At 43.4% G+C, this 72,089-nt stretch overlaps 4 protein-coding genes across 4 annotated transcripts in view; 1 reads left to right on the plus strand and 3 right to left on the minus strand.

Moving 5' to 3' along the window:
• LOC123419491 (pentatricopeptide repeat-containing protein At5g56310-like) overlaps window positions 1–1,151 on the minus strand; it is a 1,866-nt gene extending 715 nt beyond the window's left edge. Inside the window, exon 1 of the mRNA XM_045107176.1 lies at window positions 1–1,151. This exon is cut by the window's left edge and continues 715 nt beyond it. Coding sequence (XP_044963111.1) covers window positions 1–1,138 — 1,138 coding nt within the window. The 5' untranslated portion in view covers window positions 1,139–1,151.
• Window positions 1,152–6,991: 5,840 nt separating this feature from the next.
• Window positions 6,992–8,134, minus strand: LOC123419507 (protein DMP6-like). Its single transcript, XM_045107177.1, has one exon. The coding sequence runs from the start codon at window positions 7,768–7,770 to the stop codon at window positions 7,111–7,113; it is 660 nt and encodes a 219-aa protein (XP_044963112.1). The 5' UTR covers window positions 7,771–8,134; the 3' UTR covers window positions 6,992–7,110.
• Window positions 8,135–37,559: 29,425 nt separating this feature from the next.
• LOC123450220 (guanylate-binding protein 2) lies at window positions 37,560–46,088 on the plus strand. The gene is made up of 14 exons (XM_045127583.1): window positions 37,560–37,826; window positions 39,055–39,216; window positions 40,081–40,146; window positions 40,281–40,424; window positions 40,594–40,707; window positions 40,837–40,938; window positions 41,729–41,914; window positions 42,614–42,703; window positions 42,779–42,913; window positions 43,258–43,380; window positions 43,488–43,573; window positions 43,984–44,596; window positions 44,696–44,773; window positions 44,857–46,088. Exons 1-14 carry the CDS (start codon window positions 37,575–37,577, stop codon window positions 45,904–45,906), a joined length of 3,201 nt encoding a protein of 1,066 aa, XP_044983518.1. The 5' UTR covers window positions 37,560–37,574; the 3' UTR covers window positions 45,907–46,088.
• Window positions 46,089–56,175: 10,087 nt separating this feature from the next.
• Window positions 56,176–59,692, minus strand: LOC123450231. Its single transcript, XM_045127591.1, has 4 exons — window positions 59,505–59,692; window positions 58,603–58,912; window positions 58,291–58,412; window positions 56,176–56,555 (listed from the first exon to the last, which is right to left on the minus strand). The coding sequence occupies exons 2-4, from the start codon at window positions 58,886–58,888 to the stop codon at window positions 56,391–56,393; spliced, it is 573 nt and encodes a 190-aa protein (XP_044983526.1). The 5' UTR covers window positions 58,889–58,912; window positions 59,505–59,692; the 3' UTR covers window positions 56,176–56,390.
• Between the last annotated feature and the right edge of the window lie 12,397 nt (window positions 59,693–72,089).

A 72,089-nucleotide genomic window follows, 5' to 3' on the forward strand; every position in this document is an offset into this window, starting at 1 on the left:
CCTCCGATAGGAGTCCACTCCGACCGAGGAGGTCGACCATGCACCCATAGTGTTGGATGCTCGGAGTCACACCAAAGTCTTCCATAGATGTGAAAACTCTGCGGGCCTCATCAAGCAGCCCTGTGTGACAGTATGCTGACAGAACCCCGACAAGCGTGGTTGCATTAGGCGGCACGCCCTCACGGCGCATCTGCTGGAACATCGCGAGCGCGTCCTTTCCATGCCCATGGTGTGCCAACCCTGAGATTAGGGCATTCCATGTTGCTGTATGCCGCTCCGGCATCCCCTTAAACACCGTTACCGCCTCCTCGATCGCCCCATTCTTTGCATACATGTCGACTAATGCCGTGCCAAGGATCACCCCCACAGGCGCCGCCATCCCCCTCCTCTCCATGATATCATGCACACGCCGCCCAATCACGAGCCCGCCCGACTTTGACCGTGCGCAGGCTGACAGCACCGATGCCAGCACCACAGCGCCGGGCTCGAACCCCTCGTTGAGCATCTCATCAAATGCTCCCATGGCGTCCTGGTACCGCCCGTTCTGCGCATAGCCAGAGACCATGGTGGTATACACCACCACGCTTCGAAGTGGCAATTCATCGAACACCTTCCGCGCGACACCAATGAGTCCAGCCACCGAGTACGCGCGGACAAGGCCGTTGGCAACGTAGGTGTCGCGATTGAGCCCGTGCTTGACGACGAGCGCGTGGATCTGCTTGGACACAGGAAGGGGGAGACGAGCGGAGGCCTTGAGGAGGAAGGGGAAGGTGTGCCGGCCGGGAGAGTAGGAGCCGGCGGAGTAGCGGAGGTGCGAGAAAAAGGCGAGGGCGGAGGCGGGGTCGGGGGAGGAGGCGAGGGCGCGGAGGGAGGTGTTGAGCATGAATGAGTTGGGCGCGTAAGGGAGGGAGGAGAGGAAGCGGAGCACGGCTGCCGGAGGGGAGAGCGAGGCGTAGGCGTCGAGCAGGCGGGAGGCCGCGAAGGCGTCGTCGGCGATGCGGCCGGAGACGATCATGGCCGCGTGGATGAGGGTGAGGCCGCGGAGGGTGGAGCAGCGGTCGGCGAGGAGGGAGAGGCTGACGTGGCCGCGGACTCCGGCGGCGCCGCCGCCGCCGCCGAGAAGATGTGTCGCGGGCATTTGGGCGTGTTTGAATGCGACCGAAGTTGTGTAAGCTGAGCACAAAGTAACTCCGCGTCATATTTCATACTCGGGAAATACTTGTTATAGAAATGCATGTATCTAGATTTATTTTAGTTATAAATATATCCATTTTATTTATTTCTGGGACAAATATTTCCGGACGAAGGTAGTATATTCAAACATACACAATGTCAGTCGAAATTCGCTGGTTTTGGTTATTGGCCATTTTTTCTTTAGGTAACAAAATAGATCAACAATCTAGCTCTATTGATTGAGGAAAGATGTTGTACCACATGAAAAACTGAATAAAAATATATCAACAAATTATCTTTATTCACTAGAAAAGACTGAATAAAAGTGTGTAAGAAAGCGAATCAATTTGTGATTGGATGGTTATAGAGACAATGGTATACCCATTCTATCAGGATTTAAGACTTGGTGCGCGTATTATTTTTAGATTTATTTTAGAATTTACACCGATGTGTATTTAATGAGAGGAGACGTTCCGTCGACGATGAGGCGCATACGATGACTTCGTAAATTTTAAAATGATATATCGACTCGGTCTCTCAGATGTGCTCACATTGTTAGGATAAGCATGCGTGCCTTTGTAAGAATGAATATATGCGTGTTTATATAAACGTGTGCATCTGTATTAATTAACAATGTATGTATTTAGAATATTAGAAATTCAAAGTTGTCGTTGTTTCATTAATCACATATTGTTAAAGGATAAGCAGAACACTGTGCCTAACTAATTTTGACTAATCTCAAATATGTTAAAGGACATGCATAGATTTTCATTCTGGGGCGTGTGTATATGATTGATGATTGCTCGTTCCAAACGGCTCGATCGCACGTAGGACTGGGCATTCGGTTCCCCCGGACCGATCGGTTCGGTTTTTTGGTCTATTAAATATTTCGGTTTTGAAGAAATACTAACCGATCGGTCAATGTGAAATCAGCTAACCGAGCATACTATGCACAGATATTTCGGTTCGGTCATCGGTTTGACCGCACAACACCCATAAATATTCAATGCTTTGTTCTGAACGTGCAGCGGCTGAATTACAAAGCATGCTTGCTTGACCCTGTTCAAGCAGTAAGGGATCACTATTTTATTTTGATGTACAGTGCGTGTAGTTGTAGCTCTGCGCCTCTGTCTACCTCCCATACTTGGATGCGAGTATACATGGATTAAAACGGAGGACCCATGGCAGAGCGTCTTGTCACTTGTGGGTTGTGGTCATAGTTGTTCTCCAGGTGCGGAGGCAATGGATGTGTGGCGCCATCGATGCTGCCGGCGACACTGCTACTAGTTCATCTGGGACGAGTCGGCTAGGATTTGGGGCGCCTCATCTCCGGTGAATAATGTGTAGCCCGCGCGTCAGGACCACCCCCCCTAATATAAAAGATGCGACCATCGGGAATGCCAGGAAGGGCTAGAACACCATGAATTAGGGATTAAACTTCATGCGGGAGGCGGTGGGTAGAGGACCAGGGGTCTGGCTCTCAATGCGAGATGCGGGATGTGGAAGACGGCTGCGGGACTAGTGGCCTGCACTACACACTTCTTTCTAGGGGAGCGCACTGGTAATCGAGCGCAAGCCCGTGGGCGGTGGGACGGGCCTTTGTTTTAGTCGGTGTTCGGTTAGTTCGGTTGTCGGAGGGATTAACCCGAATTAACCAAACTAATTTCGGTTTTCTAGCATTTGAAACCGATCGTAGTACCGAAGTTTTCGGTTTCGGTGTATTCGGCTTCGGTGTCGGTTATTTCGGTTCGGAAAATCGGTTTCGGGTTATATGCCCAGCCCTAATCGCACGAACCAAAAACCGGTGATGTGTATGCGCTGGCCACGGCGCCAGCTCAGTTTGCTTCATAATTGGGAAAAACTGTACTTCCTTTATATTTAAATATTTATAGTTAAAGAAAAATAAAGTTATTTTCAATTACTCCTTCCTTTTTTAATATAAGTTTTTAAAAAAATTATTAAAAGACTACGTACGGCTGTACATAGACATATTTTAAAGTATAGAATCATTCATTTTGCTTCGTATATAGTCCCTTAAAAAAATTCAAAAAACTTATATTTGAGAACAGATGCAGCATAAGTATTTAGATACAGAAGGAGTACCTTCTTATTGGCCCTCCCAATCAACACTTGGTAAACATTTTAACTACATAAAAATGCCATGATAAACTATAAGACCCCTTCTGAAAATTGCCATAGTAAACTGTACAAAAAATTTCCTACATGGCCAAAATGATATAGTAAAATCTGTAAAAAAAAAGAAGAAGAAACCAGCAGAAAATGTCATAATCCAAAATACAGAAATGAAAGTATCGTGAAAGCATGATCAATGTAAATAAAATTGCCATACCATTAGAACTGAAATGGCCATGTTATTAAAATTGAAATTGTCATGCTCTTAATAATAAAATGGCCAGGATCAAAATAGAAAAAAAAAAAATTCCTACAAAGAAATGACAGCTATGTGTAACAAGTACATCAACGGATCATGAAGGCTACGTCATGAAAAAAATGAAAAAGTTTGTTACAATAAAAAAGTTCATACATGGTTGCATTTTAATTAAAACAAGACATACATTAATTTGCCATGGTAAGCTAAAAAAATATGAAAAATGATGTACTTTAATTTACCGTGTTTGTATAGTTTAAGTTGCCATGATAATAAAAATTATTTGGCCAGGGCATCATTTTTTTTGGTTTTGGATGATACGGATGCAAAATTGAAATGTTATAAACAAAAACAAATTTGCCAGGATAGAAATATTAAAATGGTAATCTTACCTGGTTGGTGTTCACTAGGAGAACGGTAACAAACAAACCTTTTTTATGGCCGTTTTAATTTGACACGGGCTCAAACGATGGCAATTTTAATACGAAAATTGCCGTTTCTCACAGAAACTGTCATGTCACTCTGAAGAATCTATCATCCCCTCATGACCAAATATTGTCAGCAAATCGTTCGTAAATACCACCCCTTCCTGGCGAACGTTCGCCATGTAAGCGGACCCTATTAAAATTGGCATGCAATAAAAAATAAATTTCCTACAAATGGGCCTGTTTTTTGTCATAACATAACAATCACACATTAAAAATTGCCATCAATTAAAAATAAAAAATGCCATTAGAAATGATTTGTTCGCGCTCTTGATGATATATGGCCATGATAAAAAAGCTAATAAACATAAAAAGACATGACAACTATGTGTAACAAGTATATGAATGGATCATGAAAACATAAAATGCAAGTATATGAATGGATCATAACATAAAAAAGTTTGATATGAGTGGGTCCCACGTCCTACGTCAAGCATTCTCGGCAAAGCTAACGAATAGCAAACTGCCATGTGTCCACCACCTGAGGGCATCTTCAATGGTTTCTATGTAGTTTTGTTGGTAAAATTATCCATGTCATCAACCAACAAGGGATCATACAACTACTCCAATGGTAGCATCTAAATTATCCAATAGAAGAAGAGGAAATAAATGCAATTGCTCTTTATGTAACCTTGGAGCTTGTGCAAGAGCTGTTGGTTAATCTACATATAATTTTTCTCCCTCTCTCATCATTTATTTATTGCCACATCATCATATATTCTAGGTGGCAAAGTTATCAACAACTATCTTACAGCCATTGAAGATGCCCTGACAGGTAGATCACACGCCCTACGCTGAGCATGTGCTTTACCGGGGAGCTACTCTTCGCAAAGTTGACAAATAGCAAACTATCATGTGTCGAGCTCGTGCTTTGCCGAGACCTGGCACGACAAAGTTTATTTAGTTTACTGAGACCTTGGTTGCTGACCTGCTGTCAACAAAGATGCCAGGCTCTATAGGTCGGCACATTTTATCGAGAGCTTAATTCGGCAAACTTAGCAGCGTGCTCCAGTTCAAGAGTCTTTACCGAGAAGAACTCTTGGGATAACATATGTTGCTGAGTGTGACTCTCAGTAAAGTTTTGTCCAGCAACCTTTTTTTTCTTATTTTGGTTTATCCCTGCGGAAAAACATATACAACAACAGTTTATTTTTCTTCTTTCTTTGTTCTTTTGTTTTTCTTTTTTTCTTTATTCGTTTATTTTTTATTTTTCAAGTTTAATATCTTTTTTTACAAAAGTTCATATTTCCAAATTTCTTGGGAAACACAAAAAATTGCACATGCTTTAAAAAAATGTTGATATTTTCAAAAAATGACCGTGTTTTCGAAAGTTGTTCATAAATTTAACAAGCATTTACATTTCTAAAAGAGAATTCGGGAATTTCACAAAAAAATTCTATTATTCCAAAATTGACCGGAAATGTTTCCTGTTTGAAAAAAAGTTCATGTTTCAACAATTGTTCGCAAAATGTTCATTTTTTCATGATTTCAAAAAATGTCCACGATTTTTAAAAGATGATCAGTTTTTGGAATTTTTGTTCTGTATGTTTCTCTTTCAAATGGTCACAACTTCTCAAAAATAATTCATAAATTAAAAAATTGTTCCTGCTTTCAAAAATAGTTGACAATTTTTTTAAAATGTTCTTGATTCCATTTTTGCGGGAGTTCCCAATACATAATTTTTTTAAAATGTTCGTGTTTTTTCAAAAATGTGCTTTTCAGAAGTTGCTCTTAAGGTTATTTAAAAATTATTTGGAACTTAAAAAATGTTACTTTTAAAAAAAATGTTCATGTTTCAATTTTTAGTAGTTCTGAAAAGCTTCATGCTTTAAAAATTGTTCAAAATTTTCAAAAAATCTCCGTGTTTTAAATTTTCTTCTACATTTTGAAATGTTTTCATGTTTTGAAAATTAGTTCTGAAATTCAAAAAATGTTTGCCTTTTTATTTTTGCTCACAAATTTAAATTACTATTGAGGTTTGAAATAATGTTCTAGGCTTACAAATTTGTTTAGAAGTTCAAAATATGTTCAGATTTTAAAATTTTGTTCGCAAATCCATAAAATGTCTGAGTTTTGAAATAATTGTTCGCAATTTTGAGAAATGTTTCTTGTTTTCAATGTTTATTTCTTTGTTTTCAAAAAATGTTTGGCTTTGTTGGAAAAAAATTCATAATTTTGATATTTTTTATTTTTTGCAATTTTGGGTTTTTATCAAACTTTAAGTTTTATTGCTGTTGTTGCTGTTTCTTTTACTGTTGCATTGCACATTTAGAACAAGACCTAGTTGGCCACAGCGGGTAAACATTTGTGAAATATGAGTATGTGTAGTTGCCAAGTTTGATTTCCTATGTCCAATTTAGAGCACACGTTGATCTGTTTGTTTTTAATGTGCCGGTTCATGGCCTTCCAGATACGCTCCAACAACGTCAAAACATGAAGGTACACTATTTTCTCCGTCACAATTTAGAAGACAGAGTTAAATTTACGCGCACCACAATAGACAAGATTTAAAATGCATTGCATTTACTCTTATGCTCCTAGCAGCTAATTAGTACTTTGTTGTATTATTTTTGTATAGATGTGTAATGTGAATGTTATTTTTCAACCTATCTCACAACCAATCAATAACCACCTAGGTTCCGGAGGAATTGCAAGCACACCTTCTAAACCGTGACGGAGGGAGTATAATATTTCTCCTTGTTGTTATTGATAAATTTATTACATTGAATGGTGCTATGCTGCCTAGGATATATAGATATGCCTCTAGTTAACCTACAACAGATTAAATATGATAGAGGATATGATATGCTTAAAGGAAAAAAAAACAAGTGTTGATGTTGATGGTTCTTTTGTTGTGCCAAATGGAGAAGGCCGTGTTCAGGAGCTTAAGCCATGGCCACCACCCTCAGTTTTGCCACCAACTGGAGGTTATCAAGGAAGACTGTAAAAAATAAAAGGCACCGTCGTATATTTACTCTGTACCACTCGATGACTGAGAGTTTACAACTTGTTAGAACGACAGTAGTAGTAGTATATTACAGTACATGGCGGTGAAAAAATGAACTAATGCTTCGAGAGCGGGAAGCCGATGCCGTGCCGCGTGGTGGGGAAGGTGACGAAGAGCATGCTCCCGACGACCCCGATGGCGATGGGCAGCACGGTGAGCACCTGCGCGGCGTCCTCGGAGGGCACGGGGTAGAAGCAGGACACGACGTTGTGGTCGAAGAGCGCGACGGCGACGAAGACCATGACGGTGACGACGGCGTGCACGAAGTCGATGAAGCGCAGCCTGTACGTTGCTGCGGCCTGCGGGTCGATCGGAGCGCCGCCGTCGATGACCCAGAGCCCGCGGCGCGTGGCGAAGCCGTAGCGCACGGCGCCCTTGGCGTCCCGGAAGCTGTCGGTGAAGCTGAGCGCGAAGCAGGAGATGCCGCAGAGCGCGACGAGCGCGGCCGCCATGGCCCGGTTGGCGCGCACGCAGTGGCCCTGGTCCGTGACGATCGGGGACAGCAGCTGGAACGCCAGCACGGTGCCCGTCGGCAGCAGCGTCGCCAGGTGCGCCGTGCTCTGGTACGTCTGGCTGATGGCCCGCTGCATCGGGCTCAGCCCGTCGCCTGCGCCGTCCCCGTCGCGGACGGCCGGCGGCCTCGCCAGGAGCGGCCGCTCCTCGTCGACCTCGTCCGCGCGCCCCTGCCGCGCCACCGCCTCGCTCTGCGCCGCCATTGCCGCGTCGATCCAAGCTCCGAAAGAAAGAATCCTGGCTACGAACGAGTGGAGTGAATCGGGGATGACAGAGGGGAATGCGGATTGATTGATGTGTGACAGCCGGTGCAACGGAGAAGGGATTTAAAGGGGGGTTACGGGGAGTGCCGCGCGCGGCATGACGGCATGGGTGGAGCTTGCCGGGGCGTTTGTGGCTTGCCGGCGGGCGCTTGCGCTTGGCTTGCAAGAAACAGGAACCTTGATTGAAAGAAACCGGAACAAATCGGTGGAGGTTTTGGCCGTTGCTTGCAAGGGAGGTGGACCGTAACGCGGGACGCGACCCGACCCTTGCCGCTTCAAGTCAAAGCCGTCGGTTACCTCCTGCAGCCAGTGGCCACGTAACACTAGCAGCTGCAGAGCAGAGCACCGCGGCCGCGCGCGCAGTGGAGTAACGCAAGGGGCAACGCGAACACGCTTAGCTATAGATAGATAGTTGGTAGATAGATAGATAGACACTGCTTTGCTGCGCGTGAATGCTTTGGCACGATGATCCGATTAAGCAAAGGGTCGAGCAGGTAGCGTGCGGACGCCATGGGCGATCCAAATACGTAAGATAGAGAGCCATTGCTCGTGCTGTGCATTGCATGCCGTCCAGTGCGTTTTTGTGTGCGTGGGTGAAAGGCTTTGGCACGATGCGTGTTACTACTACTGTATTAGGCAAAGACTTGAGCGGGTAGACGTGCGTCCGTGTCGTGCCGGCTGCATTTGTGCGGCCCACTACGGCGCCACAAGGACACGAGTCTCGTAGGGGGATTGTTTATAGGATATTTTTTGGGAAACTCTTGTGTTCTTTCCATCCGCATCGACCTCCTCCGTGGGCGCGTAGCAGTCTCCATATTTTTTCCCAAATCCTTTATTCTTAAATAGCTACAATCCACTAGCTATTTTTCTCTTCACGCGACAATGCCACGTCATCAAGTCGTGTATAGAGTCATAAGTTATTTTTTCTATTAGTCTCTTCATGCAAAACATACCACCTCATGCATTATTTTTTTCAGGGAATTAAATCATGTAAGAAAGTTTTATACTTGTTTTTGTTTTAATTTTGGTATTCTACCAATTATTCATACATTTTTTAACAAGGTTCCCCGCTGCAACGCGCAGGGCATCGTCTAGTTATAACGTCCACACGTACGGTAGATTTGCATTTCACTGGCACGTCTTTATCCACGTTAATTGTGTTTTGCATGAATTTTAAAGGAATCTTTTGCATTTTCAATGTCACGTAGACATCATCGTGTGTGTGCGTTGGAGAGTTATTCCATACGGCCCACCACATGCAGTTGCCAGCTCTGTTGTGTGGACGAACCATTTTCTGCCCACAGTCGCACCTAGTCCATGTTGGGGAACGTCGCATGGGAAACAAAAAATTTCCTACGCGCACGAAGACCTATCATGGTGATGTCCATCTACGAGAGGGGATTTCCGATCTACGTACCCTTGTAGATCGCACAGCAGAAGCGTTAAGAAACGCGGTTGATGTAGTGGAACGTCCTCACGTCCCTCGATCCGCCCCGCGAACCGTCCCACGAACCGTCCCGCGATCCGTCCCACGATCCGCTCCGATCTAGTGCCGAACGGACGGCACCTCCGCGTTCAGCACACGTACAGCTCAACGATGATCTCGGCCTTCTTGATCCAGCAAGAGAGACGGAGAGGTAGATGAGTTCTCCGGCAGCGTGACAGCGCTCCAAAGGTTGGTGGTGATCTAATCTCAGCAGGGCTCCGCCCGAGCTCCACAGAAACGCGATCTAGAGGTAAAACCGTGGAGGTATGTGGTCGGGCTGCCGTGGCAAAGTTGTCTCAAATCAGCCATAAAACCTCCGTATATATAGGGGGAAGAGGGGGAGCCTTGCCTTGGGGTCCAAGGACCCCCAAGGAGTTCGGCCGAGCCAAGGGGGGCAACCCTCCCCTTCCAAACCGAGTCCAACTAGGTTTGGAAGGAGGAGTCCTTCCCCCTTTTCCCACCTCCTCTTTTTTTTCTTTTCTCTTTGATTTTCTTCCTATGGCGCATAGGGCCTTCTTGGGCTGTCCCACCAGCCCACTAAGGGCTGGTGCGCCAACCCCAAGGCCTATGGGCTTCCCCGGGGTGGATTCCCCCCCCCGGTGAACACCCGGAACCCATTCGTCATTCCCGGTAACTCCGAAAACCTTCCGGTAATCAAATGAGGTCATCCTATATATCAATCTTCGTTTCCGAACCATTACGGAAACCCTCGTGACGTCCGTGATCTCATCCGGGACTTCGAACAACATTCGGTAACCAACCATATAACTCAAATACGCATAAAACAACGTCGAACCTTAAGTGTGCAGACCCTGCGGGTTCGAGAACTATGTAGACATGACCCGAGTGACTCCTCGGTCAATATCCAATAGCGGGACCTGGATGCCCATATTGGATCCTACATATTCTACGAAGATCTTATCGTTTGAACCTCAGTGCCAAGGATTCATATAATCCCCTATGTCATTCCCTTTGTCCTTCGGTATGTTACTTGCCCGAGATTCGATCGTCAGTATCCGCATACCTATTTCAATCTCGTTTACCGGTAAGTCTCTTTACTCGTTCCGTAATACAAGATCCCGCAACTTACACTAAGTCACATTGCTTGCAAGGCTTGTGTGTGATGTTGTATTACCGAGTGGGCCCCGAGATACCTCTCCGTCACACGGAGTGACAAATCCCAGTCTCGATCCATACTAACTCAACGAACACCTTCGGAGATACCTGTAGAGCATCTTTATAGTCACCCAGTTACGTTGCGACATTTGATACACACAAAGTATTCCTCCGGTGTCAGTGAGTTATATGATCTCATGGTCATAGGAACAAATACTTGACACGCAGAAAATAGTAGCAACAAAATGACACGATCAACATGCTACGTCTATTAGTTTGGGTCTAGTCCATCACATGATTCTCCTAATGATGTGATCCCGTTATCAAGTGACAGCACTTGCCCATGGTCAGGAAACCTTGACCATCTTTGATCAACGAGCTAGTCAACTAGAGGCTTACTAGGGACAGTGTTTTGTCTATGTATCCACACATGCACTGTGTTTCCAATCAATACAATTATAGCATGGATAATAAACGATTATCATGAACTAAGAAATATAACAATAACTAATTTATCATTGCCTCTAGGGCATATTTCCAACAGTCTCCCACTTGCACTAGAGTCAATAATCTAGTTCACATCACCATGTGATTCCAACGAATCCAACACCCATATAGTTATGGGGTCTGATCACGTCTTGCTCGTGAGAGAGGTTTTAGTCAACGGTTCTGAAACTTTCAGATCCGTGGGTTCTTTACAAATCTTTATGTCATCTTGTAGATGCTGCTACTACGTGCTATTCGGAAATGCTCCAAATATCTACTCTACTATACAAATCCGTTTCACTACTCATAGTCATTCGGATTAGTGTCAAAGCTTGTATCGACGTAACCCTTTACGACGAACTCTTTAACCACCTCCATAATCGAGAAAAAAAACCTTAGTCTATTTAGTTACTAAGAATAACTTTGACCGTTGATTAGTGATTCAATCCTGGATCACTCTGTGTACCTCTTAACAGACTTGCTGCAAGGCACACATCAGGTGCGGTACTCAGCATGGCATACTTTAGAGTCTACGGCTAAGGCATAGAAGATGACATTCGTCTATTCTCTTTATTCTGCCGTGGTCGGGTTTTGAGTCTTACTCAAATTCACACCTTACAACGCAACCAAGAACTCCTTCTTTGCTGATCTATTTTGAACTCCTTCAAAAACTTGTCAAGGCATGCATCTTGTTGAAACTTCCATTAAGCGTTGCAATCTATCTCCATAGATCTTTGATGCTCAACGTTCAAGTAGCGCAATCCAGGTATTCCTTCGAAAACTCCTTTCAAACAACCTTGTCTGCTTTACAGAAATTCTACATTACTTCTGATCCACAATATGTCAACCACATATACTTATCAGAAATTCTATAGTGCTCCCACTCACTTCTTTGGAAATACAAGTTTCTCATAAACCTTGTACAAACCCAAAATCTTTGATCATCTCATCAAAGTGTATATTCCAACTCCGAGATGCTTGCACCAGTCCATTGAAGGATCACCGGAGCTTGCATACTTGCTAGTATCTTTAGGATCGACAAAACCTCATGGTTGTATCTCATACAATGTTTGCTCAAGGAAACCGTCGAGGAAACAATGTTTTGACATCCTACGTGCAATATTTCATAAATAATGCAGCAACTACTAACATAATTCTAACAGACTTTTAGCATCGCTACGAGTGAGAAAGTCTCATCATAGTCAACTGTTTGATCTTGTCGGAAACATCTTTGCGACAAGTTGAGCTTTTCTTAATAGTGACTTATCACCATCAGCGTCTGTCTTCCTTTTAAAGATCTATCTTTACTCAATAGTCTTACTACCATCAAGTAGTTCTTCCAAAGTCTACACTTTGTTTTCTTACATGGATCCTCTCTCGGATTTCATGGCCTCCAGCCATTTGTCGGAATCCGAGCCCACCATTGCTTTCTTCATAACTCGTAGGTTCACTGTTGCTCAACAACATGACCTCCAAGACAGGGTTACCGTACCACTCTGCAGTAGTACGCGACCTTTTCAACCTACGAGGTTTGTAGTAACTTGATCCGATGCTCAATGATCACCATCATCAACTTCCACTTCAATTGGTGTAGGCGCCACAGGAACAACTTCCTGCGCCCTGCTACACACTGGTTGAAGTGATGGTTCAATAACCTCATCAAGTTCTACCACCCTCCCACTCAATTCTTTCGAGAGAAACCTTTCCTCGAGAAAGGATCCGTTTCTAGAAACAAACACTTTGCTTTCGGATCTGAGATAGGAGATGTACCCAACTGTTTTGGATATCCTATGAAGATGCATTTATCCGCTTTGGGTTCGAGCTTATCAGACTGAAACTTTTTCACATAAGTGTCGAAGCCCCAAACTTTCAAGAAACGACAGTTTAGATTTCTCTAAACCTCGGTCTATACTGTGTCATCTCAACGGAAATACGCGGTGCCCTATTTAAAGTGAATGCGGTTGTCTCTAATGCATAACCCATAAACGATAGTGGTAATTCGATAATAGACATCATAGCATGCACCATACCAAATAGTGCGTGGCTATGACGTTCAGACACATCATCACACTATGATGTTCCTGGTGGCATGAACTACGAAACAATTTCCACATTGTCTTAACTGCGTACCAAAACTCATAACTCAGATATTCATTTCTATGATCATATCGTAGACAGTTTATCCTATTATTACGACGAACTTCACTCCGAAACAGAATTGAACTTTTTCAATATTTCAGACTTGTGATTCATTAAGTAAATACTCCTGTATCTACTCAAATCGTCAGTGAAGTAAGAACATAATGATATCCACTGCGTGCCTTAGCACTTATTGGACTGCACACATCAAAATGTATCACTTCCAACAAGTTACTATCTTGTTTCATCTCAATGAAAACAAGGCCTTGCTCATGTGGTATGATTTGCATGTCACTAGTGATTCAAAATCAAGTGAGTATTAAGATCCATCAGCATGGAGCCTCTTCATGCAATTTTATACCAACATGACTCAAGCGGCAGTACCACAAGTAAGTGGTACTATCATCATCACCTCGTATCTTTTTGGCACCAATATCATGAACATGTGTAACACTACGATCGAGATTCAATAAACCATTGAAGGTGATCATTCAAGCAAATAGAGTAACCATTATTCTCTTTAAATGAACAATCGTATTGCAATAAACACAATCCAATCATGTTCATGCTTAACGCAAGCACCAAATAACAATTATTTAGGTTTAACACCAATCCCGATGGTAGAGGGAGTGTGCGACGTTTTGATCATATCAATCTTGGAAACACTTCCAACACGTATCGTCACCTCGCCTTTAGCTAGTCTCCGTTTATCCCGTGGCTATCATTTCGTGTTACTAATCACTTAGCAACCGAACCGGTATCCAATACCCTCATGCTACTAGGAGTACTAGTAAAGTACACATCAACATCATGTATATCAAATATACTACTTTCGACTTTCGCCAGTCTTCTTATCTACCAAGTATCTAGAGTTGCTCCGCCTCAGTGACTGTTCCCCTCATTACAGAAGCACTTAGTCTCGGGTTTGGGTTTAATCTTGGGTCTCTTCATTAGTGCAGCAACTGTTTTGCCGTTTCACGAAGTATCCCTTCTAGCCCTTGCCTTTCTTGAAACTTAGTGGTTTTACTAACCATCAACTATTGATGCTCCTTCTTGATTTCTACTTTCGCAGTGTCAAACATCGCGAATCGCTCAAGGATCATTGTATCTATCCTTGATATGTTATTGATAGAGCATAATATATCGCCATCTGTGGTTTTGGTAATTGATGACAATCCCTATGGACTAATGGTTGCCTTAAGTTATATTTATAGGATTTGTCCATAGGCACTTCTTGAAGTCCATCTGTTGGGTTCAAGGAGTTTATATGTTGACCAAGATGTTATTCAGGTATTATCCAAAGAATGGTCATAGAAACACTAGGTTGATCAAGATCTCAGACTAAGAGAAAATCAAGATGATCAACACACAAAGCGTATAAGATGTACCGAGAGGGATCAAGTGATCCCATGGTATGGTAAGCATTGTCCATTACGTGTTTGTGTACTAACCCATGGTCTTTGTGAGACTCCTATGTGGGGGTTAGGTGTGTTTCCATTGGGCTTGCGCCAAAAGGAAGATCTCATACAACCCATGAAGGATGACGTCAAGTGGTGATCGTCATCAAGATTGTGGTGTGCAAGTTCAAGTGGATCAGCACGAATATATCATTGAAACTATTGTCAATGATCATGTGTTGATAAGGACAATCTCATGTGCTAACAAGGACAAGATCAAGATAAGCATTCCTGAGCACTACATGCTTGATTCTTGTGGATGTTCACATGGTGGACAGGACAAGATCAAGATAAGCATTCTTGAGCACTACATGCTTGATTCTTGTGGATGTTCACATGATGGACAAATGAAGATAAATACATAAGCTAGGCTTTCCACATTGTGTATGGGAAAGCTACTTGAAGACTTCATCATGTCCTGCTTTCAACTTGAGCCAAGAAGGAACAACAACATCAAGCTCAGGTGAAAGGGCTAACACCCGAGGACCGGATGTCCGACACCCATCGGAAATCCGGAAGCCACCACTAGTAGAACTTGTGCTGTATAACACGGACTTCCGGGCCACTCCGGACGTCCGTATACTGATGAATTCAAATATGTTCAGGCACACCTACAGGCCTCGGACGATCGACCCCTGTCGGACGTTCGGTCGCTGTTTAATTCAAAATAGTTTCAGTCGTATCTACAGGCCCCGGAAGACCGACCCCTGTCGGACGTCCGACCCCTCGCGGTCGCCCGGACTTCCGACAACTGTCGGACGTCCGGACCCTGTGTGACTTAAAGTGTCCCCAACGGCTCTTTTTCTCTCCCCACTATAAATACCCCCCTCCCACTTTGTGAGAGGGCGGCCCAACACAGCCTTATCCTCATAAGAACACATTTCCACCTCACACACATTTGCTCACTCCAAATCTTAGATCCCAAGAGCATTTGTGAGCCCCTTTGAGAGTTGTTCCAATCAAAAGATAGATCTTCTCCCTTTCCTTCTCTCAACCCAAGCTATTTGTGATTTGAGCAAGTTTTGATCATTCCCCGTGATCTTGTTACTCTTGGAGGTTGGAGACTCCTAGGCGGTAGGAGTTCTTCGGAGAGGAATCAATCCGTGTGATTTCCCCCCGAAAAGTTTGTGAGGGTTTGGAAGCCACCTCAAAGGCTTACCACTAGTGGTTGAGAAACGCCTTCGTGGAGTTATCTCAAAGGGAGAATAGGGTGAGCCTTCGTGGCGTTGGTGTGCCTTCGTGGTAACATCCACCTCTCTAACGGTGACTAGCTTCCCTCCAAGGAAGTGAACATCGGGATACATCTTCGTCTCAGTGACCTTGGTTATCCTTAACCCGAACTCCTTACTTGTGGTTTACTTGTGTTATTTGAGCATACATACATTGCATATTGCTTGTGCTCATTATATTGTGTTGGCCATTTCTTGTACAAGATTAATCATTCAAGCATACCCTCTATATTCACACGTACATACTTGCAGCCCTTGATATATCGTGTGATATAGTGTGATCTAGTATCTTGTGTTGTTCACCTACTTGTCGTGTGATATAGCTCAAGTAAGTTTGTGTAACTTACTTGTGCTTGTTAGTAACTGCATTGTGTCCATCTTAGTAGATCGTGTTGTTGATACACGTTGCAGTGCCTAGTGCATTTAGGATTTGTGCTTGACAAGTACCCTCTTAGTTTATTTCCGCATCAGGTTCAAGCCAAATCTGAACAAGTTTTTAAATAGCCTATTCACCCCCCCCCCTCTAGGCGTCATCGAGGTCTTTTCAATTGGTATCAGAGCTAGGTCTCTCTTTAATTAGGTTTCACGACCTAGAGAGTATCGATGTCGACTATTGGATTAGTGAACAATGGCATCTTTGACTTTGATGGCACAAATTATACCCTATGGAGAATTCGTATGCTTCATCACTTTCGGGCCATGGGCCCAAATACTTTACGAATTGTTCTTGTAGGGATTGCCGACAAAAAGGATGATGCATCTTCATCTACTAATGAAATGTATCTTGATTGTGAGGCCTTTCTTGCCATTCATCGAACCATAAGTCCTGAAGTGTTTAAGTCTATCTCGACTTGCAAGTCAGCTCATGAAGTTTGGACTAAACTTGAAGATATATATGGTGGGTCCAATCTTGATGAAGACGGTATTATGATGAAGGAGTTGGTGCATGAACTCTTCACTCTTTTCGATCTTAAAGAGTCCACCACTACTTCCATATCCGATTGCTTGCACACCTCAACATCTTCAATCTCACAAGGTAATGACATGGTGAGTGAAGAAATATATGTTGATGAAAATGTCATAGCCTTTATGGACACGAGCATATCTAGCACCACACATAGCGTAAATTATTGTGCTGATAGGTCATGCATTTCACCTAAAGATTCCTTGACAAATGTCTGTGGTGATATGCCTGCTTCCTCGTGTCCTCTTGATCAAAATATCTTATTTCTCCCTAGTTGCTCTATGACTAATCATTTAGGGGATATCAAGAAATATGAAGTACTTTTGACTAATAAAGAATCTGATTCACCAAAAGAATCGTCATCAACTCCTCCAGTTCACATGTGCCTCATGGCAAGAGGTAATAATGAGGTATCATCTTCCCTGTGCAATAACGATGATATTTGCGATGAGGATGATGATGATGACTTGACTGAAAATATCTATGTGATCAGTAAAATTCTTCATAAAGCTAAAAATAACGCTCTTCAAAGATTCCAAGATGTTCTTGCTTACTTTGAAAATTGTAATGATTCACTTAATCATGAACAAGCTAAAAGTGAACAACTTGAACATGAACTTGAGAAGAGTCATCAAGCATGTAGAGACTTAAGATCTTCAAAAGGAGAGATTGAAGTTGCTCATGATAAACTTAAAAAGGATTTTGAGTTCCTTCTCCTTGAATGCAATAATGTCAAGGGAGAGCTCATCAAAACCTCTAAGATCTATGAGGAGCTTCAATCTACTCATGAGAAGTCTCTATTTGCTACTTACTCCTCTCATAGTGTTGATGATACTTGTACATCTAACTCTACCTCATTTGGAGTATCAACATTGAAGGAGAATGTTGAGCTACGTGCTCAACTTGATTTACTAACTAGCAATTATGGGAAGTTGGAAGAAAACCATGTAATGCTCACAAGCTCTCATGCTGATCTTCTGACATCCCATAATGTGCAAAAGTGAGCTCATGAGGCTATCATCACCAAGGTAACATCAAGCGAGCCTCATGTGGACAATGGCACTACTTCTAGTCAAAGTACTATATTTCCATGTGCTAGTCCTCGTAATTCGTCTACTCATAATGTTGCTACCTCATGTGATGAATTACTTTCCTTGCCTTGTTGCTCTAACATTGAAGCCTACACTTCCTCTAGTACTTGCATTGATACTAACCGTGCAGAGGAAATCAAAGAGCTCAAGGCCCAAGTCACTTCTTTGAAGAAAGACTTGGAACAGTGTCATGAAGGGATGCCCACATTCAACAACGTCCTGTGTGAGCAAACATCTCCAAATGACAAAAATGAGTTTGGAGTAAACTCAAACAAGAACAAGAGGGGCCTAGAACAAGTCAAGAATTCGGCCAAAATCATTTGCTTCAAGTGCAAAGTTAAAGGGCACCATGTTAGATCTTGCCCTCTGAAGACGAAGTCTCAAAGTCACAAGCAACAAGGGAAGCGGCCACAAACTCAATCACATATTCAACTACAAGTTGAAGGAAGGCCTCTTCCCAATAAGACCCAAGCCAACACTCCCCAAGGTGAGAAATCAACTGGGAAGAAAACAAAGGGTAGATGTTGCTACTTATGTCGTGAGAAGGGTCACGTCGCTTTGTCTTGCACGAAAGGTAACTTATCCAACCCAATCACTATTGATGATACATATTCCCTTGGGAAGGATAAGGTTGGCAATGTGTTTGCCAAGTTTGTTGGTACTCAAAATGGTGTCAAGAAAAGAACCATTTGGGTTGCCAAGCCTATTGTGTTTAACCTCTTAGGACCCAATGTAGTTGGGGACCAACAAGCTCAAACTTGATCAATAGGTGACCTTGGAGGACATTAGAGACTTGGATACATAATGAAGAATTAAGGGGTCTTCATCATTCATATTATCTCAAGCCAAGTCATTTGGATTATCGAGTTCCTACCTTATATCCAATGTGCCTCCTTTACGATAACTTATACTTAAACTGTTTACATTGTTAGGTGCTTGCCCCTTTGCATGTTGTGGTTTTGTACCTTGCATGCGTTTGTATATGTTGTGCTTCCAACTTGCTTATCTTGAGTAATCGAGTATGTGTATGTTGTTTTGCACATCATGTACATGTGAGTCCTGTATTGAGCCTATTTGCATCTTGTCTGTATTTTTGTTGGCTCTTGTGAGAGATTAATGGACTATCCCATTGTGGGGGAGTGATGTGCTTTGCACACCTCACAATCCTATAAATGTGTATACATGGGGAATACCACTTAGTTTTGATGCTTCAAGATTATCTAGTGTCTATGTGGTATGTCTTACTCATGAGAAATTCAAATTCTATATGGTCCATTAAGTATCTCTTGTTGATTTTAATTTGCCACTTGTTAATGTTATTGGTTTATCACATTATGGGGGAGTAATATGCTATGTGCATATTACAAACCTAGAAAATGTGTACATTTGACGTATTGCCACTTAGCATTGATATTGTAAACTATCTTGTTCCTAGGTGGCATGTTAGCTCTACAAGTGTCATTTGCTTGCGTTTTATGGGTAAAGATGATCTTGGATATATTTGTGATCTACCAATGAGTATCATTTCAAAAATACTTCTTGTCCTTGACAATTGGTATTCCCATCATATGATTGGAATTGATAATCATCTTTACATTGGATTTTGTGTTTCGTGTGTCTTTCTTGCCTCTTATGAATCTATTTTTAACATGTCTAGTGTGGTTATAGATATAGAGAAAGTGATGATCCCATCGTGTGCGTTTTGAATTCAAATGCAAATTCTATATAATGCACGTCCCTTGGGGGATCTATCCTATTCCCTTTTAAAAACACTCTCTTTATTCACCCATCATAAAATCATTTGATCCCCATCAAGTGTGTGTTGATGGGAGGCAAGTATTGCTCTTTATGATGCTTTGTGCCATCATGAAAATTTGTAGAGGGCTTTGTTTGTTGGAACCTAGCTCTCTCTTAGAAACTAGATACCTCTGTTTGTTTTCCTTCAAATGGTTTCTTGTTGCCTTCTATTTGACATGTGTCAATGGATATCTCATTCCTTGATGTATCTTTTAATTGATATCTTTCAAGTGATAGTTCTTTTGTTTTAGGATCTTATTGTCACTTGATATCTTGTCTTTTGATGACTTATCAACTTTGTGTTGAGTTGATTCTTGAGAGTCTTGAGCATGCATATCTAGCTACTATATACAACTTCTTTTGCTTGCTTTCCTCCTTTGACCCAATATATAAGGGAAACTCCACCCTGTCATAAATTGGCTAAAGTGTGCATGAAATTCAAATTCATATCTATATGCACATATGTGTGTGGAGTTTGTCCTATGTATTGCTGGTCTTCTAACTCTTTGGTCCCAATGAGTTTGGGCACCATTTTGTTTATTTTGTTGTTCCAGGAACAACTGGAGATGCATTGGATGCTCGGCTCACCTATAAGGAAGATGTTGAGACCATGTGATTATTGGAGCCAAGTTAGGATGATCAAAGAACAACTATCTACTACATCAATCCAATGTTGTCTCGGTAACAAGTATCCACTTCATGCATTCTTTTCTTGCAAAGGACCCAACCTGTCTTTTCTTTTCCAGGTTGCATCATGGCATGAATCTCTTGATTTATTCTCATAGTACTTGTTTGCTTTCTCAAAGCATCCGAACGATGATGTCTTACTGCTAGTTGGGATGTCTTTGATGTTCGTATGTTGGAAGTTCATATTATACAATAAAAAAATATTAGGCCATGTGCTATGCTTCCAAGCAAAAGATCTCATTGATATATTTATGACTTCCCTTTTGGATATCTAGTGTTCTTCCTTCTTGTAACCATTTCGTGTGTACATCCTTCTTTGTGGATATATATATCATCATGATTGTCTTCTACTTAGAATCTTGGTCACATGAGAGAAGTTACATCTCTAATTGATATCCTCTTTTCTTTCACGTCCACCGCTGCATTTCCTTTTTCGGTTTTGGTGGCAACGTGAAAGGTTTGTTTTGAGTGCGTATCTTATTTTCCTACATCTTTGGTGCACTCTTTGGCCGTGAAGATTATTTTTCCTCATGCTTGTCTTGATGAGGGTTTTGCCATTTTCAATTATTATCCCTCCTCTTGACAAGATCCTTACTTCCTATCTTCACAATGGGTTGTCACAAGCGTTGGTTCTTATTTTGTTTATTAGTAAGCTTGTGAACCCATTTTCTAGTATGTGTGTGTGGGAATGATATGTCTTGCACTTTGTATCTCATATTCATCAAGACTATGTTGATGAGCAATGCTCATCCTTATCTTAAGTCTTCTCAAGTGCTTTGCCATGACTCACACACATTACTTTGGTTGAGCTTATTCTTAAGTTGCTTCCTTTACATGTTGCTCAACCATTAGTTTTGTGCAATTGATATGCCTATTTTCTCATCTATCTTCTTGCACTCGTTGTGTGTTTCTATTAATTCTGGGGGAGCAACGATCCTATTTTGTGCACCTGTGTCAAATACAAAAATCTCATATTAGTGCACAAATCATGGGGAGCTTCTCTAGTTTTTTTGATAAAGCACTATGTTGCCTTTATCATAATATCTTTTATTCATGTGGTTCGAAGGAACATATGATTGTTTGTTCCATCTGGGATCTTTTGATTGCTTGCCTCTATCTTTGTATGTCTTTGTGGCATATGATTCCTTTTTGCAATTTTTGGGTCCTTAATATAGTTTGTTTTCCTCCAACTACTTATCATTGTATTTGTGTATTTTTCTGCACTCATTTGCCGAGAAATACACACTTTTTGGAGGACCACCTACTATATTTGCTTTCTAAACTTTTCGTCTATTTTGGCAATCGATGCCAATGGGGGAGAAGTTTAGAGAGTTTACTTTGGATATGTTTAGAGGGTTTTGCTTTTATTGCGTAAGCATTTACATCTTGCTCACATGCACTATTACCTTGTATGTGTGCGCTTGGTTATGCTTATTTCCTTATATAAACTCTCTTGAAGTGGTTGTCTTCAATTACCAAAATGGGGGAGATTGATAGAGCATAATATATCTACATCTGTGGTTTTGGTAATTGATGACAATCCCTATGGACTAATGGTTGCCTTAAGTTATATTTATAGGATTTGTCCATAGGCACTTCTTGAAGTCCATCTGTTGGGTTCAAGGAGTTTATATGTTGACCAAGATGTTATTCAGGTATTATCCAAAGAATGGTCATAGAAACACTAGGTTGATCAAGATCTCAGACTAAGAGAAAATCAAGATGATCAACACACAAAGCGTATAAGATGTACCGAGAGGGATCAAGTGATCCCATGGTATGGTAAGCATTGTCCATTACGTGTTTGTGTACTAACCCATGGTCTTTGTGAGACTCCTATGTGGGGGTTAGGTGTGTTTCCATTGGGCTTGCGCCAAAAGGAAGATCTCATACAACCCATGAAGGATGACGTCAAGTGGTGATCGTCATCAAGATTGTGGTGTGCAAGTTCAAGTGGATCAGCACGAATATATCATTGAAACTATTGTCAATGATCATGTGTTGATAAGGACAATCTCATGTGCTAACAAGGACAAGATCAAGATAAGCATTCCTGAGCACTACATGCTTGATTCTTGTGGATGTTCACATGGTGGACAGGACAAGATCAAGATAAGCATTCTTGAGCACTACATGCTTGATTCTTGTGGATGTTCACATGATGGACAAATGAAGATAAATACATAAGCTAGGCTTTCCACATTGTGTATGGGAAAGCTACTTGAAGACTTCATCATGTCCTGCTTTCAACTTGAGCCAAGAAGGAACAACAACATCAAGCTCAGGTGAAAGGGCTAACACCCGAGGACCGGATGTCCGACACCCATCGGAAATCCGGAAGCCACCACTAGTAGAACTTGTGATGTATAACACGGACTTCCGGGCCACTCCGGACGTCCGTATACTGATGAATTCAAATATGTTCAGGCACACCTATAGGCCTCGGACGATCGACCCCTGTCGGACGTCCGGTCGCTGTTTAATTCAAAATAGTTTCAGTCGTATCTACAGGCCCCGGAAGACCGACCCCTGTCGGACGTCCGACCCCTCGCGGTCGCCCGGACTTCCGACAACTGTCGGACGTCCGGACCCTGTGTGACTTAAAGTGTCCCCAACGGCTCTTTTTCTCTCCCCACTATAAATACCCCCCTCCCACTTCGTGAGAGGGCGGCCCAACACAGCCTTATCCTCATAAGAACACATTTCCACCTCACACACATTTGCTCACTCCAAATCTTAGATCCCAAGAGCATTTGTGAGCCCCTTTGAGAGTTGTTCCAATCAAAAGATAGATCTTCTCCCTCTCCTTCTCTCAACCCAAGCTATTTGTGATTTGAGCAAGTTTTGATCATTCCCCGTGATCTTGTTACTCTTGGAGGTTGGAGACTCCTAGGCGGTAGGAGTTCTTCGGAGAGGAATCAATCCGTGTGATTTCCCCCCGAAAAGTTTGTGAGGGTTTGGAAGCCACCTCAAAGGCTTACCACTAGTGGTTGTGAAACGCCTTCGTGCAGTTATCTCAAAGGGAGAATAGGGTGAGCCTTCGTGGCGTTGGTGTGCCTTTGTGGTAACATCCACCTCTCTAACGGTGACTAGCTTCCCTCCAAGGAAGTGAACATCGGGATACATCTTCGTCTCAGTGACCTTGGTTATCCTTAACCCTAACTCCTTACTTGTGGTTTACTTGTGTTATTTGAGCATACATACATTGCATATTGCTTGTGCTCATTATATTGTGTTGGCCATTTCTTGTACAAGATTAATCATTCAAGCATACCCTCTATATTCACACGTACATACTTGCAGCCCTTGATATATCGTGTGATATAGTGTGATCTAGTATCTTGTGTTGTTCACCTACTTGTCGTGTGATATAGCTCAAGTAAGTTTGTGTAACTTACTTGTGCTTGTTAGTAACTGCATTGTGTCCATCTTAGTAGATCGTGTTGTTGATACACGTTGCAGTGCCTAGTGCATTTAGGATTTGTGCTCGACAAGTACCCTCTTAGTTTATTTCCGCATCAGGTTCAAGCCAAATCTAAAGAAGTTTTGAAATAGCCTATTCACCCCCCTCTAGGCGTCATCGAGGTCTTTTCAGTTATAGTTCATCACGAAGCTCTCACAGCTTGGTGGCAGTGACTTTGGAGAACCATCACTATCTCATCTGGAAGATTAACTCCCACTTGATTGAAGCGATTGTCGTACTCACACAATCTGAGCACACGCTCAACGATTGAGCTTTTCTCCTTTACTTTGTGGACAAAGAATCTTGTTGGAGGTCTCGTACCTCTTAACAAGGGCACAAGCATGAAATCACAATTTCATCTCTTTAGAACATCACTTATGTTCCATGACGTTTCAAAACGTTTTCGGTGCCTTGCTTCTAAGCCATTAAGTATTTTGTACTGAACTATCGTGTAGTCATCAGAAACGTGTATGTCGGATGTTCACAACATCCACAGACGACGCTCGAGGTGCAGCACACCGAGTGGTGCATTAAGGACATAAGCCTTCTACACAGCAACGAGGACAATCCTCGGTTTTACAGACTTAGTCTGCAAAGTTTGCTACTATCAACTTTCAACTAAATTTTCTCTAGGAACATATAAAAACAGTAGAGCTATAGCGCAAGTTACATCGTAATTCACAAAGACCATTAGACTATGTTCATGACAATTAGTTCAATTAATCATATTACTTAAGAACTCCCACTCAAAAAGTACATCTCTCTAGTCATTTGAGTGGTACATGATCCAAATCCACTATCTCAAGTCCGATCATCACGTGAGTCGAGAATAGTTTCAGTGGTAAGCATCTCTTATGCTAATCATATCAACTATATGATTCATGCTCGACCTTTTTGGTCTCATGTGTTCCGAGGCCATGTCTGCACATGCTAGGCTCGTCAAGCTTAACCCGAGTGTTCCGCGTGTGCAACTGTTTTGCACCCATTGTATGTGAACTTGAGTCTATCACACCCGATCATCACGTGGTGTCTCGAAACGAAGAACTGTCGCAACGGTGCACAGTCGGGGAGAACACAATTTCGTATTGAAATTTTAGTGAGAGATCACCTCATAAAGCTACCGTCGTTCTAAGCAAAATAAGGTGCATAAAAGGATTAACATCACATGCAATTCATAAGTGACATGATATGGCCATCATCATGTGCTTCTTGATCTCCATCACCAAAGCACCGGCACGATCTTCTTGTCACCGGCGTCACACCATGATCTCCATCAACGTGTCGCCATCGGGGTTGTCGTGCTACTCATGCTATTACTACTAAAGCTACATCCTAGCAAAATAGTAAACGCATCTGCAAGCACAAACGTTAGTTTAAAGACAACCCTATGGCTCCTGCCAGTTGCCGTACCATCGACGTGCAAGTCGATATTATCTATTACAACATGATCATCTCATACATCCAATATATGACAACACATCGTTGGCCACATCACATCACAAGCAGACCCTGCAAAAACAAGTTAGACGTCCTCTAATTTTGTTGTTGCATGTTTTACGTGGTGACCATGGGTATCTAGTAGGATCGCATCTTACTTACGCAAACACCACAACGGAGATATATGAATTGCTATTTAACCTTATACAAGGACCTCCTCGGTCAAATCCGATTCAACTAAAGTTGGAGAAACTGACACTTGCCAGTCATCTTTGAGCAACGGGGTTACTCGTAGCGATGAAACCAGTCTCTCGTAAGCGTACGAGTAATGTCAGTCCAAGCCGCTTCAATCCAACAATACCGCGGAATCAAGAAAAGACTAAGGAGGGCAGCAAAACGCACATCACCGCCCACAAAAATTTTTGTGTTCTACTCGAGAAGACATCTACGCATGAACCTAGCTCATGATGCCACTATTGGGGAACGTCGCATGGGAAACAAAAATTTTCCTATGCGCACGAAGCCCTATCATGCTGATGTCCATCTACGAGAGGGGATTTCCGATCTACGTACCCTTGTAGATCGCACAGTAGAAGCGTTAAGAAACGCGGTTGATGTAGTGGAACGTCCTCACGTCCCTCGATCCGCCCCGTGAACCGTTCCACGAACCGTTCCGCGATCCGTCCCACGATCCGCTCCGATCTAGTGCCGAACGGACGACACCTCCGCGTTCAGCACACGTACAGCTCGACGATGATCTCGGCCTTCTTGATCCAACAAGAGAGACGGAGAGGTAGATGAGTTCTCCGGCAGCGTGACAGCGCTCCGGAGGTTGGTGGTGATCTAATCTCAGCAGGGCTCCGCCCGAGCTCCGCAGAAACGCGATCTAGAGGTAAAACCGTGGAGGTATGTGGTCGGGCTGCCGTGGCAAAGTTGTCTCAAATCAGCCATAAAACCTCCGTATATATAGGGGGAAGAGGGGGAGCCTTGCCTTGGGGTCCAAGGACCCCCAAGGAGTTCGGCCGAGCCAAGGGGGGCAACCCTCCCCTTCCAAACCGAGTCCAACTAGGTTTGGAAGGAGGAGTCCTTCCCCCTTTTCCCACCTCCTCTTTTTTTTCTCTTTGATTTTCTTCCTATGGCGCATAGGACCTTTTTGGGCTGTCCCACCAGCCCACTATGGGCTGGTGCGCCACCCCCAAGGCCTATGGGCTTCCCCGGGGTGGGTTGCCCCCCCCCCCCCCCCGGTGAACACCCGGAACCCATTCGCCATTCCCGGTACATTCCCGGTAACTCCGAAAACCTTCCGGTAATCAAATGAAGTCATCCTATATATCAATCTTCGTTTCCGGACCATTCTGGAAACCCTCGTGACGTCCGTGATCTCATCCGGGACTCCGAACAACATTCGGTAACCAACCATATAACTCAAATACGCATAAAACAACGTGGAACCTTAAGTGTGCAGACCCTGCGGGTTCGAGAACTATGTAGACATGACCCGAGTGACTCCTCGGTCAATATCCAATAGCGGGACCTGGATGCCCATATTGGACCCTACATATTCTACGAAGATCTTATCGTTTGAACCTCAGTGCCAAGGATTCATATAATCCCGTATGTCATTCCCTTTGTCCTTCGGTATGTTACTTGCCCGAGATTCGTTCGTGAGTATCCGCATACCTATTTCAATCTTGTTTACCGGCAAGTCTCTTTACTCGTTCCGTAATACAAGATCCCGCAACTTACACTAAGTCACATTGCTTGCAAGGCTTGTGTGTGATGTTGTATTACCGAGTGGGCCCCGAGATACCTCTCCGTCACACGGAGTGACAAATCCCAGTCTCGATCCATACTAACTCAACGAACACCTTCGGAGATACCTGTAGAGCATCTTTATAGTCACCCAGTTACGTTGCGACGTTTGATACACACAAAGTATTCCTCCGGTGTCAGTGAGTTATATGATCTCATGGTCATAGGAACAAATACTTGACACGCAGAAAATAGTAGCAACAAAATGACACGATCAACATGCTACGTCTATTAGTTTGGGTCTAGTCCATCACATGATTCTCCTAATGATGTGATCCCGTTATCAAGTGACAACACTTGCCCATGGTCAGGAAACCTTGACCATCTTTGATCAACGAGCTAGTCAACTAGAGGCTTACTAGGGACAGTGTTTTGTCTATGTATCCACACATGCACTGTGTTTCCAATCAATACAATTATAGCATGGATAATAAACGATTATCATGAACTAAGAAATATAATAATAACTAATTTATCATTGCCTCTAGGGCATATTTCCAACAGTCCACGCGTGTGTGGATGAACTGCTCTTCGCCCACACGACGCTTGTATGTTGCTAGATGACAACTACAGTTGCGCGTACATGGCAACTACGTGACACACATGTCAACTATGATTCATTGCTAGAAGGCAACTGCAGTTGCACGTACATGGCAACTACGTAACACATATATCAACTATGATTCGTTGCTAGATGGCAACCACAATTGCGCGTTTATGGCAACCAAGTAAACATGCATGTCAACTATAATTAACCATACATGAAAAATATGGTTGGACCACACACGACAACTAGATAAACACACATGACAATTATCCCGGGGTAACTAAAGTGTCGTCCCGAGGGTAAGTATAGTTAACCAAAGGAGAGAGTTGCCATGCTTTTACAATTACATTTGCCATCCCGGGTAACAAGAGTTGTCATCCCTAGGATAACTAAAGTGTCGTACCGCGGGTAACTAACATAGCTGCGTCAGACTGTGTGGGCAGATTTGCTTCGTGCCACACGCGCGGGTGGAATGAGTAGTACTTGTTGGGCGTATGGCACAATAGCTGCGCCCACACATGTGGGGAGTTCTACTGTTCGTCCACACACAACGAGTGTGGGCTACCTCCTGCGTATGACACACACCGTGTGTGGGCGGATATCTACTATGCCACACGTGTGGTGAATATCGGGATCCTATTTTTTTGGCAAGGCTCTTCATATGATTTTGGCTAAACAACAAGATTTTGCGGATTAAAGATATGATGTGCTTTATTTGTGGTTGTCGAGGGCACTATGTGGGTAAATGCATTAGCTTCAAAGATCTGTATCATCTGTGGCTTAAAAGATTATAATGTGGATAACTACATTGGTTGGACTCAGTTACACATTGTGGTTGCAGTTTTTGGTCAATCTGCTCTGGGTTTAGGGTTTATCATTTGGATGTGCATGTTAGGGATGAGTCAAAATGGCTTAATTTCGAAAATTGTGGAGTGGTCAATGCGGTTAAAGGAGAGATTTTCAATGATGATTCAGTTGAAAAGCCGGATGGCATCTTTTGCAAAATCAAACAGTGGCCATGGAATATTCGTTCAGTTTCTCCCGAGTCATTCCTGACAAAGTCTTCCCGATGGAAGAAAGTGGAAGATTTGATTGAATTCTCAACTTTTGACTTGCCTATTGATGGTATTTCTGTTAAGGTGGTGGAATGAATTAGTTCAATTGATCCCTTCGATGAGCTAGTTGAAGCTTGGCTTACTATTCAAGTGATCCCTCCTAAATGGTATTCTTCGAAGGTGATAGCTCAAATTGTTTTCAGTTTTGGAATTTTGGTGGATGTGGAACTTTTATGAGACCGAGAGTTAAAATTGTTTGTAGGGACCAACTGAAATTCCTTTTGAGATGTTGGTGGAAATAAAAAGTAGCTCTATCTTCTTTCATTCTCCGTGGAGGCTTTTGAACAAAATGGTACTGATGGTCCCAATGAGGATTCAAGGCCCGTGGATATTGAGGAACTAACCCCTTGGATAAATATGTGCTTAATGATGAGGGTGATGCCATTGATAAATTGGACATGGCAAACAAGAAAAGTGCTCCTGGTACTACTGAAAGACGGGCTAGGTTAGCTTCTGTCTGCGAATCCTATTTCCACCCAACCCAATTTACTGAGTCTTGTGCTTCTCCTGATATACCTTCTAGCCCCTTATGACCTTTGAGATTCAGTTTGGATAGCGAAGGTTCTCTCCCTTTTTCTTAAGGAGAGACACTGAGTTATCGAACCCATGAGAGATGGTGCACTATGATAAAGGCTCTGGTAAGTCTTTGTTAACGAATTAAATTCTAGTTTTTTAATAGGACCTTTAACAACCGGTATGGGTTCTTACTCTCACAACCTTATATTTGTTCTCGCGGTTTTAATGATACAATGTTGTGCTCTGGATGACAATTGCTATGATGTGCTTGTAACATGAAGATATGGGGACGTGTCCCAAGTACATCTTGACTCATGTGCAACTTGCCTCAATAGTGATTTGTTGAATTGTAGGCCCACGCCATCTAGTTAACCTGTTGACCATCAAGTCAGCAAGCCACCCGAGTAAAAAAAATAGAGTCCCCAGAAAAATACGAAAAAAATTTGTAAGCTAAAAATAGAAAAATACTATAAATTAGGGAAATAAAAAAATATCAATTTTTTGTCATAATATTCTGCCAAAATGTTTTACCAAAATTTATAAGAAAAATAAATATTCTAGGAATTTTTGAATAAAATCAGTAAATTTTAGAAATTAATAATAAGCATTCTAGGAAAGTTTCAAAAACAAATTCTTAAATTAATGAAATTATCATCAGTTTCATTTTCTAGAAAAATGTATTTCACAAAAGAAAAAAAAGAAAATATATTTTTATTTCACATAAGTATTATAAAATTGCAGATTTTTTTAAAAAAAATTCTCTTGTTTTTTTTTTCCGGAAAATTTTATTTTATTCGCACATGGTTTGCTGATTCGACATGATGACTGGATCCTCAACAGGTTAAAACCAGGGTATGGGGAGGGGAGGGTCGAATCCTGGCTGGTTTTTAAGAGAAGAGGGTTGTAGATTAGACTAGAGCAAGAGTTGAGAGTTGAAATATGCATTTCTCTCACTGCTCAATGGACGGTCAGAGCGGCATCAGTAAAACTCAAGGCGGCATGAAGAAAATATAGTCGATTATCTCCCTGCTACTAAAGAACTCACCACATTAATAATACCGCTGTTGTTTGGCTTAACAGTTTTGGTACCTCAACTATAATTTATTCAACATCAACAATTCAATGTTGACAACTCTATGACCTAACAATATATACATACTGCATTGCTAGCAAAATTTGTACCATATTTAATATTGGGTCCGTCTTTGTTACACCTGGATGTAAGATAGTACCTACTTCCTTTGTTCTTAAATATAAGTATTTTAGACATTTCAATAAAAAACTACATACGTATGTATATGAACAAATTTTAAAGTATAGGTTCATCCGTTTTACTACGTATCTAGTCAACTATTGAAATATTTAAAAAGACTTATACTTAATTCTAGGAACGGAGGGGGTAACATTTAAGTATGATATCAACGCCACCTCAATTCTTTTTGTTTCCCATGTTTGTTTGATTTTAATTTTTCAAAGCCCAAACTAGAAACCAGCTCACTCCGTGTTCGCCTGGTTGGGCGGCCTATACTCTGATCTGGTCGCTAGCTGCCCGTACAAAAAATTCTGATCGCTAGTCTTTTTTAGGAAAAAATACCGAGCTAGCTAAAATCGATTTGTTAGATTTTGCGTGTGATCGTAATACATTTACAAGTATGTATCTCATCGCTAGCTTCTAGGCTAATAGTGATTTGTTTTTGTTTTTTATTTTTGCGTTTTTCATGCTTATATTTCTAATAATTTTCCATAAGGAAGAAAGCTTGGTCAAATCATATTTTAAAAAACATGTTTGGGAATTTACATAAAAAATTCAAATTATAGAAAATGTTAATGAATACCAATTTTTTATAATATACAGTGAACAATCCATTAATATATGATGGTCATTTTTTGAATCCACACAATTCTTTTTTGCAATATACATTGAACATTTTTTAACGACTAGTGAATTTTTTTAATATACGATGAACCAAAAGAAAACTCTGTTATATACATTGAATTAAAGTGAACAGGAAAAACAAAAAATTGGGAAAACAAAATAAAGATAATAAATAAGAAGAGAACAAAAAGTGAACACATTTTGATTTTTTAAATGATAAACACGAACAATTTTATGAATTTTGCCGTGTAAATGTGACGGACTCTTTTATATACGTTGATTTTTCATACTAGCGACCTATGTATATGTGACGGACTTGTAAACTGAGACGGAGGGAGTAAAAACAAGGAACAGATCCCCGTGTAGATGAGGACAACTCGAGATGCTCTAGTAGATGAGAGGTGTTGCTGTTTTTTTTTTTTGCGTGAACAGAGGTGTGTGTGTCTGTTTTGCGGGCAGTGAGCAGAGGTGTGTTGCTACTGATCAGTGTTAGGACTGCCAAATATTCTTGCTATCAGTTTGGACATGCAGGTGGATCATATCCCACGCTCCCGCTGCCTTTGGCCTGTGATATGATCCGCTCGGATAAGACACGGTTCCGCATCCGTCCGCGGATCAGTTCGGACATTCGTTTTCCTCACAAACCGAAAGCAAACACGGTGGAAGGGTATTGTGGACGTTCAGACATTTGCTTAAATTCTGAAGAAGGTTCAAAACACGAAAATCGACCGTATCGGGGGAGCATTGGGACGGGGCCACTGGCGGTGCTATGTTGAGGCCCCCTCCCCCAACAATTTGTACCAAGCTCCGACACGGCTGCTCCATCCCCCACCGCCGTCCAGCTCCGCTAGGGTTGCTCCATCCCCCACTGCCGCCGCGCGTGGGGCGCGCTCCTCGACATCGGCCACGACGACGCGGATGCAGCGCACTCGTCACTGCCGCCAAACCGCCGCAGCACTCCGCCGCCGCTTCCAAACCGCCCCAGCACTCCGCCGCCGCCGCAAAACCGCTGCAGCAGCCGACGAGCGCAGCTCCGCCGGCGACGATGATGATCAAATACTTCGCTGCGTCCTTCATCTTGTGAGAGCAGGGAAGGGAAGGGCGTACGTCACAACCTTTTAGTTAGCATGGGGAAAATCTTTGGTGTGTGGGCACGCGCGTGTGAGTGAGAGCAGCGGCAACTCAACTCTTCTACTGCAAGTGATGAGGGAATATGTATGTCCGTGTGTCGCAGCTGCAAGTGTAGGCGGTCCCGCGCGCATAGTGTCGGGGTAGCGTTGAGGACGGGGCCATGCATGAACTCGTGCCATGTAACAAGCAGGTGGGTAGGTGTTGATTTCTACTTTCGTGGTGTCAAACATTGTGAATCGCTCAAGGATCATCATATCTATCCTTGATATGTTATAGTTCATCACGAAGCTCTAGCAGCTTGGTGGCAGTGACTTTGGAGAACCATCACTATCTCATTTGGAACATTAACTCCCACTTGATTCAAGCGATTGTTGTACTCACACAATCTGAGCACATGCTCAACGATTGAGCTTTTCTCCTTTACTTTGTAGACAAAGAATCTTGTCGGAGGTCTCATACCTATCAACAAGGCACGAGCATGAAACCTCAATTTCATCTCTTAGAACATCTCTTATGTTCCGTGACGTTTCAAAACGTCTTCGGTGCCTTGCTTCTAAGCCATTAAGTATTACACACTGAACTATCACGTAGTCATCAAAACGTGTATGTCAGATATCCGCAACATCCACAGACGACGCTCGAGGTGCAGCACACCGAGTGGTGCATTAAGGACATAAGCCTTCTGTGCAGTAATGAGGACAATCCTCAGTTTTACAGACTCGGTCCGCAAAGTTGCTACTATCATCTTTCAACTAAATTTTCTCTAGGAATATATAAAAAACAGTAGAGCTATAGCGCAAGCTACATCATAATTCGCAAAGACCTTTTGACTATGTTCATGTTAATAAGTTCAATTAATCATATTACTTAAGAACTCCCACTCAAAAATACATCGCTCTAGTCATTTGAGTGGTGCATGATCCAAATCCACTAACTCAAGTCCGATCATCACGTGAGTTGAGTATAGTTTCAGTGGTAAACATCTCTATGCTAATCATATCAACTATACGATTCATGCTCGACCTTTCGGTCTCTTGTGTTCCGAGGCCATGTCTGCACATGCTAGGCTCGTCAAGTTTAACCCGAGTGTTCCGCGTGTGCAACTGTTTTGGACCCGTTGTATGTGAACGTTGAGTCTATCACACTCGATCATCATGTGGTGTCTCGAAACGACGAACTGTCGCAACGGTGCACAGTCGGGGAGAACACAATTTCATCTTGAAAAATTAGTGAGGGATCACCTTATAATGCTACCGTCGTTCTAAGCAAGATAAGGTGCATAAAAGGATTAACATCACATGCAATTCATAAGTGACATGATACGACCATGATCTTGTGCTTCTTGATCTCCATCACCAAAGCACCGGCATGATCTTCATCGTCACCGACGCCACACCATGATCTCCATCATCGTGCCACCATCGAGGTTGTCGTGCTATCTATGCTATTACTACTAAAGCTACAACCTAGCAATATAGTAAACGCATCTACAAACACAAACGTTAGTTTAAAGACAACCCTATGGCTCATGTCGGTTGCCGTAGCATCGACGTGCAAGTCGATATTAACTATTACAACATGATCATATCATACATCCAATATATCACATCATGTCATTGGCTTACAACATGATCATCTCATACATCCAATATATGACAACACATCGTTGGCCACATCACATCACAAGCATACCCTGCAAAAACAAGTTATACGTCCTCTAATTTGTTGTTGCATGTTTTACGTGGCTGCTATGGGTATCTAGTATGTTCGCATCTTACTTACGCAAACACCACAACGGTGATGTGCAAATTGCTATTTAACCTCTCTCCAAGGACCGCCTTGGTCAAATCCAATTCAACTAAAGTTGAAGAAACATGCACCCGCCAGTCATCTTTATGCAACTAGTTGCATGTTAGTCAATGAAACGAGTCTCTCGTAAGCATACGAGTAATGTCGGTCCGGGCCGCTTCAATCCAACAATACGCTGAATCGAGAAAAGACTAAGGAGGGCAGCAAATCGAACATCAACGCCCACAAAAACTTTTGTGTTCTACCCGAGATAACATCTACGCATGAACCTAGCTCATGATGCCACTGTTGGGGAACATTGCATGGGAAACAAAAAAATTCCTACGCACACAAAGACCTATCATGGTGATGTTCATCTACGAGAAGGAGATTTGATCCACATACCCTTGTAGATCGCTAAGCGGGAAGCATTAAGAAACGCGGTTGATGTAGTGATACAGCTTCGTGATTCAAATCACCGTCGTCCCATGATCCGTTCCGATCTAGCGCCGAACGGACGACACCTCCGCGTTCAGCACACGTACAGCTCGATGACGATCTCGGCCTTCTTGATCCAGCAAGAGAGACAGAGAAGTAGATGAGTTACCCGACAGCGTGACGGCGCGTCGGTGGTGGTGATGATCTACTCCTGCAGGGCTCCGCCTGAGCTCTGCAGAAATCCGATCTAGAGGAAGAACTACGTGGTATAGGTTTGAGTTGCACGTGGCAGAGTTGTGTCTCAAAAAGCCATAAAACCACCAATATATATAGGAGGAGGGGAGGGGATAGCCTTGGGGCTTAAGGGAACCCCAAGGGAGCCGGCCAAGGAGGAGGAGGTGGACTTCCACCCCAATTCGGTTTGGGGGAAGGAGTCCACTCCTTCCTTCCCACCTCCCTATTTCCTTTTTTTTTCTTTTCCTTTGGTATTTTCTCCTTGTGGCGCCATAGCCCTCTTGGGCTGGACTCACCAGCCCACTAAGGGATGGTGCGCCACCATAGGGTTACTGGACTCACTCCCGGGTGGTTGGGCCCCTCCCGATGAATATCCTGAACCCATTCGTCACTCCCGGTACATTGCAGGTAATGACCGAAAAAATTTCGGTGACCAAATGAAACCATCCTATATATCAATCTTCCTTTTCGGACCATTTCGGAAACCCTAGTGACGTCCGTGATCTCATCCAGGACTCCAAACAACCTTCGGTCACCAACACATATAACTCAACTATACTAAAACATCATCGAACCTTAAATGTGCAGACCCTGCGGGTTCGAGAACTATGTAGACATGACCCGAGACACTTCTCGGTCAATATCCAATAGCGGGACCTGGATGACCATATTGGATCCTACATATTCTACGAAGATCTTATCAGTTGAACCTCTGTGCCAAGGATTCATATAATCCCGTATAACATTCCCTTTGTCCTCCGGTATGTTACTTGCCCGATATTTGATTGTCGGTATCCCTATACCTATTTCAATCTCGTTACCGGCAATTCTCTTTACTCGTTCCGTAATACAAGATCCCGTGACTAGTACTTGAGTCACATTGCTTGCAAGGCTTTGTATGTGATGTTGTATTACCGAGTGGCCCCTGAGATACCTCTCCGTCACACGGAGTGACAAATCCCAATCTTGATCCATCCTAACTCAACGGACACCTTCGGAGATACCTATAGAGCACCTTTATAGTCACCCAGTAACGTTGTAACGTTTGATACACACAAGGTATTCCTCTGGTGTCAGTGAGTTACATGATCTTATGGTCATAGGAACAAATACTTGAAACGCAGAAAACAGTAGCAACAAAATGACACGATCACATGCTACGTTCATAATTTGGGTCTTGTTCATCACATGATTCTCCTAATGGTGTGATCCCGTTATCAAGTGACAACACTTGCTTATGACCAGAAAACCTTGACCAACTTTTATCAACGAACTAGTCAACTAGAGGCTCACTAGGGACACTGTGTTTTCTATGTATCCAAACATGTATTTGAGTTTTCAATCAATACAATTTCTAGCATGGATAATAAACGATTATCATGAATAAAGAAATATAATAATAACTAATTTATTATTGCCTCCAGGGCATATTTCCAACAAAATGTATATCAAGCATTTGGAAAAATGCTTAACAAGTGTTTGAAAAATGATAATCAAGCATCTGGAAAAATGTTTAACAAGTGTTTGAAAAATGATAATCCAGCATGTGGAAAATTTTAATGTGTATAGAAAAATATTGACCATGTATTTAAAATAATGAAAATAATTGATGATGTACAAAAAAGGTTAATCAAGCATTTGAAAAAAATGTTGAACAATTATTTAGAACATGTTAATCAAGCATTGGAATAATGTTAATCTATATAGAAAAATGTTGAACATGTATTAAAAATGATGTAAAAGTTTGACTATATATAAAAATGCTAATAAAGTATTTAAAAAATGTTAAAAATATTTGAAGTATGTTAAAGAACCATTTAAAAATGTTAAAACGTATTTATAAAAAAGTTTGCCATGTGTTAAAAAAGTGATGGAAAATTTTCAACATGTATGTCAAAAATATTAATCAAGCATTTTAGAAAATGTTGAACAAGTATTAGAAAAATGTTAATCAAGCATTTAAAAAATATTGAACAAGTATTAGATAAATATTAAACATGCATTTAAAAGATGTTGAAAAAGTATTATAAAAATGTTAATCAAGTATTTAAAATAATTGAACAAGTATTTAAATTTTTTAATAAAGCGTTTAAAACATTTAAATTTGTTTGAATGTTGAACATGTTTAATATTGCATTTAGAAAATATGAACCAAGCATTTGGAAAATGTTAAATATGCATAGGCAAAATGTTGACAATTTATTAGAAAATATTATTATTGTATTTCAAAAATATTAATCAAGCATTTGAAAAAAATGTTAAAAAATAATAGAAAATGCTAGATTTGTATTGAAAATATGCTAGACATGTATTAAAAATGTTGTGGGCATATACGAAATAAATATAGAATGAAACCCAAATAAAAAAATAAATATCAAAAGAAAGGTGAAAAGAGAACCAAAAAAACACAAAGAAGATGGAAAAAAGAAACAAAGAAAAAAAATAAAAACCCCAGTGAAAAAGTGAGAAAGTACAACGAAAAACAACAAAAAGCAAAGAAGAAAAGAAAAAAACCCAGCGAAAACAAAGAAAACCTGATCAAAAAGCAAAACAACAAAGAAGATGGAAAAAATGGGGAAGAAACTGTGGAAGCCCGGCTCGCATGAATGTGATTCTAGGCTCGTGGATATCAACCCTTGCAATCGAGCAGGAGACCAAGGTCCGAACCCAACCTCGTGGAGTGCACCGACCAAGACCAACGAAGCGAACCGACCAAGGCCCCACCCAACACCCAGGTCCAGCGCAACGGGCGTCGCCTCCAGCCCAAAAGGCGGCCGCCACGTCGCCTCCAAACTGTCCAACACCGCCTTCTTTCTTTCTACTCACTTGTCCAAGAACCCCCACGGACGACACGCCTGGCTCCTCCTCCGCTCCATTCCCCCTTTTTCCTTTTGAAACACAAGCAGCGCGACCCCTGACGGCGAGCGACGACGCGATGCTCCAGAGGCTGGGCCTGCGCGGGAGCCCCAGCGCCGCGGCGGCCGCCGACGCCTCCGCCTCCCCCGCGGCGCCCGCCGCCGCGGCGGGGGGCCTGGGCCGCCCGCTGCGGCTCGTCTACTGCGACGACAAGGGCAAGTTCGTCATGGACCCGGAGGCCGTCGCCGCGCTGCAGCTCGTCAAGGGCCCCGTAGGGGTCGTCTCCGTCTGCGGCCGCGCGCGCCAGGGCAAGAGCTTCGTCCTCAACCAGGTACCATCTCTCTCTCTCTCTCTCTCTGGGCCCTTCGTGGATTGGCGAATGCGCGCCTAGGGTTTGCGCGGCTCGGTAGATCGGCGCGTTTAGCTCCGGCGCGGGGATGCTCGGGAGGGTGGAAAGGGGTGGTTTGGCCACCCCGAGCCAGCGGGTTAGGGTGGATTTGGGGTTCTAGGGTTTACTTATTTGTTGGAATCGAATGGGAGCGGGGTTCGGTTGGGGTTTTGCCGTCAACTCGCTCTGCTGGAGCGAACGATTTGGGATTTGGAACTGATTTCACAGCTGGTCCGGGGCTGGATATAACGTTTACTCATGAAGTATATTTCTTGTGTCAGTATTTGTGAGGACATCAGTAGCAAACCACTCTAGTTCCAACTGCTCCAACAGTTGAACTACGAAATTGGTAGAACAAACACACTTGAGATTGAGATACAGTGATTGGCGTCATCTTTCCAAGATCATTGGTGCACTTGTTAGGTTTCCTCTTGCCATAACGACACAATTTCGGGTGGTAAATTACCAGGATATATCTAAGTCTTATGTACTTCTCTTGCAGAGTACATGTATGGCATGCTTGATTATAAGTCATAAAGGAAAGCGTATGAGAGAACAGCAAAAGTTAATTCAAACAATCACTTGAGATGGAAATACAGTGATTGCCGTCATCTTGACAAAATCATTGGTACTGCTGTTAGGTGCCTCTGGCCGTAATGACATGATTTTGGTGGTAAATACCAGGATCCAGGATATATTTGAAATTGTATGTACTTCTGTTGCAGAGTACATGAATGACATGCTTGATTAAAATAAGGCATAAAGGAAAGTGTGAAAGATAAAACAAGAACGTTGAACCACATCGGTAAGAGACAATACATTGCTGGATCATTGAATGCACAGTGTTTTGGATTAAAAGTATTTTGTACTTGGAAAAAGAAACTGCTAACACATGAATAGAGGCTGACATATCATAGCATGGTGTGTAGTACGTACCGAATAAAACATATCCAGTTAAGTTCTATCAGCTCCATCAGATGAACCTCGCATTCAAATCCTTATATCGTATTAATCCATCAGACTGTGTCAGAACATTTATCTTGGATGGATGGATCTATGGACGTACTTGAACCTTTGTGTTTGTTTTGCTAAATAATACTTCTTTGCTGCATGCTTTTGAACCTCGTTCTCCATTTCATCATTAGACGATAATGATTATCTACGTATGCAGCTTCTAGGGCGAAGCAGTGGTTTTCAAGTTGCATCGACGCATAAACCTTGCACCAAGGGACTTTGGATGTGGAGTGCACCTTTGAAGAGGACTGGTCTTGATGGAACTGAATACAATCTTGTATTGTTGGACACTGAAGGCATTGATGCTTATGACCAAACGGTATGCCGTGTAACTTTACTTTGAAACTGACCCTTTTTTTGGTTTAATGACTATGTCATGGTCTGCTAAATGTTCCTGGAGCATGTATTTATTTATTTGGGATCACATTTATTTGAGTGGCTAGTTGAATTTTGATGTTGAGATGGTCAAAAGATTTTCTACTTCCAATATTTATGGGTTTTCCTTCAATGCCATGGTTATGACTATGACTTATTTGGACATACAGATTTCTCATGTCAATTTTGTTGATTCTATTTTTGTCCATACAATACAGTCTGCAAATTTCATGTGGTGCTTTTCTTTTTAACTCAGCAGGCGATGTGCAGTTAGTAGTTTTTCCCCATCAGTATATACAAAAGCTATATATTTAAAGTGCGATGCTCATTTCTGTTGACATTCTTACCACATTTAGATTCAGTATATCTTATCCTGGAGTGTTTTTTTCTCTCCAACTATTCCTAGTGAGACGTTCACAACTCTGGTTAGGACATCAACCTTCTCTCTGCTAGTTGGCTATTTATTCAAAGATAGGTTCCTAAGTAAATAGCTTTTCTGTATTCCGTTTACGCAATTTCATGTTTTCTAATTGTAATTTTGAGATGTTCACAACTCTGGTTAGGACATCAACCTTCTCTCTGCTAGTTGGCTATTTGTTCAAAGATAGGTTCCTAAGTGAATAGCTTTTCTGTATTCCATTTATGGAATTTCATGTTCTCTAATTGTAATTTTGAGCAATCTTTGTTGTCTTTTTTTTTTTTTTTTTTTGCTTCTGGTGATTTTTTATGGTTGCTTATGTGCATTAGGATATAATTTTCTATCTGCTTTCTATTCTATTGTCTTATTACTCTTTCCTTTTTTTGACAGGGCACCTACAGTATCCAAATATTTTCGTTGGCTGTTCTGTTATCAAGCATGTTCATATACAACCAGGTACATTTTTGACTGAATGACTAAGGTTTCTGGCATCTATTCTTTGGGAGGGCATGCTACAGTAATATTGCAGAAGCCCCCCTCTCTCTTTCATACTCTAATCTATTTTCTCGAAACCTTGTTGTTTCTTCCAGATGGGAGGAATAGATGAAGCCTCGATTGACCGTCTTTCACTAGTCACAGAAATGACAAAGCACATACGGGTTAGGGCCTCAGGTGGAAGGTCCAGTGCCTCTGAACTTGGGCACTTCTCACCTGTCTTTATTTGGCTGTTGAGGGTAAGACATTGTCTTTATTTTGTCCTAATATAAAGTCTATTCACACTTCACATGATGGTTTTGTAATTGTACACACATGTTCTATGAAACATCTCTGGTCTTTAACCATACCTGCATTTCCTTTGGTACATCTTTGAAAATCACTGGCTTGTTGGTTTGGTTCCAACAGGACTTCTACTTGGATCTGTCGGAAGACAACAGAAAAATTACACCAAGAGATTACCTTGAACTAGCTCTAAGGCCTGTTCAAAGTGGCGGAAGAGATGTATCTTCTAAGAATGGGGTATGGTGGCAGCACTTCGTTCTAATGCATTTCTGCTTAAGTAAATTTTGCATACATACTGTTGTAATTTTTTTTTTGTAACATATCTTAAAAGATACTGATGCATCTTTTTCTCAACATATCTGAAAGATACGGGAGTCAATCCGCGCTCTTTTTCCAGACAGGGAATGCTTTACGCTTGTGCGACCTGTGAACAATGAGAAAGATCTCCAGCGCCTTGACCAACTTCCTGTAAGTATTATTCCTGTCAACTGCAATAGATAACCTACCATAGTGACATTTTATGGCAATGTCCGCAAGAAGCAGACCATGTATCATTACCATTCGGGTAGAATCTTATTTTTGCGAAGCTTTTCTTATTAGACTATCTATAATGCCTAGTGTAAGACTAGGAGAGTTATCCATGCAGTTCATTGTTAGACAATGAATGCTTTTTTGCTTAAGAGTAACAGTTGTTGCAGGAAAATTCTCTTAAGATTGTATATGGTTTAGCAAGATATAGTGTAAATGAATGTTTTGCGTGTTCCCTTATAGAGTTTTGCACATTGTAATTTTAGTACATATTCGTTATGGTCTTATTTTCTTAACTGTTTCTTCTTGATAAATGCTCGTTATTTTCCTGAAGAAAGCAGTTGCATTCTACTGCACATATTTATACTCCCTCCGTTCCTAAATATAAGACCTTTTAGAGATTTCACTATAGACTACATACGGAGCAAAATGAATGAATCTACATCCCAAAATATGACTACATACATCACTATGTAGTTTATAGTGAAATCTCTAAAAGGTCTTATATTTAGGAACGGAGGGAGTATATTTTTTCTTACAATTGTACAAATGAAAACTGAAGCTATAGCTAAATCTAAGCTAATCTAGGCTAAGTTAGAAGTACAGGGCAACAAAGTTAATTAAAATTTGTACCGACAGCTGGATGCCAAAAAACCAATTTTTTGTTCTTGACGAATGCTTTCATTTCTGTACTATTTTTTTGTCTGCTTAGTTTGTCTCTTGTTTGCAGATGAATACATTTCGTCCAGAGTTTACATCTGGCCTGGATGCTTTCACAAAATTTGTGTTCGATCGAACAAGACCTAAACAACTTGGAGCTAGTACCATGACAGGCCCCATCCTTGCTGGATTGACACAATCATTTCTTGATGCGATTAATACTGGTGCAGTCCCGACAATATCTTCGTCATGGCAGGTATGCCCAAATTGATGACGGCATTATGATTTATGTCTTATGTATAAATCGCACAACCAACTGTTGGCATTGCTTGCAATTTAATTACGACCATGCTATTGAAGAACATACCTGTTCTGCATTATATTCATTTAAATTGCTTTCTACCTTTTTAGTCCATTCCAATCCATAAGCATTTAAAGAGTTTAAACTGTTGTAGAGCTCATTTGCAGAAGGTAATATTTGTAGCAAATGGTGTGTGCTTTATATCTGCTAGATTTTTATGTCGTTATAAATATCCCTTAGTGAATGGATGTTATGGATGGCATGCTGTGAATTTATCACTTAACTTACATAATTGCTCAGTGGAGGAAGAAGGTAAGATATGAACTGTTTAGAGAACTGACTTAAAGTATATTGAGGCAGCGGATGAAAGGACTTTATGAACATTTTAGAGAAATGACACTGTGCAGTGATATGAGGTGACAAAAATGCTGTGGTGAGCAACTACAGTTATTCGTTATGAACATTTTAGAGAAATGATATGTAGTGATATGAGGTGACAAAACTGGTCTGGTGAGCAACTACAGTCATTCGTTTTTTGAGGGGTGGGGTTACTGATTCACTGCTCTTTTGTTACTGTATCTCTACTGTTTTATCATGATTTCGATATCTTATTTTTGTTGTGGAGGAGCTGTCTCATAGTTTTTTGTTATGCAGAGTGTGGAGGAAGCCGAATGTCGTAGAGCATATGATTCTGCTGTGGATACTTACAATTCTTCTTTTGACTGCAAAAAGCCAGCAGAAGAGGTAGGCATTGCTAATAAGCAAGATGCATTTCTCCTTCCGCTTTTTTGGGAGGTTCTGATAGGTCGGTTTTGGCAGGATGCTTTGCGAGAAGCACATGAACGTGCAGTGAACAAGGCCATTAGTGTTTTTAATGCCTCTGCTTTTGGTGCTGGGTCAGCTCGTTCTAAATTCGAAAAGCTTCTTCAGACTACTCTAAGGAAGAGATTTGAGGTGACTGCTGCTCCTCATCTACTACTTCAGTTGACTATGCCTGCTATTACTTGTCTTTCTAATCAAGTTCAATCAATCCATGGGTGCTTGCTGTTAAATCACTCCATCTAATTCATAATATGAGTGTTTTAGAAGTTCTGCCATTCATAGAGTTTTAGGCTTGATCATTGATGTAAAAAAGAATTACCAATGCAAATAATATCATAATATATGATTATGTTTGTTTGATAAATTTATGACCTAAGTGGTTTTTCGTAATATGTGCACTACTTATATTGTGAATCAGAGGGAGTACATCAGTACCAAAGTGTGCCAGCAGATAAATGGTAATGCTATGAATGCAGGATTTTAAAAGGAATGCTTTTCTGGAGGCCGACTTGCAATGTTCAAATAAAATACAGAGCATGGAGTCAAAAGTGCGGGCAGCATGTAACCGTCCTGATTCAAAGTTGGATGATGTAGTCAGGGTAAGACTATTTTAAGCTTTTCCCTGAGATGCAAATCTTTGGAATGCTGTATTCATTTTGGCTTAAAATTTAATAATACTAACACAATTATGTTTGATATAATGCAGCTCCTCGATGGCCTCCTCATGGAGTATGAGGCGACTTCTTATGGGCCGAAGAAATGGACAAAGCTTGTTACATTTCTGCATCAGTGGTAGGCACCTCATCATTTTTCGTAATGTTCTCATTTTGGGACATGATAGATCATAATTTGCACTTTGAACTTGATAATATAACTTTGAAGCTACACGGTTCAAGTTGGCTGCATGTAGGGATACAAGCGGCGCACATTTTTGCCTGTTTCCTATTCAAAACTGCTCAAATCAGTTATAGCTTGTATTTGCTGGGCTAGTTTACATTGTACTATCTACTTCATTAAGTGTGGGCTTAGTGGACACTCCACTTGCAACCTTAGCTGCATGATATACTTGTAGGAACCAAATCGATCCTCTGTTACCATCTCTACAGTATCTGTTTTGCTGAACGTCTTAACCATGGTCCTCATTTACTTCATTTGCTTCTGTATTCACTTAAATTTCATCATATGCCAATGAATTGCTGCAGTTTGGCGGGCCCAATGCTAGACCTTTTCAGAAAACAATTGGAGCATATCGATGCTGAAAGGAATGCCCTGAGATTGAAATGCAGTTCAAGCGATGATAAGTTATCATTGCTCAGGAAGCAACTAGAGGCAAGTGAAGGGCACAGAGCTGAGTATTTAAGGCGCTATGAGGAAACTATCAATGATAAGCAGAAGATGTCAAAGGACTACTCTGTTCGAATAGCTGAACTTCAAAACAAGGTTAGCAAGTTGGATGAACGCTGTAAGAGCTTGTCTTCAGCTCTTGAACAAGCAAAACGCGAATGTGCTGATTGGAAGAGCAAATACGATCACTGCATTTCACAGCAGAAGGCAGATGAAAGCAAGTTAAAATCCCTGATTGCTTCTCTGGAATCTAGGGTAAGCATTAGTGAAGGCAGATTATCTGCTGTACGAGAGCAGGCTGAATCTGCTCAAGAGGAAGCTTCTGAGTGGAAACGTAAATATGAATATGCTGCCAATGAGGCCAAAACAGCTCTTGAGAGAGCAGCTTCAGCACAGGAACGCACAAATAAGAAAGTGCAAGAAAGGGAAGATGCATTGAGGGCGGAACTTGCTACCCAGCTGCACGAGAAGGTAAACCTTTCTCTTGCACTCGACATTTTACCTTTTAAGTCTTCGTAGATGTGTGGGTGCCTGGTTGTTTACCTTTTTGGTTTCTTGTTCTATCAACAGGAAGAACTGATATCTACATTGAATGCAAAAATCAACAAAACTGAAGTTCACAAGACAAGTTTGATGTCTAGGCTTGAGGTACCCCCCTCTCTCCCTCCATCCCTCCTTTCCCACCCTCAAATGTGATATAACATCTCATGTCTAATGATGACCAAATCCAGGTTACTGAAGCAAAGTTGAAGAACCATGAGTCAGATTCGGTGGCTCTGAAGGAAGAAATCAGATTATTGACTGATAACTTGGAGTCTATTAAAACTGAAGCTCAGTCACGTGAGAAGGAAGTGGGGATCCTGGAACAAGAAAAGAACCATCTTCAGGAGAAGTTCCTATCTGAGTGCAAAAAGTTTGACGAGGCAGACATGAGGTGCAAGGATGCTGAAAGGGAGGCTAAACGAGCAGTAGAGTTGGCTGATTTAGCTCGTGTAGAAGCTGCTGCTGCTCAGAGAGACAAGGGTGAAGCACAGCGACTAGCAATGGAGAGACTCACTTTGATAGAAAGAATGGAGAGACAGGTTGAAACTCTAGAGCGAGAGAAAAGTAAGATGGTGGAAGAAATGGAGCGACTTCATCAGTCTGAGTTGGATGCTCTATCCAAGGTCAGAATGCTTGACGAAAGGGTTGACGAGAGGGAAAAACAGATTGGGGAGATGTTGGAACAGAACAACCAGCAAAGATCCAACACGGTCCAAGTGCTCGAGAGTCTACTGGCAACAGAGCGTGAAGCTTGTGCTGAAGCCAACAAGAGAGCCGAGTCCCTGTCACTGCAGCTGCAATCAACACAAGGCAAGCTGGACATGCTCCAGCAGGAGCTCACCTCTGTTCGGCTCAATGAAACTGCGCTTGACAGCAAGGTCAAGGCCTCATACTCTAGGCGTGCGAGGGGTGAAGCCACCGAGTCAGTCCATTACATGGACGTCGATGATGACGACACTGGGAGGCGAAGGAAAAGATCGAAGAGCACAACGAGCCCGTTCAAGAACAATCACACGGAGGATGGTGGATCCGTGTTCTTCGGAGAGGACACCAACAACGGGAGCCAGCAGCTGGAGGGGACAGAGACGGAGACTGAGGACTACACCAAGTTCACGGTGCTGAAGCTGAAGCAGGAGCTGACCAAGCAAGGGTTCGGCGCCCAGCTGCTGCAGCTGAAGAACCCCAACAAGAAGGACATTGTCGCCTTGTATGAGAAGCACATCGTTGGCGGCGCTTGACTGCTTCTTCCTCCACAATATGTAACAGCATTTTAACTCCTCGTGTGCTAATTCTAGATTTCGTGCAGCGTCGTGTGCTGGTGACACGTTTTAGGTCAGAATGTAAAACAGGATATGTAACTTGGTGTGGGACTTGGTTTGTGGACTTTGTTCTTCAGGACCATGTGCGATTTGCTTTCTTCTTTCGCTTGCATGAAACTTTCCTGAGCCTTGTTTTTCAGCAATGCATCTCCCCTTGTGACAATCTCTGTTCACAGCGTTGAGAGCCCAGCCATCAGTTCTCGCAGTGTCGAGCTTTGCTTTCTTCATTTGCTTGAAATGTTCCCACCCGCCCTGCAGGTCCAAAGGCTTCTGCGGATGCAGATTTCAACCCTTAGAGCATTTAGCAGACCTTGTATAATTGCGACCTGCAAACGTGTTTTACAGTTCGATGAAGTGGGGTTTTGCGGGACGAAATGTTGGGTTGCAGAATAGAACCCGTATAATCAAACTGCATAATTAGAAATAAAAACATTCGCGGTTGAAATTGGAACCACATTCAGACTGCATCACTTACTATCACTTATTAGAGGGGGGCAGAGGTAAATCACATCTACTGGAGCTCACTAGAGCTACTAGCTATCCTACCGCACTCCACAAAATTAAGCTCACCGGAGTCGAGCTCGTGCAGTAGTAGATGCGCAGTGCGCTCAGTCGTCGTCCTCGTCGGAGGAGAGCTCGACGTAGATGTGCTTCCGCGCAGTCGCTTCGCGGCGCCACTCCTTCACCTTGTGGCCGAAGGCGAGGGCCGACGCGACACCCTGCTCGTAGAGCATGGTGTCGATCTCCTCCTCCCTCCGGCGGCGCTGCTTGTCCTCTTTTGCCTCTCGTGCACTTCGCGCCAGCAGCACGGGTAAAAGGCTATCCGCCTCCGCCGGAGGAAGGAAATCCTCCAGTCCGACGACGGCCCCGACATGTCGCTCCGGCACCGTCTCGGCCTCCAGCTTCATCTTCATCGACGGGAGCTCTTCGAGCTCCCTCTTCACCGGGGGGAGGGATGAGCACGAGCGCGAGCTCGACGCCTCAAAGGAGCTGCCGGAGAAGAGGCGGCCGCGCGCGGTCGTAATTCTCTGTCTCGCGACGGAGGAGCGACAGCGGCGGCGTCTGGCCCCACTGCGTGTACCGGCGGGTGGTGCGCTTACGGGCGGCGTCGGATCTGACGCAACGAGCCCTCTCGGGGTCGTCATTCCTACGGCTACCGGAGTTGGCCATCAAGGGCGATGGAATGGAGCGGCTACGCGGCAGAATGGAGGCGCGCGACGGCGGATTGAAGGCGCCGACGGTGAGGTGGGGGGACTTTTCGTGGCGGCGGAGGGACAGGGTTTCGACCTGCATCCAGCGGCCGAACCCGTAGATATAGTGGTCGAGTGCTCGCGTTTACGGGCCACCGCAAAAGTTTTACGATCGGGCTGCGTTTACAGTATCTGCTCTGGTAGGAAAAACAACCCAAACCCGTAAAGTCGCCGGAATTTTACAGTTTCGACGATTATACAGGGTCTGCTAGAGTTGCTTTTACCAAAGTAGGGAAACGATGCTACCACTGGACTTGGGAGCGTGGCTGAAGTTACCTTCTTCAGATGACTATTTTCTTCGGGCTTTCTTTGCGAATGTGAGTTCTATTTTGTAGGCTCAAGGCTTTGTTATGGATCAAAGTCTCTTTTCTCATACTCCATCCGCTCTTAAGTATAAGTCTTTAAAAAAATTCACTAGAAGACTATATATGGTTGTATACAGATATATTTTAAAGTGTAGATTCATTCATTTTATTTTGTATGTAGTCCTCTAGTAAAATCTTTAAAAAGACTTATATTTAAAAACAGATAGAGTAGATTGCAAGATTCTTGCATATGCAGTTGAAAAGCAAGGGACCCACTATCCAATCCCGTTATTTTTCAAAGGATACAGATCCCAATCCACGTCGCTCCTCATAGGGCGACTCGGGGGAACCTAGTCCGACGCCGCCGGGCTCCCCCCTCTGAGCGCCCTCCTCTTGTCGCTGTTGAAAGGATGTGGATGTCGCCTAGAAGGGGGGGGTGAATAGGCGCTTTAAAATAATTAAGGTTTATGCTAAAACAAATGCGGAATAAAACTAACGTTTAATATGTCAAGCACAAAACCTACAAACAACTAGGCTCACCTATGTGCACCAACAACTTATGCTAAGCAAGATAAACAACTAAGTGATAGCAGGATATATTACAATAAACAATATGTCTATCACAAAGTAAAGTGCATAAGTAAAGGGTTCGGGTAAGAGATAACCGAGGCACGGGGAGACGATGATGTATCCCGAAGTTCACACCCTTGCGGATGTAATCTCCGTTAGAGCGGTGTGGAGGCACAATGCTCCCCAAGATGCCACTAAGGCCACCGTAATCTCCTCACGCCCTCGCACAATGCAAGATGTCGTGATTCCACTAAGGGACCCTTGAGGGCGGTCATCGAACCCGTACAAATGGCAAACCTTGGGGGCGGTTACCGAACCCGTACACGTGGCAACCCTTGGGGGCGGTTACCGGTACCCGTACAAATTGCTCGGGGCAATCTCCACAACCTAATTGGAGACCCCGACGCTTTCCCGGAGCTTCACACCACTATGATTGAGCTTCGAGACACCACCAAGCTTCTAGGACGCCAAAGCATCCACGAAGAACAATATCTAGGGTACTAAGTACCAAAGGTAATAAGCTTCTCAACCTTCACTTCCACGTATCACCGTGAAGAACTCAAACCGATGCAACCAATGCAATGGCAAGAACACACAAAGTGGTCAAGTCCCTCACACTCAAATCCCTCCACAACAACGAAAGCTATGGAGAAATATGAGAGGAAGAACAAGGAGCTCACAAAGAACTCCAAGATCAAGATCCAAGGGGTTCCCCTCACATAGAGGAGAAAGTGATTGATGGAGATGTGGATCTAGATCTCCTCTCTCTTTTCCCTCAAGAACAAGCAAGAATCATTGGAGGGATTGAGAGCAAGCAAGCTCTAAGAATGTCAACAATGGAGGTAGAACAAGATCTCAACGAATGGATGAGGCCAAGGGGAAGAAGATCCCCTTTATATAGTGGGGGAACAAATCAGACCGTTACCCCCACTTACAGCCCGAGCCCAGCGGTACTACCGTTGGCTGCAGCGGTACTACCGCTGGCACTCCAGCGGTACTACCGCTAACCAGGGGCGGTACTACCGCTGGCTGCAGCGGTACTACCGCTGGCACTCCAGCGGTACTACCGCTCATCCCAGCGGTACTACCGCTAGGCCCCTGGTAGTGCAAAGGCACTACCACCGCCAAGAAAGTCTTCGCAAAAAGGTCCGACGCAGTACAACCGCAAAGATGATGGTACTACAGCTGGCCAGGGGCAGTACTACCGTTGGACAGCGGTACCACCGCCAGCTCTAACGGTACTACCGCTAGGGCCAGCGGTACTACCGCCAACTCTAGCGGTACTACCGCTAGGTCCAGCGGTACTACCGCTCGTCACTGAAACAACCATAACTTTCGCATACGAGCTCCGAATCGAGCAAACCCAAGCTTGTTGGATTCAGGACGACAAGAGCTATCCAAACAGCGATGAAAATGCCAATGATATAGAGATGTGAGTCCTCTATGAATGAAGAACCGGCAAAAACACCAACATCGAAAACATCATAGTAGATGCATATGGACTCCGTTTTCGATGAACTCGAGCTTGTCACAAAGATGACCATAAGCTCTAAAACTCACAAAGAGAAACACCAAACAAGAACCAAAAAGTATGATGCAAGGATGCAAATGGTTTGAGCTCTCAACGAACGATACGATCAAGCTACTCACTTGATAGCCCCCCTTGATAGTATAGCAATCTATCCTAAACAGAAAACCTATCAAGGGCAAACCTATACCTTGCACCTCGTCCTCTTGAGCTAGATGATGATGATCTTGGATTCCTCAAGATGGACCACCTTTCTTGATTGTGTTGGCTTGATGAAGACTAATTGATTGCTCCCCCATACTCACTATGGGTGAGCCACTCTTCAGCATATCTTCACAAGTCCATTGCCACCACAATGGATGGCAAGCTTCATGCATGATATCTTCGTGCTGATCCACTTGAACTTGCACATCGCAATCTTGATGACGATCACAACTTGACGTCATACTTCATGGGTTGTATGAGATCTTCCCTTTGACGCAAGCCCATGGAAACACACCTAACCCCCACATAGAACTCTCACGAAGACCATGGGTTAGTACACAAACACGTAATGGACAATGCTTACCATACCATGGGATCACTTGATCCCTCTCGGTACATCTTGTACGCTTTGTGTGTTGATCATCTTAATTTACTCTTTGTCCGAGATCTTGATCAACCATGTGTCTCTATGACCATTCTTTGGATAATACGATCACAACTTGACGTCATACTTCATGGGTTGTATGAGATCTTCCTTTTGACGCAAGCCCATGGAAACACACCTAACCCCCACATAGAACTCTCACGAAGACCATGGGTTAGTACATAAACACGTAATGGACAATGCTTACCATACCATGGGATCACTTGATCCCTCTCGGTACATCTTGTACGCTTTGTGTGTTGATCATCTTGATTTACTCTTTGTCTGAGATCTTGATCAACCATGTGTCTCTATGACCATTCTTTGGATAATACCTTGAATACCATCTTGGTCATCATATAAACTCCTTGAACCCAACAGATGGACTTCAAGAAGTGCCTATGGACAAATCCTATGAATGTAACTTAAGGCAACCATTAGTCCATAGGAATTGTCATCAATTACCAAAACCACATATGGAGATATATGCTCTAACAGCTGTCGTTGGCTTCGCCGCGGTGATGGCGGCCCTCGCCATCGAAGGTGGCGCGAGAGAGCTGTGGTGGACCCGGTTGTGAGGTTCGTGGGCGCGCGGTGGCGTCGTCGTGAAGGATCTGGTAGTGCGCGGTGGAGGCAATTCCGGTGGCTGTGAGGGCGCTGGTGGTGGGCGCTCCAATGTCGGAGTTTGCGGGCTGTGGAGGCTCTCTCGCTGCTTGAAGCTGCTCAGCCAGAGGGGCCAGATCGACGGATCTGGCTTCCCTTGTGGAAGCTACGCCTTGCCGGAGATGCGAGCCAGGGCGGCGGCCCTCGACATGGTGGAGGCACCTTCCTCTTACCCCCTCGTCTGGGATTGGGTGGGGACGTGATGTGGTTGACCGCCGCGGGTCCAACTCCCAAATCTGTCGATGGTGGCGCTCGGATGTGCTCATGTGGTAGCGACAGGGCGCCCTCGGGTGCCCGGGGCTCCTCCCTTGGCTTGTGGAGCTGTGGGGGCGGCGGTGAGACACAATTATGGATGGCGGTGTGGCAGTGTCGCATACTGGGTGGGTGTGCTTCGTGGGTTGTGGAGATAGGTCTCCGGCCCGCAAGGAAGATGTGGATTGGTGGTCGTCAACGATGCCCCCTTCTCACTGCTCAGTTTGCTGCGCTCATATGCTCTGGGCTTCCTTGTGTGGCTCAGCGGTGAAGAAGGTGCTCCGGGTGAATGCCTTGCACTTGCTTGGTCAGTGTCGATGATGGCGTCGCTCTCGGGCGTCACATTCCTTCGTGAAGGCCTTATTGTGAAGCTACCTCTACTGCCACAAGTGTCATGTGATCTCCGGGTGAAAACCCAAGCTCCATCGGAGCGGGCAACATCGACACCTATGTCGTTACCTTCTTGGTGGCGTTGCCTTGGAACCTTGACGCTTATGGGATGGCGGGTTTATGGCAGTTGCATGGTTGCTTTGTGGTCAGGGTGGTGGATGCCAGGGCAGCGACCCCGGACGATGGATGTAAAACATCGACACCTATGTCGTTACAAGGGTAGCGAGTTCTTCGGCTCGGTCGACGCGATCTGTGGGGTCGTTCTGGCTGACACGTCGGGCGACAGCCCCAGAAGTCTAGCGCAACGTTTGTGGTCTACGGGTGGGCATCTCGTGTAGCAAGGGCTAGGAGGTGTCTGTGTCGTGCAACGATGCGGCTCGCGAGCGATGTCGGGGCGGCGGCTCCGGAGCCGGTCGTGTGTGTTTGTTGCAATTGTGGTCTTGGGTTGGGTGGTCGACGAGGCTACACTGCATGTGCGGTTTTTTGGCTTGGTTTTCCTGATAAACCGGATCATTTTATGAGGTTTTCGATACGGTTTTCCTTATAAACTAGATCAATTCTCTTCTTCTTAGAGCAACTCTAGCAGACCCTGCATCCCGCCCCGATCCGGAAAATAACCGTCAAAATGCGGGTTGGGGCGGAAAACCCTGCCCGATCAGACCCCGCATCCCGCCCCGGCCCGTAAAAAAATTTGGGGGGCGCGGCAAAATCTCGGCCCCAACCCGCGTATTTGCGGGTTTCCCCTCGTTGTTGCGGTGCCCTGCATATAAATGAAAGCGGTTGGTGGGGGGAGCCCGCGCTTTCCCCCACCAACCACCTCCCCTCTCCCCCCTCGCGCCGCCGCCACCCCGTCGCCCAAGATTCTGACGAAAGCAGCCGGCAGGAGCTCGCCGAAAGGCCGCCACACGCACGAGGCCTCCCCTCCCCCGTGCGTCGGCGGGTTGCTGGATTTGCGGATCTGCGGACCTTCATCGCGGGACAGCCGGATTTGGCTTTTGCCGGCCGCCGGTGGCTGGGCCAAGCGATGGAGTGGTCGTGGAGCATCTCCCGCAGCCCCGGCAAGGGCGCATCACCGCATGCAGGGACGGGTTCGTCCTCCCGGCGCCGCCGACGATTTGCGGGCAGGGATTCGTCCGGCCGTCCACCGGGCTCGGCGCTCGCGCAGCGGCTCTGTGGTTCGTCGTTGCCGCTCATACAGTACGACGAATGCACGAAGACAGTGTTGCGGCTTATGTATTCAATGTTGTTGAAAAAGCAAAGAAATGCATTATGTTGGATCAAATTAAGGTGCAAATTTAGGTTTTCCGGGTCGGGAGGAGCTGCGCCAGATCAGACCCCGCAAAGATGACCCTAAAAAAGAATACGCTTTTTTAGGGGTCCGTTATGAGGGATCTGCATCCGCGGCCGTGCGCGCCGACCCGCAAAGGTGTTTTTCCGCGAACTGCAAACACGTTTTGCGGGTTGGACAGATGCGGGGTGTGCTAAAGTTGCTCTTAATACAATGCGAGAGCTCCTTCCCCTGTGACGAGGTTCCGTAAAAAAAAAACTATCAAAGCCCGGCCACTGGAGTATCATCAGCCGGCTTCTAGCAAACTGCTTCCATGCGGCTTCTTCTCTGAGATCCTACAAAGTCTCCCACATTCCTAAAATCAGCAACTTGGTAGCTCACTCCCTTGCTTTAGCAAGAGCTTTCAAGCATTGCTCTTCCTCCTACTGTCAGCAGTAAAGCTCTATGTATCTTTCAGAAAATAAGAAGCTCTATGTAAAACTAGTTACTGAAGCCTTTGTCTTGCCTACGGATCGGAGAGGCTACTGTCTGCACACTGTCCTGGAAAGACGAGTTTTGCGAGGTCGCCGAGCCTGAGTTAATTGTGAAGTTCGTGAGCTGAGCTGGAGCTCTCCATTTGGCTCCTGGGCGTGGGGCGTCTGGAGCTCGAATTGAGCTCGGCGTTTGCAATGGAATTCTTCCTTTCCTTAGACTCATCACCACTCACCAGGTGCATAAGATGCTATTCATCGTGATTTGACGCACGCATGGTAATATATCTTGCCGTGTAAGCATTCACTAGCACAAATGCCCACGCGTTGCAACAGGAGAAAAATAAAAAATAAAAAAATGTAGTCCATTGATAAAAACGCGCGTGGATACTGTAAAAAAAAACACGTACGTAAGGTCTTAGATTATAAAATATGTACAAAGAAAGAACCTAGTGCAAGTATATCATGTCCAAAGATTATAACATTTCCTAAATATTGATGCTTAAGTTAACATGTTACAATACAAATAGTCGGTACGAAATAAAGACAAATATTGATTAGCATTGTATATAATAGTATTTTTTTAAATATTTAATATGTAAAATAACAACATATTCAAACTCTACACATTTTTCTAATCAAGTTTTATATATAACATGTTTAAATTGAATTTGCGGTTTAAAAGATATTGTTATTTGAAAATACATATTTATTCTGAATGGACTTCGAGGTTATTAACGCATATGTGAGGGGTGTACGTACAAAATTTAAAAAACGATTCGCTCTGAATATAATTTGAACCGCGGGTTATTTAGCACGAAAGTAAGAGGGTTTTGTGTAAAATGTGAAAAAAACGATTCGGCCTCACTTAAAAACATACCGTGGGTTAATTAGAGAAAACTACAGGGATGTTTTTACAAAAATGCCGCGACGGACGTCAGAAGCAGTGCGTACTTTATTATTAGGGGAGATAACCACGACTTCAGAAATACCTCACGTTATGCACGTACCATGGACTCCCTCCGTTTTAAAATAAGTGATTCAAAAATAAATCAACTTTGTATTAAAGTTAATGTAAATTTGAGTCATTTTTGAGTCACTTATTTGGGACGAAGGGAGTATGTGCTAATTGTGCGATTGGCAAAATCCTGCTGATTATACCGAAAACAGGTTTTAGAGCATCTGCACCCGGGCCCTTCTATCCTAACCACCCATCTTCACATCGCGACTCATGCAAGTACATTTCTTTTTTTGTTTCTTTCACATGGAACATGTCTAGATATCCAAACCTTTGCAGAACAACAAAGCTTTCTAACTAGAATCGAGGATAAGACTTTTAGATTTTTTGGTACAATATAAATATACAAAATAGGTTTTATTTGATTAAAAAATCTTATTTTTACTATTTATGTCGGATCAAAAAGTTCTGAAAGATTTAGACAAGATTCTAGATAGAAAGCTTTGCCACGCTGTAAGTGTTTGAACTTCAAGACATGTTTTATACGAGAGAACCAAAAAAGAAAAAAAAATCATGTAAAAAGTTAGTTGTGTCACACAGATCTTAAAGCAACATTATAGAGCCAGGATAGAAGGGCCCGGGTGCAGGTAAATCTACATCCTTATTATACGCATTCGCATATAACCAGAAATATACATCCGGGATTGGCAAAATTCTGTTGATTGGCAAAATCCTGCTGATTATACGCATTCATATATGAGACAATTGTGCGATCTGCAAATATGGCTTGCAGGCGTCTCGTATGGAAAATAGAAAGTCTATTCATCATTGAGGGTGAAAAACTCTCAAAATATATTTCTGGTTGGATATCGTAATTTTACCTCACACGCACCTCATAATCTTACCTCACCAACATGGTCTAATCTTACCTCACATGTATTGAATTCTCACCAACGTGTTATAACTTTACCTCACTTCACACATGCATGTCGTAATATTACCTCACGTGTATGATATATTTGTTTCTCACGGTGGATGTTAAGAAGCACTTAAGTACACACCGTAATATTACCTCACATGCATTTTGGTTCTTACGGTGACTATAGGGTGCGTGAGGAGGTGGGATGAAGAATAAGAATTCTTCATCCTGGGTGATGAATAGTCAATCCCTATATGGAGGTGAGAGGGGTTTGTCTGTGGCCATTGCCTCTTTTGCATCTACACCTCTCTCTTAAAATTCATTAGATCGTTGGAAGTTGAGGATCAAACATGAGAGGGAGCAGTCTGGTGTACGCGGTTCCTCTCTTCTTCATCGTGTGCCTTGCTGTGGTTGGACAATGTAAGCATGAAACCATTATCTCATTGTATATGTTCATCTAATTTACTGCCTTTAAGAAATTGTTCCCTCTGGTTACAGAGACGTATATGTGCACTAACAAACGCTGCATATTGGCTATATGATAGGTCGAACATAATAAAGTTAGCTAGCTAGAACAAGTTACCAGGATCATCATGCCAACATAATAAGTGCAAATTCTACTTTTGTGGAATCAACCAAACTCACCTTGAATTGGTGTCTGAAAAGGGACTGCACGCTGCAGCAATGCCAATCAGGAATTCTACAACGAAGAATGCTACTGCTGCCCCTTTCTGCCGGGCAAAGCGTGTTGGCATAAAAAGGAGGCAGAAGTGCCATGCAAATTGCCCAAACTGTCACCTAATTGCCCATCTAAATCGGCAATGGAATTACACGCGTGAAGGAATGCTTAGCCGTTTTTTTTTCCTGTTACTATAATATAAAGTTCCAGTGGCATTCAAATATAAAGTTATGTTCAGTACACGATATATTTTCCACTATATATGCACAATAAAAAAACCTGTACAAGTTAGAGCGGCCAACAATCTGTTAATTTCCACATGAATTACTAAGGTTGCGTTTGGTACAGCCAGCCAAAGTTCCACCCACCCACAATGGTTGTGACAACTGTTCACACAGAACAAATTCAGGCTATAAGGGGAGGAAAAAAAACAGGGACAAAAGGCAGCAGCAGAAACAAGTTAGACGCCTGCCTTGCCGTTTGTTTCCAGAGAGAGGAGCTCCTCAAGCCATTGCAGCTCTCTTTTTTGCCTCCATCTGTTTTAGCTCTGCCAGCCTTTCCACCCATGCGCGGTCTCTTGCCACAGCAGCCATCTTCCTTTCTGTCCGTTCCGCCTCCTTCCTCTTCACAGCAACAGAATACTGTGCTTTGCGCTTCCTCTTCTCAGCCTGCCCAAGCAACATGAATGAATGAATGTAAGCAATAGAAATGTAGGTGTTTGTATTAGCACGATGCCTTTAAAATACCTATTCGACTACCCGTCTAAACTATGATTAGAGTGAAATGCATCGTTGGTCCATTAACTCAAATTGAAAGCACAGTTTACTCCATAAACTCAAAATCTACACAGATTAGGCCATGGACTGAACTAAGAGCACACTTCAGGCCGGAAAACGCTTCGCCGGGCCTGATCCTGCACACATGGCTGCAAGCTCGGCTAACATTGTACCGCATCTGCGAGAGATAGCTTTGACAGTGTGCTATGTTCAAATTATCGAAAGTAAAGAGTCGCGCCTACCGCACCGGCTGGAGCGAACCCCTTCCGTTTTCCTCTTCTCATCTCCTCTCTGCCTCGACACCATAGCCACCATGACCAGAGGAATTTGATCGATAATCACAGACGGCGGCTCAACGCCGGCTACAGTATGTTTTTCTCCTCCTCTTCTCTCCGCCATCCCTGTCCTCTTCCAATCAGTAGTTTTTTTTTCCCATCTATGATCAAGGTCGATTGCGTCATCTCTGTGGTGGCGTTCATGTATATGACAATGGAATGATGTGAAATTATGGTATTGAGGTTTATTTTTTAAGCATGCCTAGGGTTTTGTTCCTGTTTGTATTGATCTGAACATGTGCTCTGTTTATGTAGAAAAACTGAACCTTTACTTTTGATCTCTGTTTAAGTTTAAAAATTCAGCTGTTCCACAAACCTTCTGTAGTTCAGATACCGGACCTTTACATATATTCCCTTTTAGTGCAGAAAATGAATTTCAGTACACAAACTAAATTAGTACAGGAACTGAAAAGACTGAACCTTTACTTTTGATCTACGTTTAAGTTTAAAAGTTCAGCTGTTCCACAAACCTTCTTTAGTTCAGATACTGAGTCTTCAGATACACTCTGTTTTACTGCAGAAAATGAATTTTAGTGCACAAACTGAATTACTACAGGAACTGAAAAGACCAAAAATTTACTGTTGATCTACGTTTAAGTTTAAAAGTTCAGTTGTTCCACAAACCTTCTTTAGTTTAGATACTGAATCTTTAGATACACTCTATTTCAGCGCAGAAAATGAATTTTAGTGCACAAACTGAATTAGTACAGAAACCATTGCGAAAACTGATTTTTTTGGTTTCTTTGCTTTCTTTAAGTGCAGAAATTTAATTATTTTCTTTCGGGAGTCGCCACCGCCGCCCTGTGACCAGAAGAATTGGGGATCTCGAGGGAATTTTGCAGTTGTGGCCCTTTTGCAAATAGCCCCCTATGAAATCTATGACTCGGGTAGGTCCAGCCACAGCCGAGCTGGCAGCCACGTGTGCAGGTTTAATCACCCCGAAGCGGTTTCTAGCCTAAGGTGTGCTCTTAATTCAGTTTATGGCCTAATCCATGCAGATTTTGAGCTTGTGGCCTAAAGTGTGCTTTCAGTTTCAGTTTATGGACTAGCCATGCATTTCACTCCTATGATTAGCTAGTTCCATTCTAACATGATATCTAGCTACTCGGTAGCATGAAAAAACTACTTGTGTTCTCAGGATTTCATTCCCCGGTTAAAACTACCCACATTCTCATAATTCCATCGGCCTTTTACGTTTTCTACTCCAGAGACACAGATAGATTTTGATAACCTTGCATAAACCCATCACACAATCAAAACAAGCATTGCAGGGAACTGAACAAAATGCACACCATGATAAAGTCCTTGCGCTGCTTGATTCGCTTCTTCTCCTTCCTCCCCTGTACGCTGCCCTCATTCGGCTGACTCGAAGGGATAGGCTCCCCCGGCTTGCACTTCACCCAGTAGTGCGGACCTGCCAACCAATAACAGCAGCATCAGCAGTGTTAACCAGACTGAAACTGCAAGAGCAGCGCACAGTTCGAATGAATCACACAAATCAGCACATCAGGCGCGCACAATTAAAATGGTGATAATGCAAATTAACCATGCAGATCTTTGAATCGTGACACCTATGAAACATGGAATGGCAGGGTTCACCGCACCTTTGGGTCGCAGGCTGGCCCTCTTGCGCCGGGACACGAATCCAGGCCGTCGCTTGGGGGACCTGGTCTCCGTGAGCCCTCTGAAGAGGCTGGCGCCCATTTCCGGCGCCCGCGCGACGGCGGTGGTGGTGGCCGCGACGGCGGAGAACGGCCGGAACCCGATTGGATCCAGGAGCCAGAGAGGATGGGGAGGGAGCGCAGGAGGACCTGGGGCGCGCCGGGAAAGAGGCGCCGCCGGCAAGTAGAGCGGCGGAAGGGCTCGGCGGAGGGCTCGGAGGAGCGCCATCGAGGTCAGTTCTTTTGAGTTATCCTGTGAAAATAAGCTACAGGTAAGCTCATGCGAAAATAAGCTCGTTCTTTCTAGTGCCTGTTTTTTCAGCTTATATGTGGTATAATCAGTGAAAAGCTGGTAATGCCCGTGGACTGTATTGTTGTTCTGATTAAACGATATGGAGTTATCTTTTACCATTTTGCTGCCCATATGAACATATATCAGGTAAAACTTAATTCAAAGTTAGCTCATCATTAACAATTAGATATCTTAATACGTACCATTGTATGCATTGTACTGTTGTTCTGATTAAACTGTAGTGCTGCATTACAATCCTAGTAAGAAAGATAGGTACTAGGATGCTCTGTATCATTTATATACACATGATATGTTTCTTCAGCACATTATCTAACAAAACTATTATCTTCAGCCCATTGTATGGATGTACTTTAGTACAGTAACAAAGATAGCCTCGGTTACTAGCTGATGGAAAGAAAACAGGGAAACAGGGCCGGCTTGGAGCTTGCTTACATGGAAGCCATGGCATCCGTACCTCTCTGTTCGAGCGGAGCTCCCTCAACGGTGTCCGGAACGTAACGGGGAGAGAGGGAGGAGGAGCAGGGGAGCTCACCTTGGACGGCGCGCAGAGGAAGCAGAGGGGCTCGGGGGAGGCGCGGTGGTGGAGGCCGGCGGCGTGGAGTGGCTGCTGGGCAGCCGGATGTGCGCGGAGGGCTGGCAGCTGGAGCTGGGACGGTGGCGGTGTGGAGGAGGGGCGCGGCGGCGGCGGCGGCGGCGCGATCTGGATGAGGAGAATCGGGGAAATGAATCTTGCGGGCCGGGGGTTAGAGCAACTCTAGCTGCTAGATGCGCTTTCCCGCCGGCCCGTGTATTTGCGGCCGTTTTATCGTTTTCGGGCTTTTTCAGGCCGTAACAGGTGCGCCAAACATTACCCTGTCCAGCAGAATATATACGGGAGGCCCGCAAAGCGTCGGCCGCTATATCTAGGGGCGTTTTAAGCCCTAAAGAAAAAACTAGGGGCGCTTTAGGGTTTTCATTTTGGATAAACTCCACACATGATTAGTCCGCAGCTAGGCACCCTTTGCCCACGTTCATGAGACACCATGCCCGGTAGATGTTCGGTAAATGTCAATGAGGTTGTTTAGAGTAAGAAATTAAGAAGGATGGCGGGGTACTCGATCATGGACGGTGAGTTATTGTACGATGCATGGTTGATCGTACATACGGACTTCGTAAGCAAGAGCAGAAGGGGGCTCTTTTGGCAGCGCGTGCATGATTCCTTTTTGTTTCATGTGCGATAACACATTGTGTCCTATAACATGCATATCATCCATGAACATAGTATGAAGTTGTATCGATGGAACACCATCCAGAACTTCCTCACAAAGTATTGTGGCACGATTGATCGCCTGGTGACAATGTGGCCATTGCGCGCAACAAATCATGGAGATCGTAAGTTTTGAAAAAAATAATCTTGCTCTACGCACTGATTGATTCATTTACTCATTGTTGCTCTAGATATTCTGTAGCATGCATGCATGGCCGTGATGTACTACATGGCAGAGGGCAAGCCATTCATGTACATGCATTGTTGGTTGAAACTCAAGGGACGGTATGTGTGGGACAACATGTGCCAGAATTGGAGCTAGCTAGTATCGTTGAATTTTATATATCCATGAAGAACTTGTTGAACATTCGGTTGAATTTGAACTTTTGTTGTATTAGACATCTATTTTCTATCTGAACTTTGATGAATTTTTTCGTATTTGATGAAATTTGATCGGTTAGTTGAAACCCAATGTCAAATGTATGCAAATGATTTTTGGCTCCGGCATTCGTGTTTGCGGGTCGACATTGAAGACGCCCTTACTTATGATATGATATAGTAGAAGGCCTCAAGTGAAATACTTACCAAGTTTGGGGATCTAGGTGACATAGACAGACAAGTTTAGGGACTGCATGTGCATTTTACTCTAGATGTCGGAACATTATATTGGCTTGTGGTTTTCCTTGAAATATGGAGTGCAAGAATACATACCAATTTTTGTAGATGTAAGGATGACACATGATGGCCAAGAGATTGGCGTATTCTTCATGTTCAAAGAGTCTATAGCTTGAGATTCAATTAAAACACCATCCATACCATCTTCTAAATAGACTAGATGACCTACTGCCCCCATGGTGCAAAAGCCAAATCATATGAAACCAGTAATCCGGATGATATATAAGATGTGCTTTGTTCTAACCTAATACAGGTTAAATATCAAATTTGGCAATCACATTGATAGTGAAACACATGTATATAGTTCAGGTAGATAACAACAGGATGACATAGCTATTTATTAAAGTCTACTGACCAATTCTGAAGGTTAACAATCTGATGCCACTGTGTTATCAAATAATTCTGAAAGTGGCCAAACTATTTTTGGAATCATTCATAATATTTTGTAGTTAGAAGATTTCACATCTATTTCATATAAACCCCACATATTTAATTATTTATACATAAACATAATATTTTGCACATACATAAATTAATGCAAGTACAAACACTAATTGTTGTCTCGAATTAAGAAACATAATCCTAACATCTCGACCTAATACAAACAGGATAATACTATTATTTTAGTGCTCATGCTGGACTGCGGCAATGGTGGCCCTCACTTCGGCTCCAAAGACAAGCACCTCTACGGCGAGTTTAGTGCCCAGGTGAATCTCATAGGTGGAGCGCAAGCGGATGCACTAACACTCATCTCGCCATGTTGCACACTTCTCACCTCATTCCGGGCACATACCTACGTGACGGCATGGGCACATTTGGTGAGATGGTTGGTTGGCCACGTTCATGTAGATGGAAGGAAACAATGACTTCGTTGGGCGAGGTAGGATCCTATAATGCCAAGCTTATTTGTTCATGGCCTGCGAGCTTCGAGCTTGAGTTCATACCAAGATTACATTGTCCCGCTGCATGACAAGAGTACATGTTGTACCAGGGTGTTCGGGGTCATGTCATGGCCATCCATCGATACTGACCCAGACTCGACCCCGATCCTCAATCCAGGACAGCAACCCAGAGTCATGGAACATGGTATCGACACGTGTTAACGATTATAGTGCACAATACCTCCACAAGGGGGCGAATATTCTAGAAAAGTGTGTTGGAAATATGCCCTAGAGGCAATAATAAATCAGTTATTATTATATTTCTTTGTTCATGATAATCGTTTATTATCAATGCTATAATTGTATTGATTGGAAACACAATACTTGTGTGGATACATAGACAAAACACTCTCCCTAGTAAGCCTCTAGTTGACTAGCGCGTTGATCAAAGATGGTCTGAATTTCCTGACCATAGGCAAGTGTTGTTACTTGATAACGGGATCACATCATTAGAAGAATCATGTGATGGACTAGACCCAAACTAATGAACGTAGCATGTTGATCGTGTCATTTTGTTGCTACTGTTTTTCTGCGTGTCAAGTATTTATTCCTATGACCATGAGATCATATAACTCGCTGGCACCGGAGGAATACCTTGTGTGTATCAAACGTCACAACGTAACTGGGTGACTATAAAGATGCTCTACAGGTCCGAAGGTGTTCGTTGAGTTAGTATGGATCAAGACTTGGATTTGTCACTCCGTGTGACGGAGAGGTATCTCGGGGCCCACTCGGAAATACAACATCACACACAAGCCTTGCAAGCAATGTGACTTAGTGTAAGTCACGGGATCTTGTATTACGGAACAAGGAAAGAGACTTGCCGGTAAACGAGATTGAAATAAGTATGCGGATACCGACGATCGAATCTCGGGCAAGTAACATACCGAAGGACAAAGGGAATGACATACGGGATTATATGAATCCTTGACACTGAGGTTCAACCGATAAGATCTTTGGAAAATATGTAGGATCCAATATGGGCATCCAGGTCCCGCTATTGGATATTGACCGAGGAGTCTCTCGAGTCATGTCTACATAGTTCTCGAACCCGCAGGGTGTGCACACTTAAGGTTCGACGATGTTTTATGCGTATTTGAGTTATATGGTTGGTTACCGAATATTGTTCGGAGTCCCGGATGAGAACACGGACGTCAGGAGGGTTTTCGGAATGGTCCGGAGACGATGATTGATATATAGGATGACCTCATTTGATTACCGGAAAGTTTTCGGCATTACCGGGAATGTACCGGGAGTGACGAATGGGTTTCGGATGTTCACCGGGGGGGGGGGGGGGCAGCCCACCCGGGGGAAGCCCATAGGTCTTAGGGGTGCCGCACCAGCCCTTAGTGGGCTGGTGGGCAAGCCCAAGAGGGCCCTTGCGTAGGAGAGAAGAAAAATCAAAGAGAAAAGGGGGGGGGGGCGTGGGAAAGTAGAAAAGGACTCCACCTTCCAATCCTACTTGGACTAGGATTGGAGGAGGAATCCTCCTCCCCCCCTTCGGCCGACCCCTTGGGGCTCTCTTGAGCCTCAAGGCAGGTCCCTCCCCCTCCCTCCAATATATAATGAGGTATTAGGGCTGATTTGAGACAACTTTGCCACGGCAGCCCGACCACAAACCTCCACGGTTTTTCCTCTAGATCGTATTTCTGCGGAGCTCGAGCGCAGCCCTGCTGAGATAGATCACCACCGACCTCCGGAGCGCCGTCACGCTGCCGGAGAACTCATCTACCTCTCCGTCTCTCTTGCTGGATCAAGAAGGCCGAGATCATCGTCGAGCTGTACGTGTGCTGAACGCGGAGGTGCCGTCCGTTCGGCACTAGATCGGAGCGGACCGTGGGACGGATCGCGGGACGGTTCGTGGGACGGTTCGCGGGGCGGATCGAGGGACGTGAGGACGTTCCACTACATCAACCGCGTTTCTTAACACTTCCTGCTGTGCGATCTACAAGGGTACGTAGATCGGAAATCCCCTCTCGTAGATGGACATCACCATGATAGATCTTCGTGCGCGTAGGAATTTTTTTGTTTCCCATGCGACGTTCCCCAACAATGGCATCATGAGCTAGGTTCATGCGTAGATGTTATCTCGAGTAGAACACAAATGTTTTTGTGGGCGGTGATGTGCGATTTGCTGCCCTCCTTAGTCTTTTCTTGATTCCGCGGTATTGTTGGATCGAAGTGGCTCGGACCGACATTACTCGTACGCTTACGAGAGACTGGTTTCATCGCTACGAGCAACCCCGTTGCTCAAAGATGACTGGCGAGTGTCGGTTTCTCCAACTTTAGTTGAATCGGATTTGACCGAGGAGGTCCTTCGAGAAAGGTTAAATAGCAATTCATACATCTCCGTTGTGGTGTTCGCGTAAGTAAGATGCGATCCTACTAGATACCCATGGCAACCACGTAAAACATGCAACAACAATTAGAGGACGTCTAACTTGTTTTTGCAGGGTATGCTTGTGATGTGATATGGCCAACGACGTGATGTGATATATTGGATGTATGAGATGATCATGTTGTAATAGTTAATATCGACTTGCACGTCGATGGTACGGCAACCGGCAGGAGCCATAGGGTTGTCTTTAAACTAACGTTTGTGCTTGCAGATGTGTTTACTATATTGCTAGGACGTAGCTTTAGTAGTACTAGCATGAGTAGCACGACAACCCCGATGGCGACATGTTGATGGAGATCATGATGATGGAGATCATGGTGTGACGCGGGTGACAAGAAGATCGTGCCGGTGCTTTGGTGATGGAGATCAAGAAGCACATGATGATGGCCATATCATGTCACTTATGAATTACATGTGATGTTAATCCTTTTATGCACCTTATTTTGCTTAGAACGACGGTAGCATTATGAGGTGATCTCTCACTAAAAATTTCAAGACGAAATTGTGTTCTCCCCGACTATGCACCGTTGCGACAGTTCGTCTTTTCGAGACACCACGTGATGATCGGGTGTGATAGACTCAAACGTTCACATACAACGGGTGCAAAACAGTTGCACACGCGGAACACTCGGGTTAAACTTGACGAGCCTAGCATGTGCAGACATGGCCTCGGAACACAAGAGACCGAAAGGTCGAGCATGAATCATATAGTTGATATGATTAGCATAGAGATGCTTACCACTGAAACTATTCTCGACTCACGTGATGATCGGACTTGAGATAGTGAATTTGGATCATGTACCACTCAAATGACTAGAGATATGTACTTTTTGAGTGGGAGTTCTTAAGTAATATGACTAATTGAACTAATTGTCATGAACATAGTCTAATGGTCTTTGCGAATTACTATGTAGCTTGCGCTATAGCTCTACTGTTTTATATGTTCCTAGAGAAAATTTAGTTGAAAGTTGATAGTAGCAAACTTTGCGGACCGAGTCTGTAAAACTGAGGATTGTCCTCGTTGCTCCGCAGAAGGCTTATGTCCTTAATGCACCACTCGGTGTGCTGCACCTCGAGTGTCATCTGTGGATGTTGTGAACATCTGACATACACGTTTCTGATGACTACACGATAGTTCAGTGCAAAATACTTAATGGCTTAGAAGCAAGGCGCCAAAGACGTTTTAAAACGTCACGGAACATAAGAGATGTTCTGAAGAGATGAAATTGTGATTTCATGCTTGTGCCTTTGTTAAGAGGTATGAGACCTCCGACAAAATTCTTTGTCCACGAAGTAAAGGAGAAAAGCTCAATCGTTGAGCGTGTGCTCAGATTGTCTGAGTACGACAATCGCTTGAATCAAATGGGAGTTAATCTTTTAGATGAGATAGTGATGGTTCTCCAAAGTCACTGCCACCAAGCTGTGAGAGCTTCGTGATGAACTATAACATATCAAGGAAAGATATAATGATCCTTGAGCGATTCGCGATGTTTGACACTGCGAAAGTAGAAATCAAGAAGGAGCATCAATAGTTGATGGTTAGTAAAACCACTAAGTTTCAAGAAAGGCGAGGGCTTGAAGGGATACTTCGTGAAACGGCAAAACAGTTGCTGCACTAATGAAGAGACCCAAGATTAAACCCAAACCTGAGACTAAGTGCTTCTGTTATGGGGGGAACTTTCACTGAGGCGGAGTTACCCTAGATGCTTGGTAGATAAGAAGGCTGGCAAAGTCGAAAGAAGTATATTTGATATACATGATGTTGATGTGTACTTTGCTAGTACTCCTAGTAGCGCGAGGGTATTGGATACCGGTTCGGTTGCTAAGTGATTAGTAAGACGAAATGAAAGCTACGGAATAAACGGAGACTAGCTAAAGGCGAGGTGACGATATGTGTTGGAAGTGTTTCCAAGGTTGATATGATCAAACGTCGCACGCTTCCTCTATCATCGGGATTGGTGGTAAAACCTAAATAATTGTTATTTGGTGTTTACGTTGAGCATGAACATGATTGGATCGTGTTTATTGCAATACGGTTATTCATTTAAAGAGAATAATAGTTATTTTATTTGCTTGAATAATTACCATCAATGGTTTATTGAATCTCAATAGTAGTGTTACACATGTTCATAATATTGGTGCCAAAAGATACAAGGTAATAATGATAGTACCACTTAGTTGTGGCACTCCACTTGAGTCATGTTGGTGTAAACGCATGAAGAAACTCCATGCGGATGGGTCGTTTGGATTCACTTGATTTTGAATCACTTGAGAAATCCAAATCATGCCACATGAAAAAAGAGAGTAACTTGTTGGGAGTGATACATTTTTGATGTGTGCAGTCCAATGAGTGCTGAGGCACGCAGTGGATATCGTTATGTTCTTATTTCACTGACGATTAGAGTAGATACATGAGTATTTACTTGATGAATCATAAGTCTGAAATATTAAAAAGTTCAAAGCTATTTCAGAGTGAAGATCGTCGTGACAAAAGGATAAACTGTCTACGATATGATCATAGAGATGATTATCTGAGTTACGAGTTTTTGGTACGCAGTTAAGACAATGTGAAAATTGTTTCGCAGCTCATGCCACCTGAAACACCATAGTGTGATGATGTGTCTGAACGTCATAGCCACGCCCTATTTGATATGGTGCATACTATGATGTCTCTTATCCAATTACCACTATCGTCTATGGGTTATGCATTAGAGACAACCGCGTTCACTTTAAATTGGGCACCGCGTATTTCCGTTGAGATGACACAGTATAGACTATGGTTTGGAGAAACCTGAGCTGACGTTTCTTGAAAGTTTGGGGCTGCGATGCTTATGTGAAAAAGTTTCAGTCTGATAAGCTCGAACCCAAAGCGGATAAATGCATCTTCATAGGATATCCAAAACAGTTGGATACATCTCCTATCTCAGATCCGGAAGAAAAGTGTTTGTTTCTAGAAAACGGGTCCTTTCTCGAGGAAAGCTTTCTCTCGAAAGAATTGAGTGGGAGGGTGGTAGAACTTGATGAGGTTATTGAAACCATCACTTCAACCAGAGTGTAGCAGGGCGCAGGAAGTTGTTCTTGTGGTGCCTACACCAATTGAAGTGGAAGCTGATGATAGTGATCATTGAGCATCAGATCAAGTTATTACAGACCTCGTAGGTCGACAAGGTCGCGTACTACTACAGAGTGGTACGGTAACCCTGTCTTGGAGGTCATGTTGTTGAACAACAATGAATCTACGAGTTATGAAGAAGTAATGGTGGGCCCGGATTCCGACAAATTGTTGGAGGCCATGAAATCCGAGAGAGGATCCATGTATAAAACAAAGTGTAGACTTTGGAAGAACTACTTGATGGTAGTAAGACTATTAAGAAAAGATGGGTCTTTAAAAGGAAGACAGACGATGATGGTGATAAGTCACTATTAAGAAAAGCTTGACTTGTCGCAAAGATGTTTCCGACAAAGTTCAAAAGAGTTGACTATGATGAGACTTTCTCACTCATAGCGATGTTAAAAGTCTGTTGAAATTATGCTAGTAGTTGCTGCATTATTTATGAAATATTGCACATAGGATGTCAAAACAGTGTTTCCTCGATGGTTTTCTTGAGGAAAGGTTGTATGTAATACAACCGGAAAGTTTTGTCAATCCTAAGGGTGCTAACAAGTATGCAAGCTCCACTGATCCTTCTATGGACTGGTGCAAGCATCTCGGTGTTGGAATATATGCTTTGATGAGTTGATCGAAGCTTTTTGGGTTTATACAAGGTTTGTGAGAAACTTGTATTTCCAAAGAAGTGAGTGGGAGCACTATAGAATTTCTGATAAGTATATGTGGTTGACATACTGTGGATCAGAAGTAATGTAGAATTTCTGTAAAGCATAAAAGGTTGTTTGAAAGGAGTTTTTCAAAGGAATACCTGGATTACGCTACTTGAAATGTTGAGCATCAAGATCTATGGAGATAGATCGAAACGCTTAATAGAAGTTTCAACAAGATGCATGCCTTGACAAGTTCTGAAGGAGTTCAAAATAGATCAACAAAGAAGGAGTTCTTGGTTGTGTACCGCACCACGACAGAAGAGAGAGAAAGGACGAAGGTCGTCCCCTATGCCTTAGCCATAGACTCTACATTATGACATGCTATGTACCGCACCTGATATGTGCCTTGCCACAAGTCTGTTAAGAGGTATAGAGAGTGATCCAGGATTGAATCACTGAACAACGGTCAAAGTTATCCTTAGTAACTAATGGGCTAAGGAATGTTTCTCGATTATGGAGGTGGTTAAAGAGTTCGTCGTAAAGGGTTACGTCGATGCAAGCTTTGACACTAACCCGAATAACTATGAGTAGTGAAACGGATTCATATAGTAGAGTAGATATTTGGAGTATTTCCGAATAGCACGTAGTAGTAGCATCTATAAGATGACATAAATATTTGTAAAGAGCACACGGATCTGAAAGTTTTAGAACCGTTGACTAAAACCTCTCTCACGAGCAAGACGTGATCACACCCCAGAACTATATGGGTGTTAGATTCGTTAGAATCACATGGTGATGTGAACTAGATTATTGACTCTAGTGCAAGTGGGAGACTGTTGGAAATATGCCCTAGAGGCAATAATAAATCAATTATTATTATATTTCTTTGTTCATGATAATCTTTTATTATCCATGCTATAATTGTATTGATTGGAAACACAATACTTGTGTGGATACATAGACAAAACACTCTCCCTAGTAAGCCTCTAGTTGACTAGCCCGTTGATCAAAGATGGTCTAGGTTTCCTGACCATAGGCAAGTGTTGTTACTTGATAACGGGATCACATCATTAGGAGAATCATGTGATGGACTAGACCCAAACTAATGAACGTAGCATGTTGATCGTGTCATTTTGTTGCTACTGTTTTTCTGCGTGTCAAGTATTTATTCCTATGACCAAGAGATCATATAACTCACTGGCACCGGAGGAATACCTTGTGTGTATCAAACGTCACAACGTAACTGGGTGACTATAAAGATGCTCTACAGGTATCTCCGAAGGTGTCCGTTGAGTTAGTATGGATCAAGACTGGGATTTGTCACTCCGTGTGACGAAGAGGTATCTCGGGGCCCACTCGGTAATACAACATCACACACAAGCCTTACAAGCAATGTGACTTAGTGTAAGTCATGGGATCTTGTATTACGGAACGAGGAAAGAGACTTGCCGATAAACGAGATTGAAATTGGTATGCGGATACCGACGATCGAATCTCGGGCAAGTAACATACCGAAGGACAAAGGGAATGACATACGGGATTATATGAATCCTTGACACTGAGTTTCAACCGATAAGATCTTCGGAGAATATGTAGGATCCAATATGGGCATCCAGGTCCCGCTATTGGATATTGACCGAGGAGTCTCTCGGGTCATGTCTAAATAGTTCTCGAACCCGCAAGGTCTGCACACTTAAGGTTCAACGATGTTTTATGCGTCTTTGAGTTATATGGTTGGTTACCGAATGTTGTTCGGAGTCCCGGATGAGATCACAGACGTCACGAGGGTTTTCGGAATGGTCCGGAGACGAAGATTGATATATAGGATGACCTCATTTGATTACCGGAAAGTTTTCGGCATTACCGGGAATGTACCGGGAGTGAAGAATGGGTTCCAGATGTTCACCGGGGGGGGGGGGGGGGGGCAGCCCACCCGGGGGAATCCCATAGGCCTTAGGGGTGCCGCACCAACCCTTAGTGGGCTGGTGGGCAAGCCCAAGAGGGCCCTTGCGCAGGACAGAAGAAAAATCAAAGAGAAAAGAAAAAAAAGGGGGGAAGTGGGAAAGTAGAGAAGGACTGCACTTTCCAATCCTAGTTGGACTAGGATTGGAGGAGGAATCCTCCTCCCCCCCTTCAGCCGACCCCTTGGGGCTCTCTTGAGCCTCAAGGCAGATCCCTCCCCCTCCCTCCTATATATACTAAGGTATTAGGGCTGATTTGAGACAACTTTGCCATGGCAGCCCGACCACATACCTCCACGGTTTTTCCTCTAGATCGTATTTCTGCGGAGCTCGGGCGGAGCCCTGCTGAGATAGATCACCACCAACCTCCGGAGCGCCGTCACGCTGCCGGAGAACTCATCTACCTCTCCGTCTCTCTTGCTGGATCAAGAAGGCCGAGATCATCGTCGAGCTGTACGTGTGCTGAACGCGGAGGTGTCGTCCGTTCGGCACTAGATCGGAGCGGATCGTGGGACGGATCGCGGGACGGTTCGTGGGACGGTTCGCGGGACGGATCGAGGGACGTGAGGACGTTCCACTACATCAATCGCGTTTCTTAATGCTTCCCGCTGTGCGATCTACAAGGGTACGTAGATCAAAAATCCCCTCTCGTAGATGGACATCACCATGATAGGTCTTCGTGCGCGTAGGAAATTTTTTGTTTTCCATGCGACGTTCCCCAACAAAGTGATCACGAAGGCAATTGAGGTGGAATAAGGTCCTTCTAGCTCCACCCTAGCCTAAGTGATGTCTTTGTTAGCACCGAAGGGGGTGGATGAGGTTTCGTTCTAGCCGTGGCTCTTCAAATGTGGATTGGTTGGTTTTAGGTTTGTCATCTTTTTGTGCCGAAGTGTTGCTTCTTCAATCGTGGCGACTTGCCAAGCGAAGAGTGATTTCCCATCCAAGAAGCATTCATTTTCTTCAAGTTCACATGTGTTGGGGTGGGCTACACGTGTGCCTACCAAAAATCTACATGTTTTTATGTGTCTCCAGTAGTGGTTACTCGCCGACCCTTAGGGTCTTGGTTGTAGTTTCATTTTCTATAAGGGTTTACTACGATAAGGGATATCTGACCCTGTTTGCGTCTGTTGTGACGTACCTTTTCCATCTTTTAAATAACTCGGATGTTGCTCTATTTTTAAGAAGCTTCCATTCTTAAAATAACTTCTAAAAACTACCAATAAAGTCACCAAAATCCATCTTAGATTGGCTCTAAATTGGAAAACATAATTTTTCATCTTGGATTAACTAATGGACTTGATTTACCCCACGCACGCACGCCCACACACACACATTGGTTTCACATATCGTCTACCGTAAAAAGGCAGGTGGATAGGGCGCCATTTTCAATTATGTCTATCCGACTAGAGCATACTGCCACACATCTGTTTACCTAACAAATGATGGCATTTTAGTCTGCATATCGGTCCTCTAGGGCCCTAGTTTTTTTCCCAATGTCAAACCATGTCGAAATAGTATTTCGTTGGACATGTTACTAATATTGTACATCTAGTTATGCAGAGGTGGATTTGGACTAGGAAAATTTATATCACTTTAACGTGATGATTGGTGGAACTCCCTTTTTTGAAAATCAAAATACATTACTTAGGCAAGTGGTAGAAGCTTTATGCCATTTTTCTAGCATCCAGTGCAGCAATGGCCCCTTGAACAACTTTCTTGGACCATTCCAGGGCCGTCTTGATAAGCCATTCTGGAAGCTGAGCTGAAAGATAGGCATTATTCCGTCTTCCACTCGCTCAAGTCATTGGCACTTTTGCTTAGCACCAAATGCCTTGTATCTCTGGCCAATCATTGCAACAGATGGCATAGAACAAACAAGAGGATTGGTATACTCCGTTGTATTCAGACCACAGGTGATGCCTTTCGATCTTTCTGTAGAGGATTGATATACTCCGTATTCAGACAACGAGTGATGCCTTTCGACGGAAGATGCAATTGGAGCCCGAGCTACATGAAGCTCGTTTCCAAAATTCTATTTTCCAGAGTGCAACAAAATTCGAATTTATTTGTGGACACGAACACACATGCATACCGCATATGTGCAAAATTTTGTAGCATTATACTCCCTCCGTTCCTA

The sequence above is a fragment of the Hordeum vulgare genome, chromosome 1H (assembly GCF_904849725.1).
Source record: "Hordeum vulgare subsp. vulgare chromosome 1H, MorexV3_pseudomolecules_assembly, whole genome shotgun sequence".
NCBI classification, from domain to species: domain Eukaryota; kingdom Viridiplantae; phylum Streptophyta; class Magnoliopsida; order Poales; family Poaceae; genus Hordeum; species Hordeum vulgare.

Coding starts and splice junctions, on each gene's coding strand:
- LOC123419507 (XM_045107177.1), bottom strand. CDS start 7,770: ATGGCGGCGCAGAGCGAGGCGGTGGCGCGGCAGGGGCGCGCGGACGAG.
- LOC123450220 (XM_045127583.1), top strand. CDS start 37,575: ATGCTCCAGAGGCTGGGCCTGCGCGGGAGCCCCAGCGCCGCGGCGGCC. Junction 40,425..40,593: donor TCTTTATTTGGCTGTTGAGG/GTAAGACATTGT, acceptor TGGTTCCAACAG/GACTTCTACTTGGATCTGTC. Junction 43,381..43,487: donor AGTTGGATGATGTAGTCAGG/GTAAGACTATTT, acceptor GATATAATGCAG/CTCCTCGATGGCCTCCTCAT.
- LOC123450231 (XM_045127591.1), bottom strand. CDS start 58,888: ATGGCGCTCCTCCGAGCCCTCCGCCGAGCCCTTCCGCCGCTCTACTTG. Junction 58,413..58,602: donor GGCCAGCCTGCGACCCAAAG/GTGCGGTGAACC, acceptor ATTGGTTGGCAG/GTCCGCACTACTGGGTGAAG. Junction 56,556..58,290: donor AGCGCAAGGACTTTATCATG/GTGTGCATTTTG, acceptor TTGCTTGGGCAG/GCTGAGAAGAGGAAGCGCAA.